The following is a 72,089-nucleotide window of genomic DNA, read 5'->3' on the forward strand; positions in this document are numbered from 1 at the left end:
GCCCGCATCACTTCACAAAGCAGATTTTGGTGAAGTCACCAATGCCTTACATATTGCTAAATACCAAGGTCATTTTTTCAGCCTTGCTCATAAGCCCTCAGGAACTTCTTACACTGTTAATGATATCCTTGGTGAAAAATCTTCTCTTCTTGGTTTCTATAAAGATACACTGTTTTGGTTAAAGTCTTACCTCTGTGGCTACCTACTCTCTCATTCCAAATGGCTCTTTCTTCCAGTTATCAGACATTAATTATGGAAGTTCTTCAAGTCTTAGTACTAGTACTTTTTCTCAATTAACTCTAGCTCTAGCAGACTCTAAAGTTACATCATAGATCAGGACATTCCCTTAAAGCCTCAGACCTACTTATCCAAAGTAGGTTGGATATCATTTATTGGATAATCTTATATATAATGTAAAGTCAATATGCCCAAATCAGAACTGCTGTTTTTTCTCTCTCCCTATTCCCAAATAATCCATTTTTCTGTGTCCTTTACCTAAAAGTATAGCAGCAGCAGACTTCATCCCATTGTGTAAGGAAACATTTATGAAATCATTCCTGCCAATTACTTCTTCTTATTCCTAATAGGCAACCTATCACATCTGGCTGACTTGACTTTCCAAATACCTTAAGACATAAAAAAACTAAAAACTCTGTATTCAAATTGTCACCGATGCCCTGGTTTTGCTCTGTATCTCTAAGACATCTTTATATTAAAATGTCTTTAAATTTTACCTATACTCTCTCACTCCATGGGTGGAGAGAAATTATTTATTTCTGTGTCCCTAGATTAGCCTCTTAAGCTTTAAAAAAGCAGGAATGGTGGGGGTGGTGGTGAAGGCTGCCATGAAAACAGTCCAATAAAAATGCGTTGTTCAGAACTAATGCCCTGTACTTTTTAAATCTGTGTTTTGGCTCAAATTAGGGGACTTCAAATGTAAGTATAATAGATACTTCCCAAAATATTAGTTTAAAGTAATATATTTAAGTTCAATTAATTGACATATAGTGTCTTACTAGTTTCAGAGTTCAGTGATTCATCAGTCTTATATTTTAAAAAATTTATAAAAAGAAGTTAGAAGCACAGTAGAAAATTGAAGACATTTCAAATTGTTTTGGAGAACTTCCAGTGTCAGTTATTTAGATACAGGAGATAGCTAATTTAAACTATCCACGTAATTTAAAACATATTCATTTTCTACCATTTCAATGAATACAATGTATCTTTCAATATTCCTATATCTAGAAAATAAAGGGTCTTATTTATACTCATAAAAATAAAGTAGAATATTTAATGTGCTGATAAATAGAAAATACATTCTGTACCCGGTCTTCCCATATTCTTTTTTCTCTGGTTCAAAAATATGGAGGAAATTCTTGGGCTATAGGGAAATTTGGATTATCGACTTTTTGCATGACTGCTTTAACTTTGTCTACACAAGTGCACAGGCCATCCCGAAGCATCCATGCATTCTGCTGCTGATATGGACACACATTTGTTGGCGCCAGGTTACCTACCCCAGGCCCTGAGCCCCTTTTCATCTTGGGTTGGCAATAGGAGGGAACATAGCAATTGACTGTGTCGAAATGCCTTAAAACCTCACCGTGGCACTCAAACCCCTGCTTCTTACCAACTGAGGCTAAATCTTTCCCAGATGCCCAGGCCTGTTCACTTGGAGCTCAACTTCTGTGCTAGGTGGAGGAGGTGGACAGAGTAGAACAGCTCACAGCAGCTCCTCAGCCTCCTTCCATTTCCTGTGGTTTTTCATTTCACCAGGTCAAAGAAGTCTCTTGGCAAGTGAAGACACTTGGCAAGGCACAGTGTGCTAATGCTTTGCTGCATCCTCTTTTTCTCCCCCTTTCCCATCATTTTCCAAAATGACTGGTTCTAACTGGGAAGCATTCCAGGGCTCACTTAGTCCATCTTTACACACTTTACCAAGGTTCTAGAAGCCAGTTTGAAAAAAGGTTTTGAATTTTCTGTGGCAGATTTTGCTATATAAAGAATATACATTCTAGTTGATATAATTCAGTCTGAGGACAGAATCTACCTACTTAATCCTTGGGCAAAAAATCTTTTATTGTTCCCTTGCACATAAAAGTAATTCCAAATTCCTGAGTGGACATCTAAAAACTTTCTTAAATCTGGTCCCAGGCAAGTTGAAGACAAGAAGTTTTCATGTTTTGAGATAGAATGAGGATGATTTGGTGAATTAAAGGTGTGAAAGAGGGGAACAGGAAGGAGACATCGTCATCAGAAAGGTAGAATGTCTAGGAAAAGCAGATCCTGGTGAAGTGGCAATTCTTGTGCATGGGGACGGTAAAGACTTATCCCAGTGTTTCCAAAGAATTAGGGACTGCCTTTTTTTTTTTTTTAAGGTTTTATTTATTTATTTGACAGAGAGACAGACAGCCAGTGAGAGAGGGAACACAAGCAGGGGGAGTGGGAGAGGAAGAAGCAGGCTCCCAGTGGAGGAGCCTGATGCGGGGATCGATCCCAGAACCCCGGGATCACGCCCTAAGCCAAAGGCAGACGCTTAATGACTGAGCCACCCAGGCGCCCCAGGTACTGCCTCTTTGATGGCACTATTCTCTTTAAGGATAAAAATTGGCAATTTATCAATTCTTTTATCAAGACCTTTTACTAAGTCTTTTAATTTTTGAATAATTCAATACTCATACTAAAGTTGCTAAACAATTAAAGTTGCTCTCTGCCCAAACTGAAACCGAACACAAATAATGTATTCTCCGATATGTCTAAATCATAGCACCTGGCTGTACTTCAGTGTTTCTAACCTTTCCAGAGAAGCTGACCTCATGCCAGAGAAGAGCAAACCTGTGCTCCTGGGATGTCTTACAGACATAGACACAGGAGTGTGAAATGTATTTCCTTTGTCTTAAAAAGTAAGGCATTTAACTCTACACATATCCATGTAAACATTTTAAGTAGGTATTTCTGCAAAATCATTGACACACAGGTCATTTTACCTTGTGGCTGGCTTCTTTGCTCCCTAGCTAGCACAATGTAAAAGCATTTGTAAAAAGCATTTACTGTTTTTCTTCTCCTTGGTGAAATCATCCCTGTATCACAGTTGAAAAAGTTGAGCATAACGTGTTTAACATCAGTTCAGCTTTCTTTTCTCTTGATGGACAGGTCAATTCAGAGGTTTGAGACTGCCTGAGGCAAATATACATGAAGACCATACAAATCACTGCTTTTCTCTAATTAGAAGTGTATTTGTGAGACAAAGTACAAGAGAAATAATTCTATGTTTTTGACCTCACTCTCTTGCTGAATAATTGGAGATAATTCTCATTGATATTTGAACATCTATTTAATCTTTACAACTAAATCAAACTACTGTCATATCTGAAATCTTTTCTTCTGTTTATAGAAAGTGGAGTTTAGCAATTATCCAGAGAAAAGAAAATGTAGACAGCTGACCTAGATAATGTGGGTGTTTCTCTACACTGCCAAAATTAACTGAGTCTCATGCTCAACTTGCAATTCATTTTGACTGCATAGGTCAGACTCTTGGCTCTATTACCTGAGTCCAGGGCATAACAGGTACTTCGTTCTGGTTAAATGACTACACTTACAGCAGGTCTCAGTGCAGAGTTCACAATCACCTTCACTAAAGCAAAATATTTCACCATCACTGTTAACAGTGCCATTCAGTATATCTATCAACCACACTCCAATACGTCCTGGCAGCAATTCAGACCATTCGATTTGCAAAGATATGATGGCCCACTAGAGGCCCACCAAATCACTCTTCACCATAATAATCACATCTAGCCTTGGCACTGAGTCCCAGATTATTCTCCCCAAATGAACAAATAAAACGGTTGGGGGAAAATGCTTCTTGGCAACAGCTTGAACTTAAACGGTAACAACAGCTGGCTTAGCAGATGTTCTTCATATGATAAAACACCTGAGTTCTTGAAGATAGAATTTTGACTCCATTCATACCTCTAGATGTCCTAAAACATATTGTAATAGAATTTTGCAAGCCAAAATGGGAAATACTGAGTGAAACCAATGACACTGATGACATTAAAAAGATAATATTCATTTCTATACTTTTAGTAGTCATATATCTCCAAATTTTAATATCTTCCTGCATAATAACCTATGAATCAAATCCAGAAGGACTATTGGTTTTGTCTTACAATCTTGCTAAAGTAGAAATGGTTTATATAAAATTAGTCCTATACAACTAAACACATAATTTAACACCATGATAATTTTAATGTTTGCATCTTCTTCAAGTAACTTTTTAAACTTCAATATATTTCTGTTCTAAAAGTAATTTTTGCCTTAGAAAGTCAAAATATTCAACAAGTACTGATTAAGTCCCAGAGTTGCTTGTACAAATGTATAAATGTATTGGTAATATGTATGATGGTAATATAGACATTGAAAAGTTATATTCAGAGACAGTTAAATTCTGAATTGAAATGTTTCAGAAATTCTGGGACCAATGATTGTGGTAACTTTGAACATCTTGGCTCATTGCAAATTCAGCTATATCTCTGGACCCAGCCATTGTTTTAATGTCTCATCATAACAAAGATATGTAAGAAAAACATGGACATATTACATGAACTTTCAACAATATACTGGTCTACATCTGGTAAAGAATAAGCATTTATGAGCAATCTATGTCTGAAGAAACAGAATGTATAAATCTAGCTGTATACATTAAAAGTTTTTTTGGTGCATCCAGGTTTATTAATGTTTCTTTTTAGATCATGTGACCTGAATGTGATAATATACATGACATATATATTTACTGTATTTTCTATAATAATATTTCATTGTTTTCTATAGTTTCTCAATAGTGATAAATTTGAAAGCAACAATTCCTAGACGATAAAATGCTTATTTTTTAAACAAAATTGATGGATAAGTAACAATCCTCAACTAAAAAATTATAAGTTAAGAGGCTTTCAGTGAACCTCAACAGCAACAACAAAAAAAACCAGTTTGAAATGAAACCATGGGAATTGGGAAGCCTCTCTCTTAGAGTCCTTTAAAGCTATACCTGTCAGGTTTAATATTCAAATGTTTTATTGATAGTACAAAGAAAGGGAAATAGCTATTATAGTAATATACCCTTCTTTTCAAAAACTTGAATCGTCATGTTCCATAAGAGATTAAACTCCTTCACTCCATTCTCATTCTCCAAAAGATCTGAAATAATCAACACCAGTTACTGAACTCCTTCTATGTGCCTGAAGTTCTACTCTGCATTCAACATTCATTCTTTCATTTAATTTTCACTATACTATATGGCAGGTTTATTATTATTTTCTACATTAGTCAGGATATTTCAAGTTACACCATTCAACTCCAAATGCCTTAATTTTAAAAAACTGGGGTGCCTAGGTGCCTCAGTCAGTTAAGCATCTGCCTTCGGCTCAGGTCATGATCCCAGGGTCCTGGAATTTAGCCCCACATCAGGCCCCCTGCTCAGTGGTGAGTCTGCTTCTCCCTCTTCCTCACCCTCTGTGGTCTCTCTTGCTCTCTCTCAAATAAATAAATAAATAAATAAATAAATGAAATCTTTAAAAAATTCTAAAAACAGCATATCACATTTGAAGATTCCAGAAAAAGGACAGGCTTTGAGTTATTCGATTCAGTACTTCATCGATGTTCTTGATGGTCTATGTTCTTTCTATTTTTTGTTCATGGTATAGATTTTTTCCTAAGTCTGGCTCACCTCGTAACTGCAGAATGATTGAAAGAGGCAGCTGGGTTCACATGTTCCTTGATCACATCCAGCCAGAAAAAGACTGGCTTTTCTTTCTCAGAAGCCTTGAGCAGAAGATTTGAAGGGAGCCTCAATGCCTTATTGGACTAAATAAGATTAATCATCTCTAAAGCAAGGAACATGTAGCTATTCTGATTGGCTGAGAAAAAGTATAAGAGATGCAGAAAATGTAGAGGAATACAAAATAATGTCATTTCCATTTTTCTTTTGGAAATAAAGAAACTGAGAATGAGAAGCTAAATAATTTTCCTAAAGTCCTACAGTAATTGAATGATGACTTCTGAATTGGGAACCATATCTCTGCCACAATATTTACTCTACTTTCTGCACTTTCCTTGAACAGCTTACATTGGTGGACAGAGGTAAGAAGGAATGAGCATACAAACACTAATGATTTCTTCCATTCTTGTATAAATAATTATTATTTCACAAAGTGACTTCCACAGATAGGAAATTCCATATAATATATACTTGATTTTTTTTAAAAAAAGATCTATTTTAGTGACAGGATAGTGTAAATCTTTTCCCTGCTTCTCCTCACTAAATGAAAACGTACTACCACAGATAATTTGAGGATTATGAAAGAGGATTCTGAAAAGTAGGAAGAGAAAGTTGGACTGACTAGGGACTTGAAGACTTGAGGAACAAATCCAAGCATTTTCAGTTTTTGGTTATCTAATGGGTTGACTGGTAGACATGCCTGCAACTCTGAACCACCAGGAGCCACAAATAAAAAGAGTTCCAAGGAAAACCTATTCTCTTCAGGCAAAGGACTGGGAAAGGGGACAGTCTAGCAGTACCAAAATCTTTTTAACAATATCTATCTGACTCCAGCCAAATACTGTAGATGATCACCCTTCCACCACGACAGTGTCAATGGAGGGCAGTGGTGCCAGATGGCCCAGATAGCATTCCTCTTCCTCTCTGGTGTAGTGTCAGCAGAGACTGTGTAGGAAGTCTAGATTTCCAGTTGCAGCCCAGTGATGGTAAGATGCAACCATCCTTACCCTAATGAGGCATTGGAAATAGGATCCCAGAAAGAAGGGAATTAAAGAAAGTGATTCTTTAAACATGCAAAGGAAGTCTTGGGCAGATCCCTGTCAGACCTAAAAGTGAAATTGACTAGAATCAACATACTGAAAGGCTTGAAAACTGAACTACTGTGTAGAATAACACCCACATTCTCAGAGTGGTCTCCTTGTATCACACAAATGGGGCAGACCAGAAAAGTACTGCAAGGGCTCTGAAAACTAAATTTTCATTGGAACCACAGCTTATTAAAGGGAGCTAGAACTTATATGCATTAAACCTAAACAAGGTGACTGCCTGCCAAAAAAATATATATATATTTAAATAAAATGTACTTTCTCAGAATATAATATTCAAAATAAGATGCAACTGAAATCACTCATTATACAAAGAACCAGGACAATCATAATTTGAATAAAGGAAGACAATCAACAGACACAAACTATTGATTAGTTATCAGCCAATCAGATAACAGTCATGATTGATATCTGATTGATACTATCATATATCATCAAAAACATCATACACAAGATGACTCTGATGTTGGGATTCTCTGACCAAGATTTTATTTTTTAAAAAATTTTATTTATTTATTTATTTGAGAGCGGGAGAGAGAGAGGGAGACAGAGCATGAATGGGGAGAAGGGGCAGAAGAAGAGAGAGAAGCTGAGCAGGGAGCCCCACTCGGGGCTCAATTCCAGGACCCTGGGATTATGATCTGAGCCCAAGGCAGACACTTAACTGACTGAGCCACCCAGGTGCCCTTCTCTAACAAAGATTTTAAAACAGCTATCACAGAAGTGTTTCAGTGGAACAGGTGGAACAGACAGAAACAAATAATAAAATGGTGAAATAATCCCTAATATATCAATAATTACTTTACATAAAAATAGTCTAAATATGCCAATTAAAAATATCTAGAGGGGCGCCTGGGTGGCACAGCGGTTAAGCGTCTGCCTTCAGCTCAGGGCGTGATCCTGGCGTTCTGGGATCGAGCCCCACATCAGGCTCCTCCGCTATGAGCCTGCTTCTTCCTCTCCCACTCCCCCTGCTTGTGTTCCCTCTCTCGCTGGCTGTCTCTATCCTGTCGAATAAATAAATAAAATCTTTAAAAAAAAAAATCTAGAGTATATCTTTTATTTTTATTTTATTTATTTTATAATTTTTATTTTGTTATATTAGTCACCATACAGTACATCCCCAGTTTTTGATGCAATGTTCCATGATTCATTATTTGCATATAACACCCAGTGCTTCATGCAATATGTGCCCTCCTTAATACCCATCACCAGCCTATCCCAATCCCCCACCCCCTCCCCTCTGAAGCCCTCAGTTTGTTTCCTAGAGTCCACAGTCTCTCATGGTTCATTCCCCCATATATATATATATATATATATATTTTTTTTTAAATGATCCAACTATATGCTGTCTTTAAGAAACTCATTTCAAATATAAAGACATAGCATAGGTAGGTTAAAAGTAAAAAATAGAAAGAGAGATATCATACAAACATTAGTTTTTATATAAAAGCAGAAGTAATAATATTAGTATCAGCTAAATGTGACTTCAGTGCAAAGGAAATTATCAAGAGTAAAGAAGGAAATTGCATAATAACAAAATTTCAGTCTTCCAAGAACATCTGGTGATCCTAAATGTTTATGTACCTAAAAAATATGTAAAGTGAAAACTGGTAGAACTGCAAGAGGAAATAGAGAAATCCACAATTATATTGGTGACTTCAGTAACTTTCTTTCTTCAATTGATAGAACTACTTAACAGAAAATCTGCAAGGATAAAAAGGAACTCAACAACACCATCAACCAACATGATCTAACAGACATTTAAAGATATTCCACCCAACAACAGCAGAAAGAACGTTCTTCTCAAGCTCACATCAGACATTCACAAAAGTAAACCACATTCTGGGCCATAAACACACCTTAACAAATTTTTAAAAATTGAAGTCATAAAAAATACGTTCACAAAAAGTGGAAAATATCAAATTAGATTTTAAAAATAATAATAAATCACGAGCAGCTGAATGATGTCTGTCTAAAAAGACCAATAATCACTAGCCAGACTGATCAGGAAAAAAAGGGAAAGAAGACAAATTACCTATATAAAGAATAGAAAGGTGATATGATCACAGATTATGCACATATTAAGAGGATAATGAAGATTATGAACAATTTTGGGAGATAATGAAATGGCTACAGCCTTGAAATGGATACAGTCTATAATAGCTCTGTATCTACCAAATGAATTAAGTTTGTAGTTAAAAATATTTCCACCAAGAAAATTCCAGCCCCAAATCTTAATTATGGAATTCTACCAAAAGTTTCCAGAAAACTGATGAAGATATAAAACTACCCAACTCATTATACAGTGCCAGCATTGCTCTAAGACCAACACCAGACAAAGACATTGCAAGAAAAGGCAACTACATTATACTTCTGAACACAGATGTAAAAATTCTTAACAAAACTTTATCAACTCAAGGGCAACTACATAAAAAGAAGAAAGCACATCATGACCAGTTAGTTTACTTCAAGACTGCAGGTTAGTTTAACATTTTAAAAATCAACAAATTGATTTGATTTGCCATATAAAGAGACTAAAAAAGCAAAAAATATATTGTCATCGCAATACATGAAAAAAATGGACAAAATTCAATATTCATTCTGTATAAAAAGTTCTTGAGATATGAAAAAAGAAGGGAATTTCCTCCACTTGAAAAAAGACATCAATAAAAGATCCTACAGCTATTATCAAGGAAGGACCCTGTGTTTTCCTCCTAAAAGGTTAAGGATGTCCATTCTCAGCACATCTATTCAGCATTGTGCTGACCATTCTAGACCATTCAATTGGACAGGAAATTAAAAGGAGGAAATAAACTGTTTTTATTTTTAGCATTCATGATCATCCATCTAACAAAATCTTCACAAAAGGCCCTAGGACTAATAATTGAATTTAATGAGGCTGAAGGACACAAGACCGATACAAATAACCACATTTTTATATACCAGCAATAGTTGATCAGAAGTTGAAATAAAGAAAACAATGTGATTTAAAATGGCATTGAAAATATGAAATACTTGGTGATAAATCTAACAAAATTATGTAAGACTTGTACTCTGAAAACTGCAAAATACTGCTGAGAACATTTAAAATACTTAGTAAATACACAGATATGAGGTATCCATGGGTCAGAATACTGTTGTTAACTCTTCCCCAGATTTGTCTGTAGATCTATGAATTCAATACAATTCTAGTCAAATTTCACCCAGGCATTTTGGTAGTACTTTTTAAGCCAATTCAAAAATTCATGCAGAAATTAAACAAAACAAAACAAAACAAAAAAACAAAACACCTAGACGAGAATATATAGCATAGTATATAATATAGACTATATAGTATATAGAATGTATAGGATATATTCTACTTAGCATAAAGTTATAGTAATCAGAACACTAGAATTGGCACAAAGGTAAAGAAAGCAATGAAACAGAACAGCAAGTTCAAAAATATACCCACACCAATTTGGACAAATGATTGACAAAAGTACAAAAAAACATTTCTGGGATAAAAAAACAACAAAACAAAACAAAACAAAAAAACCCAAACAGTTTTCAACAAATGATGCTAGAACAATTAAATATTCATATGCAAAAATGTTGATATTTATTTGACACCACCATTTGGCATTAGAACCAAATATATAAAGAAACATAAAACTACAGGAAAGAAACAGATTAGAAAATCTTTTTTGACCACATATTTCTCAGTGACAACACCAAATGCATGATCCATAAGAGAATAAATTTAAAAGCTGCACATTAATAAAATGAACTTATGCTTTTTGAAAACAACTATTAAGAGAATGAAAAAACAAGCTACAAGCTAGTGGAAGATATTTGCAAATTATAAATCTGATAAAGGTATTGTATCCTGAATATATAAAGAATCCTTACAACTCAATAATAAGAAAATATACACCCCAAATTTAAAAATTAGCAAAATATTTAAATAGATATATCTTTCCCACCCAAAAATTTAATATTTCTTTAATATTTCTTGCAGGGCTGGTTTGGTGGTTATGGACTTCTTTAGTTTTTGTTAGTCTGGGAAATGCTTTATCTCTCCTTCTACTCTGAATGATAGCCTTGCTGTATAGAGCTTTCTTGGTGCAGATTTTTCCCATTCAGCACATTGAATATATCATGCCACAAGCTTCTGGCTTGCCAAATTTCTGTGAAAAGATCTGCTGCTAACCTTATTTGTCTTCCCTTGTAAGTTAAGGACTTCTGTCTTGCTGCTTTTAGGATTTTTTTCCCCCTTATCTCTATATTTTGCAAATTTAACTACAATTTGTCTTGGTGTTGGCCTGCTTTTGTTGATTTTGATGGGAGTTCTCTGTGCCTCCTGGACTTGGATGTCTATTTCCTTCCCCAGATTAGGGAGTTTTTCAGCTATAATTTCCTCAAATAAACCTCTGCCCCCTTTTCTCTCTCTTCTTCTGGGACTTTGATGATATGAATGTTCTTTCGCCTTATGGAGTCTCTCAGTTCCCTAAGTTAGCATTCATGATCTAATATTTTTCTTTCCTTATTTTTCAGCTTCATTATTTTCCATAATTTCATCTTCTTTTTTTCATAATTCTATCTTCTATATAACTTATTTGTTCCCTGCTTCTTCCACCCTTGTAGTCATTACATACATTCAGTTTTGAATCTCAGTTATTGCATTTTTCATTTCACCCTGACTAGTTTTTAGGTCTTTTCCTCTGCAGTAAGGGTGTCTTCTACGCTTTCTCCAGGCCAGCTAGTATCCTTATGACTGTTGCTTTAAATTCTGGATCAGTCATATTACTTATATCTGTTTCAATTAGATACTGGATATGACCCTCTCTCATTCTTTCTTTTGGGATAAATTCTTCTGTCTTGGCATTTTGTCTAGGTCTCTATCTTTATCCCTGTGTTAGGAAAGTCTGTTAGGTTTCTTGTTTCTGAAGTTCATATCTACCAATAATTACTCTGAATGAAAATGGACTAAATCCTCCAATCAAAAGACATAAGGTGTCAGACTAGATTAAAAAAACAAGACCCAACTGTATGCTGCCTACAAGCAACTCATTTTAGACCTACAGACACATGCAGATAGAAAGTGATGGGATGAAAATCACTCTATCATGCTAATGAACATCAAAGGAAAGCTGGAGTAGCAATACTTATATCAGGCAAACTAGAGTTTAAACCAAAGACTATAACAAAAGATGAAGAAGAGCACTCTGTTATAATTAAGGGGTCTATCCAACAAGAAGATTTAACAATTGTAAATACTTATGCTCCCAACTTTGGAACACCCAAAAACATAAAGGAACTCATTGATAGTAATACAATAATAGTAGGAGACTTACCACCCCACTTACATTAATGGACAAATTGTCCTAGCAGAAAATAAACAAGGAAATAGTGGCTTTGAATGACACACTGGACCAGATGGACTTAACAGATATATTCAGAACATTTCATCCTAAAGCAACAGAATACACATTCTTTTCAAGTAATGGGACATTCTCCAGAACAGATTACACACTAGGTCACAAATCAGTCCTCAACAAGTACAAAAAGACTGAGATCATACCATGTATATTTTCCAACCATAATGCTATGAAAGTTTAAGTCAACCACAAGAAAAAAAAAAAAAATATATATATATATATTGGAAAGACCACAAATACATGGAGGTTAAGAACATCCTACTAAAAAATGAGTGGGTCAACCAGGAAATTAAAGAAGAAATAAGGGGCACCTGGGTGGCTCACATTACATGTCTGACTCTTGATTTCAGCTCAGATCATGATCTCAGGGTCATGAGATCAAGCCCCACGTCACCTCTGGGCTCAGTGAGGAGTCTACTTGTCCCTCTCCCTCACCCTCTGCTCATTCACATACTCACCCCCATGCTCGCTCTCTCTCTAAAATAAATTAAATAAATGCAATCTTTCTTTTAAGAAGAAATTTAAAAATATATGGAAATGAATGATAAATTTTTACAACAATCCCAAACCATTGGGATGAACAAAGACAATCCTAAGAGGGAATTATATAGCAGTACAGGCCTTCCTTAAGCAGCAAGAAAAATCTCAAATACACAACCTGAACTGTACACTTAAAGAGCTAAAAAAAAGTAACAAATGAAGCATAAAGCTAACAGAAGAAGGGAAATAATAAAGATTAGAGAAGAAATAAATGATAAAGAAACAAACAAACAAACCCAGTAGAACAGATCGATGAAGGCAGGAGCCGGTTCTTTGAAAGAATTAATAAAATTGAAAAACCCCTAGCCAGATTTATCAAATAAAAAAGAGAAAGGACCCAAATAAATAAAAATCACAAAAGAGAGAGGACAAATCACAACCAACACCACCGAAGAAATACAAGCAATTATAAGAGACTATTATGAAAAACTATATGCCAACAAATTGAGTAATCTGGAAGAAATGATAAATTCCTAGAAACATATAAACTACTAAAACTGAAACATGAAGAAATAGAAAACACACAGCTAACCAGTGAAGAAATTGAATCAGTAATCAAAAATCCCCAGCAAACAAAAGTCCAGGGCCTGATGGCTTCCCAGAGGAATTCTACCAAATACTTAAAGAATTAATACTTATTCTTCTCCAACTGTTCCAAAAATAGAAATGGGAGGAAAACTTCCAAACTCATTCTACAAGGCCAGCATATGTTGATTCCAAAACCAGACAAAGACCCTACTAAAAAAGAGAAATACAAGCCAATAACCCTGATAAACATGGATACAAAAATTCTCAAAAAAAATTAGCAAATCAAATCAAACAGTATATTTAAAGAACCACTCACCACAATCAAGTGGGATTTATTCCTGGGTTTCAAGTGCTTCAATATTTTCAAATCAATCAACACAATACACCACATTAATAGAAGAATAGATAAGACTCAGATGATACTCTCAATAGTTGCAGAAAAAGCATTTGACAAAGTACAATACCCATTCTTGATAAAAACCCTCAAAAAATAGGGATATAGGGAAAATATCCCAACATCATAAAGGCCATATATGAAAGACTCACAGTTATATGACCCTCAATGGGAAAAAACTGAAAGCTTTTCTTATCTAGTGAAGAACAAAACAAGGATGTCCACTCTCACCATCGTTATTTAACATAATACTGCAAGTCCTAACCTCAGCGACCAGACAGCAAAAAGAAATAAAAGGTATCCAAATCAGCAAAGAAGAACTCAAACTTTCCCTATTTGCAGATGGCATGATACTCCATGCAGAAAACCTGGAAGATTCCACAAAAAAATTGATACACAGATTCAGCAAAGTCATAAGATACAAAATCAATGTACATAAATCTATTGCATTTCTATACACCAAGAAAGAGAAATCAAGGAATCAATCCCATTTACAATTGCACCAAAAAAAATAAGATACCTGGGTAAAAGAGGTATACTCTGAAAATTATAAAACACTTATGAAAGAAATTGAAGATGACACAAAGACATGGAAAAACATTCCATGCACATGGATTGGAAGAAATATTGTTAAAAAGTCTGTACTACTCAAAGCAATCTACACATTTAATGCAATTCATATCAAAACACCACCAGCATTTTTCACAGAGTTAGAAAAAACAATCTTAAAATTTGTATGAAACCACAAAATACCCTGGGTAGCCAAAGTAGTCTTGAAAAAGGCAAGCAAAGCCAAAGGCATCACGATTCTGGCATTCAAGATATATTACAAAGCTATAGTCATCCAGACAGTATGGTACTGGCACAAAAACAGAAATCAATGGAACAGTATAGAAAACCCAGAAATGGACCCGTAACAATATGGTCAACTAATCTTTGACAAAACAGGAAAGAATATCCAGTGGAAAGAAGAAGTCTCTTGAATGAATAGTGTTGGGGAAACTGGATAGCAAAAGAATGAAACTGGACCACTTCCCTACACCATATACAAAAATAAATTCAAAGTCAACAAAAGACCTAAATGTGAAACAGGGAACCATCAAAATCCTAGAGGAGAACACAGGCAGCAACCTCTTTGACCTCAGCTGTAGCAACTTCTTACTAGACATGTCTCCTGAGGCAAGGGAAATGGAGCAAAAATAAAGTATTGGGACTACATCAAGATAAAAAGCTTCTGCATAGCAAAGGAAACAATTAACAAAACTAAAAGACAACTACAGAATGAGGGATGATATTTGCAAATGACATATCTAATGAAGGGTCAGTATCCAACATCAATAAAGAATTTATCAAACTTAACATCCAAAAAACAAATAATCCAGTTAAGAATGGGCAAAGACATGAATAGATATTTTTCAAAAAAGACATCCAGATGGCTAACAGACATGGAAAGATGCTCAACATCACTCACCATCAGAGAAATAGAAATCAAAACTTCAATGAGATATCACCTCACACCTGTCAGAATGGCTAAAACAAACAACACTGGAAACATGAGATGCTGGTGAGGATTTGGAGAAAGGGGAACCCTCTTGCACTGTTGGTGGGAATGCTAACTGGTACAGACACTCTGGAAAATGGTATGGAGGTTTCTGAAAAAGTTAAAAATAGAACTACCCCTATGATCCAGCAATAGCATTACACAGTATTTATCCAAGGATAAAAAAATACTGATTTGAAGGTTCATACGTATCCTGATGTTTATTGCAGCATTATCAATAGCCAAATTAACAAAGAGCCTAATGTCCATTGACTGATGAATGGATAAAGAAAAGGTGGTATATATATATATATATATATATATATACATATATGTGTGTGTGTGTGTGTGTGTGTGTGTAATGGAATATTACTCGGCCATCAAAAATAATGAACTCTTGCCATTAGCAATGACATGGAGTATATAATGCTAAGTGAAATAAGTCAGTCAGAGAAAGACAAATACCATATGATTTCACTCATATGTGGAATTTAGAAACAGAACAGATGCGGGGCGCCTGGGTGGCACAGCGGTTAATCGTCTGCCTTCGGCTCAGGGCGTGATCCTGGTGTTACCGGATCGAGTCCCACATCAGGCTCTTCCGCTATGAGCCTGCTTCTTCCTCTCCCACTCCCCCTGCTTGTGTTCCCTCTCTCGCTGGCTGTCTCTCTCTGTCGAATAAATAAATAAAAATCTTTATAAAAAAAAAAAAAAGAAACAGAACGGATGAATATAAGGGGAAAAAATGGGAGGCAAACCATAAAATAGACTCTTATCTATAGAGAACAAACTGAGGGTTGCTGGAGGGGAGGTGGGCAGGGGATGGGCTAAATGGGTATTAAGGTGGACATTCGTTATGATGACTACTGGGTGTTGTATGTAAGTGATGAATCACTAAATTCTGAAACTAATATTACCCTATATGTGAACTAATGAATTTAAACAAAAACTTGAAACAAATAAACAAAAAATTAAAAATTAAAATTAAATGTATATTTTATAAATAAATAACACAAGGGTAAAAATATTGAAGTAGATACTTCATTGATAATGGTACATGGATGGCAAATAAGCATAGGAAAAGATGTTCAGTACCACTAGTCATTAGGGAAATGCAAATTAAAACCACAATGAGATATTACAACATACCTATTAGAATGTTTACCATTAAAAAGACTGACTATATCAACTTTTGGCAAAGATATAGAGCAAATGAAACTCTCATACACTACTGTTGGGAATGTAAAATAGTGCAATCGCTTTGGAAAATGGTCTGACTTTGGCAATTTCCTAAAATGATAAATACAGGGACATCTGGTTGTTACAATCAGTTAAGTGCCCAACTCTTGGTTTTGGCTCAGGTTATGATCCCAGGGTCGTGAGATTGAGCCCCAAGTCAGGCTTTATGCTTGGCACAGAGTCTGCTTGAGACTCTCTCTCCCTTTCCCTCCCTCTCTGATCTTACCCCCTGCTCCCGCACTCTCTCTCTCTAAAAGAAATAATTTAAAAAATTTGATAAACATAAACCTTCCATATAATCTAGATATTCCACTCCTAGATATTCATCCAAGAAAGTGGAAGCATGTGTCCTTACAGAGAGTGGAATGTGAATTTTCATAGCAGCTTTATATGTAATAACAAACAAACAAACAGAGAAAGTTCAAATGTCAACAGGTTAATGGATTAAAAAATGTGATAAATTCATACTCAGAAATATAAAAGAATATATTGTTTATCTACTTATAAACACAAACAAAACTGAAAATAATTCTAAGTGAAATAAATCTAGACTAGAAACAGTAAATATGATTATGTAAACATCTAAACCACACAAACAAACATATGACAGAAATAGATTAGTGATTGCTAAGGGACAGGTGGTGTTCTGACAGACAGAAGCAGGGAGGGATTTCAAAAGAGAATAGTAATCTTTTGGAGGTGATAGACCTGTCTTATCTTGATTATGATGTTGATTTTATAGGTATACATCTGTGAGCATTTATCAAATAAATGTTACATTCTTTACATATATGCAGTTAATTATATGTCAATTATACACCAATAAAATGTTAAGAAAAAAATAAATTGTAAGGTATAGAATGTATAAATCAAATGAAGGCGGGTCAATTTGATATGTAATAGGTAGTACAAGTCTTTCAACGCAGAGCGAAAAATTACTGTCAATGGATCAACGTTACTATATTAAAATAGAAGTGTCGTGGAATGCCAGTGAGATTCAGGTATGGCAGATAACTATAGTAAGTCTCAGCAAGAACAGCTGAGGCCCTGAGGCTATTAATGCTAGGGTGTCAAGCTCTGGAGAAAAGCTTGAGTTAGTTTCACATCAGCATTGTCATTATCCAGCTTGAAAGAACCCATACTCAATTCCTACCAACCCATTTTTCACTCCTATCCAATTATTAAGTCTCTTACAGAACGGATTTATTTCTATTACTCCTGAATGTAAAGGCTTTTTTTTAAACTTCTGCTCTTTAATTAACTTGCTTACTATATTTGAAAACCTATATTTTATTTTAATTGATAAGTATTAATTCGAACTTTAACATATTTGAATTTTCACCTTACAAACTTCTCTTAAAAAATAGATTTCTTTCTTTTTCTTTTCTTTTCTTTCTTCTTTTTTTTTTTAAATAGATGTTACTCTAGGTGCTTATGCTGAGAAAGAACTTCACAAATGAGAAATGACATAACAGTGTTTGGAAAAGTTATAGACCGGCCAAACACTTTTAAAATAAGGCCTTAACCCCATTAAAAATTGACTCATTTAAAGACATCTGCTTTGAGAATATATAAGCACCTCTAGATGATAGAACTGCTGTCTTAAACACTTCCCTTCCATCTGTGTGTAATAGAGATGTATTGATTGCTCCTTACCATCCATATTTTTGATGACCTCTTTGCAACCAACAGGATGGCACAGTGTCACTTTCAACACTATTCATACCAACATCATTAAATCAGCTCACAAAATGGGCATGGCTCCTGGGAGAGAGGGTAACTTCATTGGAAAAGACAAGGGCAACTCGGAGACATGACTTCAATATTCTGAAATGTCTATTGCAAAGATAGAGCTACAAATATCCTAAAGAAATACACTCTTTTATATCCTATATGAGATCACCAATATGCTTGGAAACTGTAATTATTTATTTTGATTTCTCTTTATCTTCTTGGATTCTGAGAAGTTTTTCTTAGAATTGAAACATAAACTAGGTCATAGGTATGAGGGAAGAAAAAATAAATAAAAATAAAAACAAGAAATGAAGATTAAGAGACAACCTAAGTGGAAAAAATTGGGATGGTCAAATCAGAGAAGAGAAGTGACATATTAGTTCAGTGTGGTGATGGCACCTTGCACCTGGAGTTCAAAGACTACAAATTTGGCCACTGTCAGCTGTGTTTCTTAACCATTCTAACCTTTAAAGCTTCTCATCTGTGAAATGGTAATTGTGTGCATATAATGCATTATGCTCTTACACAGATCAAAATAAGATAAATGTAAAATACGTAAGTCCTATTGAGTTTTATAAGTATAAGGTATTGTTGTATGACAAACAGGGAGAATTCATAGTCTTGTATAACAGCGATCTTGATATAGAACAATGCAACTGTCTCTGTAAATCTCTAATAATTAGTAATGAAAAGTTCAATTATTATCTTTCTACTCAAATAATATAATATGACAAACTCCTTTTTTTTTCTGGAAATAAGTGAAAAGCAGTAGTAACGTCAGAATTTCTATACAGTAGACACTTAGTGGAAGGAAAGGTGGGAATATAGTTGGAAGGCAGGGGCTAGATGACCGGTCTTAATCCCAAATCTGCATAGCAAGTACATGAAACTTAGCTAAGTCTTGTGTTTATTTCGAGGAGATATGGCTTTGGGAAAGGCAGCTTTAGATGGTTGGGGAGGCAGATGCTGATGAAGACTGTGATTAGGTGCCTGTTGAACTTTCTGTTTCCTCATCGCCCCACCCCCCACCCCCCCAGATACTCTTTGGCAAGACCACTGATCAAAGATCCAGTCACCACATGAAACATAGATACAAAGACCGCAATATCCAAGACTTCAGGATATTTTTTTCTTTAACGACAGTATACCTTTCAAAGATCTAAGCTTTTATTTCTCTATTATTCATCCTTCCAACAATATAATTTTATTTTGACTTTGGTAAGGATGGAAAAAATCAGATTAATGGTAAGTATTGCTTTAGATCCTGCACCAATTCATCATGAGGCGTTCCTTCTGTCAGTCAAATACCATTAGAATTATTATTCACAGTCAGTTTTTCTAAAGACTTCAATTATTCCATAGATTATCCCCTAAAAAATGCTCATCATTTTACTGGCAGATTTCCTTAAGTGATTGAATCAATGGAACAAATCATTAGTAGTTATTATGATAACCCACAATTTAGAACACGAAGTTGAGGAACAACTTTCTAAAAGTTCTCAGAAAATGGAATGTGATACAATACAACTATAAGACATTTAGACATGTCATTTTACTTGTCAGCTAACTATATGAAGTGTGTGTTTGTTGGGGGAGAACATGGTGCACACCATTCAGAGTAACAGTTTAGTTAGCCTGCCTTTAATTTGAAGTAAATTATATTGGCTTTTGATGGCAGCAAGTATATCTTTATTTTTAGTTTTTGATATGATAGTGATAAATAGGTTTTTATTCCATGAGTCTATGCTAGTCAATACTTGTAAACAGTAGTGTAAATTTTATTTCTATTGGGACCAGAACAGACTCTTTAAGTCTTTATACCTAGAAAAGGGATTTGAACACTGTTTTCTAAAAGGCATCTGGCATGAGGTGCCTGGATGGCTCAGTTGGTTAAGTGTCCATACTTGATTTTGGCTCAGGTCATGATCTCAGGGTTGTCTGATCAAGCCCCGAGCTGGGATCCTTCCTGGTGTGGAGTCTCTCTTTCCCTCTCCCTCTGCCCCTCCCTTGCTCACATGCACTCTCACTCTCTCTCTTTTTCTCTGTAAAAAATAAAAACAAATAAATGAAAGGCACCTGGTATGGCAGAATAACCCAATCATTGATATCCCTTCCCTATCTGAGCGGAGTCCAGACAATAGGTCGCCTCTGGGGACTATTGAGGCTTGGGAACATGTGACACACTGATTGCTCCCTCAGGGATTCCAACCAGTACTTAAAAGCAATATTTTCTTTAGAAAATACCAAACTTCAACTTTGGAAAACCAAGACTCAATTTACTGAATGGCTGACTAGATATAAGCAGTAACCAGTCAACTTTGACTTCCATTCTTTTCTTATCTAGAGTTTAAGTCAGAGGAAAGATTCCTGTGAAGGCAATGAAGCTTAAGTTTCTGGAAACTTCACTTGTATGAGCTTCTTCCCAGAATGGGGAGTTGTCCTCCAAGAAAGTGGGGAGGACACAGCTGCTGTCCCAGCTGGGGTCCAACCCAGCCCAGGTAGTGGTTTCCAGGTTGAAGGCCAGCATTCACCCACTGCCAATCACAACCAGCCCCTTACAGACTTCATGGAGCATCAAAATGCTTGAATCTCAGCAGAAGTTGGCTAAAGACTTCACTCTGCTCCCTGCTTTAGGTAGAGAGAAGGCTATGGTCCTGGTTTCATAACCATCTCACCATGCATGGATTCTCTCTCCAAAGCCTCAACACTGAAAAGCACAGTAGACCTGGCAGAAATGGAGCTGCTGAAGCACCAAGTGTCAGCACCGAAGAGGTTAAAGGCCTGGTTGTCTCTGGAACTTTCCTCTGGCTAAGGACTCACCTTCTCCTAGCAAAGAACTATGAAGGGAGGTAGAGACATAATATCACTGCTAAGGCATAGTGAAGTTGAAAGAAGCTTCTTGAAATTTTCAATAGTAATCATTATCATCATTCAATAAATAATGATGGAGGAAAGAACATATTATTTTTCTGTTCTTTGAATAAACAACATTAAACAACTGTCATTTGGCACGGTAACTACATATAGAAGTAAAACAAATTAGTAGGAGTATTATCAATTTATGCTAGACAATTGCTATGGTTATTATTATATTGTTACTGTTCTAAATGACGTGATTCTTAACTTTTATATTTTTTTAAATTGTTGTCATTTTTTCTCATTCTAAATAAATTTATTTAGAATAAATAACTTTGCATACCTAAATAAATACATTTGCATACCTAATTTTATATTCATATTTTGCATATGTTTGTTTGTTACTGAATGCACCCACAAATCCTGGGTCAGCCTCAGTGCTAGTGCATTCTCTAGGCATGAATGCCAATGCAATGCTTTTGGACTGCATCTTACTTTTCTATCATTTTCTGCTGCGTAAATCACAAGACTTATAGATTTCTTTTACTTTTCTCAAGTGCCATTTACTACAGTACTAGAGTTGGCCCCCATAGTCTCCTGAATGCTGCCTTTCCTAGACTCCTTTGATTCGATTCTTCTGAAGCATCTCTTCCCTACACACTTCTCTCTCTTGTGTGATTTTCATGTTTTGCTGCCCTTCTTGGGTTCCACACCTTTCCTTGCACGCTCTTTCCTGTTTCACTTCAACATCCATTCTCTTCACCCTCATCTCCGTTCCCAAGCTCTACCAGGCTTTCATTTTTGTCCACCTGCCCACCCAACTTTTGGCCCAAGTGGCAAATTTTTCAGTTCTTTGTCCCCTAAAATAAGATAGGATCTGGAGTTCCTGGAATACCTCTGTCTAGATCATTTACTTTCCTTCAGAGGCATAATGATCTAGAGTCTCTGAACATATGGGGCCCAGAAGTTGCCTTTTAAGAAGCCACCAAAGTGATTCTTACACACACTTCAGGTCTAGACCCGTGGTCCTATGGAATTAAACCTACCTCCTGATCAGCAAGTTACATGGATTTCAGTGGCCACAGAAGAACTAGTAGAATGAGCTTTTCTTCTTTCTTTTCTTTCTCATGTTAGCCTCTTCAAAGGGAATAAAGCAGTTCAGAGTTCTCTCTTTTCACTAATATGAATTATACTACCCTTCACATTCTAAATGCCAGAAGCTAAAGAAAGTTAAAATTAGTCTTGGTTTCAAATTCCCAAAAATGTTCATTATACCTAAATTTCCAAAAAGTGGTCTTAATCACTGCTCCCCCAAAAAAGCAAACAAGAGTAACTTTACATTATATATTCATGTTTTTTTTTCAAGCCATATTGAAAAGAGATTGACTCCATATGTTTCCAAACGACATTTTAATCTACTTGCTCATAATTAATCTCTCTACCATGTATCCACGCCTATAACTGCAACCTCATCATATAGTTCTTGCCATTCCTGGACACGCCCTACTCGCCAGCTTTGCCCAGTGCTACTTCTCATTTTTTCCTTCTTTATATTACCACTGCTGCTGCTGCTGCTGTCTTACATTTGTAAAGCACTTTATTGTTTATGAAGTTCTTCCACATGTTACTTAATCCTTACAATGATCTCCTTTAAGAAAGGAGAAAATCAGGGATCATAAATTTCTCCGAATTCTAGTGTTGGCAAGAAACAACCATACTCAAACACAAGTTCACTGTTTTGTTTTGTTAATTTCAATCCAACAGTCTTGTCAGTGAATCAGTTTTCCAAGAAACATTCCCATAACCTTCCATGAAAATGCATCTCCTTCGACTTTATCAGTGCTTAAAGGTAAGTGAAAGGGATTAACTATGTTTACATTCCAGGGTATTGACACAACTTAAATGCATACTGCAAAAACAGAAAGAACTAACTTATGGTGTTGGAAATCAAGATAATGGGTACCCTTGCAGGGAGTAGGGTTAGTGATAAGGTGACAGGCAAGTGTCACATGAGAGCTCCTGGGTCTTCAGTAATATTCAATTTCTTGATCTAGGTGCATGTTACGCAGATGTTTTCAATGTGTAAAATTTCATGGAGTTGAACAATTAGAATTTCTATTGTCTCTGTGTATGCTATATGTCATTTGTAAAAAGATACAGTGCATGAAAAACTCTCAGCAGAGCTTGGCAATAAATTTTTTAAAAATTCTCTTCAGGGGCTCTTGGGTGGCTCAGTCAGTTAAGCATCTGCCCAGGTCCTGGGATCGAGCTCCACAACAGGCTTTTTGCTCAGCGGGGTGTCTGCTTCTCTCTCTCCCTCTGCTGCTTACCCTGCTTGTGCTCTCTCTCTTTGTCTTTCTCTCAAATAAATAAAATCTTTAAAACAATTATTTTTTTCATATATATTAATAACAAAATTAATATTTTCATTGTGAAAATTCTTGTTGTACAGAGATGAATATTTTATTGCACAGACAAGGAAACTAATACTTGGAGATGTTAAGGCAATTTCTTCCAGATAGTGAATAATAGAGCTGAGATTCAATCCAGGTAGAATCCTTTGCCACTTCTATTCTCCTGTAAAATAAACTTACAGGGTAAGTGAGCATTGCTCGTGGACTGCCTTTAATGAGTGTTCTCTAGATACATACATATAGTGGTTTCACTAAACTTTTAGCTCCTGGAGCAGAATGTTTGATTCATTGTTCTACCCACCCCACCACCCCACCCCTGCCCACCATGAGCTTACACATCTTATATATTGTACTGTCCTCAGAAAAACACATGTGAGCACACAAACACACACATTTTTGAAACTCTCCTAAAGGGAAACAATATAGATATCTTGAATCAAGGGCGTGCCTCTTGCACATTATCAATGCATTTTTGCACTAGCAAGCAAACAGTTATTTTTCAGATTAAATTTTGAAAATAAGCTCCCCAGCAGCTAGCTGAAAATCACTGCAAAGTGTATAACTCAATCATCCATTTTCCTGAGCGCAGAATCTGTCTATGTGATATTTTAGTATAATGCCCTTTTCAATATGCAGTTGGAAAGAAGTACAACAGTATTCCCTGAACTTGCAGCTTTTTGAAAGAAGATGAAGCAAAAAACATGAATAAATAATTCTCTTATGTATTGGATTCCTTTAAGAAGCAGAGAAATTTACAAGACCTTGGAAATCTTTGCCAAAAAGCTGTGCCTTTTTAATTTAATAAAGATAAATAGGTTTAAAAATATTTCATTGTTCTTGCTTAGAAAAATAAGAGATTCACACTGGCTCTTTTCTGTTCCCCCCTGCCCCATGTAGTGATTTCATTGTGGTTAGTTGTTGAGAAATGTTCTTCTTTTAAATTTGAAATACATTATTCTGGAGTTCTCAAAGAATAGGAAAATAAGGTTTCCCCTTCTCATTTATTATTGCAAACACAATGAAACCATATCCTTCAGCTTAACTAGATACAGTAAGCTGATTTATAAAGAATTCATTAGCAAGTGCTGTGAAGTCTAAATATTATTGTCATAATATCCAGAATGCTTAATACCTTCAGGGAAGCATAGGTGTTTCTATGTAGCAACTAGAAAACTGCATAGCTGTTACAAGAATTAAGCTACCCTTTCTCCAGATCTTTATCTTTGCCAGCTATCAGAAAAAGGACTTAGGATGATTAAACACACACACATACACACACACACAAACTAATCCAATGTGCTCTTAGATTATCTTTCTCACTTCATACAAAATATCTATAAAAAAATTTTATTGGTTTCTTAAGAATGTTTTCATATGATTACCAGGAAATGTATAATAGAGCATGTCACAGAAAAGATATGAAAGATAGAAAATAGGTTTCAGGGGGAACAATTTTTTTTTAAATGGCAGTTCGTATAACATTGGTTCATAAAAAATGTCCTAAAAACCTAAAAAATAATTATATCTAATATTTATTTTTAAGTCATTTCTATTTTTTTTCCTGGCTGAGTGCATGCCGTGTCCCAAGACCAATATTTTTTTTTAATTTTATTTATTTGAGAGAGAGAGAGCATGAGCTGGGGGCGAAGCTGATGAAGAGTGAGAGGCAGACTCCTTGCTGAGCAGGAAGCCTGATGCAGGGCTGGATCCCAGGACCCTGGGATCATGACCTGAGCCAAACGCAGATGCTTAACTGACTGAGCTACCCTGGGGTACCTTTTTTTCCTAAGAACCTTAGAAAATTTTGTTTCGATAGGAATAAAAAGTATCAAAAGGAATAAAAAGTGTGGGGTTACTAGGTGGCTCAACAGGTTAAAAGTGTGCCTTTTGCTCACGTCATGATCCCAAGACCCTTGGATCAAGCCCCACATCATGCTCCCAGAAATCTGCTTCTTCCTCTCCCTCTGCTCCCCCCTCGTGCGTGCTGGCTCTCTCTCTCTCTCTCACACACAAACACACTCTCTCTCTCACATAAATTCTTTTTAAAAAAGGAATAAAAAGTGCAAATAACACAAAAGTGAGAGAGTACTGGATTGATTGTGTGATGATGAATGGAAAGTGAAATTAAAAGGTAAATAGATCATTTGATTTGCAGTAGAATTTAGAGTGGCCAAAGGAACATAAGACTTCCCAATTCCTTCCTTTGTATTCTCTTTTACACGTGTTAGAAACTCTTCAGAATTTCACAAAGACCTGGAAAGGAGTTTCAGTATTTTCATTTAAGCAGGAAAAAACGTGGCTTTAATAGGTACACGTCTTGTGAACATTTGATATTATAGGAACAAAGTTTGAGATTTGGAAGCTGACAGATCAGCACTGAATTCCTAGCTCTGATACTTACTGGCTGTGATATTTGTGACAAGTCCCTTGAAACTCTGATTTAAAAGTCATCTCATGGAATCAGGAATAGCAATAATTATTCCCAGTATTTAGGATTCAGGATTAATTATTCCTACCATTCAGGAGGAATAATAATTTCTAGAATACATGAAAAATCAAAGAGTCCCAGATACTTTAACAAATATTTTCCATGCATTACTTCATTTAATTTTGACAACAATCTGAGGACATAGGTGGCATTTTTTTCTCCATTGTATAGATGAGAAAAGTAAGTCACAGAGATACCAGAAACAAGATTTCATCTCTAGCAAGGGGAAAACCTGCATTAAAATTCTTTAGTCTGGCTTAAGAACTCATACGCCTTAGTACTTTGCTCTACTGCTACTAATTATTAACAATGCCACTGTATTAACAATGGATGAATAATTTTAAAATACTAGATGCCAAATAAATGATGGCTAGTTTTTTTTTTAATATGCCAAACACTATCTTAATTTTTTTCACTTAAAAACGTCACTTACACATAATAGCGGACAGATAAATGAATGAGTTATGAATTAATGTATTTCAGCTAACTGTGGGACCTACTAATGTTTTGAATTTAATAAAGTATCGTGGAAGAATTTTTAGTAAAAAATATTACTGACTTATAATTAAAATATAAATTCTTTATAACAAAATGAGCATTTATAATATTTAGGGCTTTGAAATATTTTATACTTTAAATTTGAACATTTTTGTTGCAATATAGTTCTAAACAATGAATTTGGGGAATACCTATCTTCATACATCGTGCAAAAGGCAGTATCAGCTAACTTCCATGCAAATAATAATAAATTAGACCTTGGTGACTCAAAATGAAAGAATTCCATCTATACGTGCAAGCTGTTCTTTTATGGTATATATGCACAAAGTGTGTATGTATATATATATATAGCCACACCTTCGATAGCAAAACATTAGCTGTTCATGTAAATTTTACTTCTTTCACTAGTACCCCGAGGGATTGCTTGGTTGAAAGTGCAATTAGTCTGAAGAAATCATTTAGCTTTTTTAGTTTCCTTTTGCTATTGGAGCTAGCAGTGTTACTCTGGAATTAGAGATAAACACTAGCTTTATCATACACAAACCATAACAAGAAAAAAGAAGGAACGTTGTTTCTGTGTCTTCCATTATCTGTGCTATTACTTGCTTGTTACACTATTTTAATTAACTAAAAATTAATGGTCTTTTAAGTAACTAAAGCTGAAAACTTTATGATTTCTTTTTAAAAGATATCTTGTTTTTAAAATATTTATATGTTCCCAATGTTACTAAATTGGAATAAAAGTATATATACTCACATGTTTACTTTAAAAATCTCTTTTATTTTTATTTTGATTGTATGTGTTATTATAAAGTAGCTGCACCAGCGAAAGCTAACTGCACAGACCCACCAATTATCAGATTTTTAGTAAAAATATAGAAAAGATTCATTTTATTACTCTTCCTCCCAATTTTAAAGAAAACTAAAGAAACTCCATAGTGACAGTAAACAAATACATATCCCTTTATGCTTAGTAAGACTAGACAGATATGTTTCGTCGTAAGCGAAGATACAGATTTTCGACACATGTTGGTCTGAACCACTCCGGTGGGCTTCACTGCTCTCTGAGGGAGGTCCCCATAGCTTCCCTGGAAGACTATTAGCCTTTGCTGACTGATGTATCCTAATCAACTGCCCGTCTGTGAGAACCATCCAAAAAAAGCAGAAGTCCAGTTCCACAGATTTATTTTTATCTCATGAAAATCACTGAGAGTGTTTGTGAACAACCATTTATTACCTTCCTTGGGGCCCATCTAATTAAAATTGTCTGTCTCACTGATTTGCTATTGAGTGAGATTTAGAAGAAGAGTGATATTGCCGTAAAATGACACAGTCATAGATTTCATTACCATCCTCCCAGGGAACCATTTGTCTTTCTACAGTATCCTCTTACGGTCTCTCATCTGTAACTGATCTGATGTTGAGTTCCAGAAAGTAGGCCTAATCCCTATAGATCTTAAGCACACTAAACATAATTATCGCTACTTGTTGCGTCTCTTTTGTGTGTCAGCCAGTGTTCTAAAGGAATTACAACGATTGTTTTTATAGTGCTCTCTACAAAGCTACCTGTAGATGTGTGGATTTTACAGTAGATGGAACTGATTTTAAAGACAGTAAATGAACTGCTTGGGGTCAATAGATTGTGACTCTGGAGAGATTTAAAGTCAGGGCTATCCATAGAACCACAGGTTCTAAGTTTTTCTTCTACTCTCTGTGCCAGGCCTAAGGGTCTGAGATTTTCCTGGAGAGAATTAAGTAGGTTACTACCCTTTCCAAATTCCAAAGCTAACAATATGTTCTAACTAGATGAGATGGTCACTTAATAAAATATTTAAAAAATAATGGCTGAGATAATAATACTGAATGAACATATATGTATAACTTGTGATAAGAAAAGCATCAACAATAGACCAGAGATGAGTTTATTCTTGTACAGCTGACAGGAAACTTTCATTCTCAGAAACAGCCAGTGTCAGATTATGTAATTAATGACTGAACAGATAAGATCAAGAGTACATACATCACCTTCTTTTGGCCAATAGTTACAAATACGCACACACCAAGAAATACAACACATGACACCATCCTTGGATCAAAGGCTAAGAGCACAGTTTGCATAATATTGTGAATATGCCTGCAAAACCCACATTAGATAGATCCCCTAAAATGATGGATGTATTAGAGATAGCTAAAAAATGGCATATTCTGCAGTTATTTTAGATATATTTTTTAAGTCTTAATGATCTGAAGAAATCCTCATATGAATATACACTGAAAACTTCAGGATATAAAACTAAATATATGTTTACACTTACATAAAATATCCATCCATATACTCACATGTACATTTACTAAAAAATGCCCAAAGGGAACAGAAAAATACATTCAATGACTATAACAGATTTGAAGAATTATAAAATTTATTTTTTTCTTTTTATACTATTCTCTATTTTCCAAGTTTTACACATGGACTGTTATAAAATTCATTATATAAAAAAGCAATACCATAACATTTTCAAAATCTTAAATTAAAATGGTATAGATTTATCTAAAACTAAGTTTGTTTTACAGATATAATCCTCTTCCCCAAATCATGAGACTTTAATAACTTCATATTTATTTTACATTTTCTTGTCATGAGTATTTCAAACGCAGATATAACTTGCTTTTCCCTTCTGCTTTATAAACATGGAGATGGTTTGCCTAAGTAGTATCGTGATTTATTTTATCTTGTTTGTGGTTAGAATTTCCACAATGATAAGGAATTAAATGAACAGCTTGTCCCAAGGCAAAATGCTGTTGTTTAAATGAAAAAAAAATAAAATTTAACCATCAGCAGGCAGTGAAATTTGAGTCAGATTTGAGCTTAATTAAAAATCAAGATAAAAAAAGACAAAATAAAAAACAAATTCTAGAAATTGTATATCCAAAATCAACCTGACTCCTCATTTTTAAAATCTCAAACTATATATATTTTAGTTTCATTATTAAGATTCATGAGGACAGAGGATTCGCTTATCTTTACATCTATTCCCACTGCCTCACACAGTAGATGGTCAATGAACACGTCTTTGAGAATTAACAATTGAATGAATGAGCAGCAAAATTGCTGGCAAATATATTCAGACATCTTGAATTTAAGGAGCCCTAAAATAACGAGGATACATATTTCTATTTTTTAAGAGGATATTCTGCTTAGGAAATAAAGTACTCATATTTAATAATTTAAGAATAAACTATCGTAAGTCCAAAATAATTATTAAATGGCTATACTATCATTCTATATTTTTTCAATAAAATTTTAAATCTCTTTCAAAAAAAAACGTACACTTCTTTGATAACAGGTTAATATTACAGAATATTTCAGTTAGCATTCTTATGGTAATCAAAATTCAAGTTTGGCTCCAAACATTTTTTTTTCCTATTTTTTATCTCATCCCCATTATTGGCCTCATCCTCATAAATTATAAAACATGATCATTATTCCATGGAGTCACCTTTGATTATTTACTGGTATATTGTATTAGCCTGTTCATTTGTTTTCCTTTATCATGCATCGGCTTCTTCCAAAAATTATTTCCACTTTGGCAACCAAATATTTAGATGTTCTTAAGGGTTGCGGAAATGCCTATTTAAAAAATTCAGAATTGAGCACACCATTAAATTCCATCTAATTCCATAATCCTATATAAAATTCTGAAATCTTTTTGTCAAATACCATATGTGTGTGTATATATATATGTATATGTATATATATACATATATATATATATGTATATGTATATATATATATATGATTCATCTCTTCAAAAGTAAATGCCTAAATAATCCTTAAGACTGGCATGGTATTGTGCTGAGACGCTTGGAGTACAGTAAGAAAATACACAGCTGGAATTAATATTCCCAATACAGTCAGTGTTTCTAACAGAGGACAAATAGGTTGTAATCGAGAAGAAAGGGATGAAAGGCAGAATTATTAGCCTTATGCTTCCTTATAGTCATAAATGCGCATGAAACCTTATGGCACAGCTGCTCCCTCAGTTCCATAGAATCATGCAAGTATTTCTGCAGTACCCCAGAAATCACAGAAGAGCAATCCCATACCACCATTTTGTTTGCTCACCCTTCTCTTAGAAACTATCAAAACTAGAGATCTATTTCATTTACCTCAATCACTGCTGGAAGCTCTAGGCTCACCAATCCATTTCAACATACATCTCTGGGATGTCTGGCACATCCTCTAATCTACCTAGTCCTCCAGTTCCTCTCCTTCCACTAAACTCTTTCCAAGCGGCCCCCAAGAATTCCCTTCACCTCCTTGTCTTAAAAATTTGGCTGTCCGTTGATGATACTGCTTCCCATGCATTTTTCTTAAATAGAAGTTCTTTTTTGTTTTGTTTTGCTTTGCATTTCCCCCCAAAATTCTCCCCTTATCTCAAGGCCAAGGGGTCAACTCCACCAAGACAAGTTGTTTTTATTTCCATTGCTTCTTCAAGACCCTCATCCCCAGCCCACCCCACTCTCAATCTCCCGCCACCCAACAAACTCTAGGCATGCTCTCTCATACACTGAATCCACTGCCCATGCTCAGCACCCACCTGAAATAAGAGCTTGGATCTCTAATCTCTTCTTTTTCATCTCTTTTACTTAAGTGACCTCATGTCTACAAGCATTTATCCTCACTGTCCTTCAGTTCTGAAATATTTTCTTGAATTATTTCAGTGGTGATTTTCTCTGCTTCTTTGATTCCTATACTAAACCTTTTGATGGATACTATAAATGTCTTAAATTTTCCATACTCTCTGACGTTTTTTTTTTTTTTTTTAAGATTTCATTTAGAAAGAGAGAGTGAGCCAGAGAGAGAGCACTAGCAGGAGAAGCGGCAGACAGAGGAAGAAGTAGACGTCCCGCCAAAGCAGGGAGCCCAAGGCAGGGATCGATTGCAGGACCCCAAGATCATGACCTGAGCTGAAGGCAGATGCTTAACCAACTGAGCCACCCAGGTGCCCAGAGATTTTTTTTTTTTTAATTCCTGGAAGATTTAGGGAAGATTTCCTCTACTTTTTGTTTACTGCTTTTTGTGAAATTTTCACTTCTACTCTCATGTTTCTACTTTCTAAAATGATTTTTAATTGAATTCTTATATGAGTTTCATGGATCCAACATATTTTCTTATTTCTCCAAAAACATTAGTGATAGTTTTGTGTTTTGTTTTTTTTGTTTTTTTTAACCCTGTATGATCTTTGTCTTGTTTAGTTTGTTTATTTGTTTGTTTTATCTTGTGTATTTGTTAGGGTTTTCTCAGCTCTTTGGGATACTCAGTTTATTCATTTTTAAGCGTGTTAATTAAAAGCTAATGGGAAGTTTTAAATGTGTGGGCTGAATGCAATTTGATCACTTTAGCCTTCACTGTAAGGCAATCTGGCTGATCAGTGCTTGGAGAATCCCTGATGTTCCTTCCTATCTATAGGTAGTTCCTTTGAGGCTGATCATATCCCCAGAGAAGACCTCCCGGAGACCACACAATTGGATGCCATTGTAGAGCTAAGTGATTAGAAAGGGCTGGAGAGTACTGGACTTCAGCATGTGAGTATTCATTTCATCCTTTATTTTCAACAAGTTTTCCTACCCTCAACTGTACCTATTTTTTTCTTAGTTCAAAGACCCTTTGCCTTACCTTCTCCACAGAACAAATGCTCAGTTTTTTTGTTTGTGTTGTTATTAACAGCTATAATGAGGTATAATTCAAATACCTTTATTATTCACCCACTTAAAGCTTACAAGTCAATATTTTTTACCATGTTCACAGAATTGTGAGTCTATCATAATCTAAATTTAAAACATTTTTGTCTCCTGCAAAGGAAACCCTATGCCCTTTAGCAATTACTTTCCATCGCTCCTGTTCCCCACCCTCAGCACTTGGTAAGTGTTAATCTAGTTTCTGTCTCTATAGACTTGTCTACTTTGCACATTTCATATGGGTGAAATCATACAATATGTGGTCTTTTGTGACTAGCTCCTTTCACTTAGCGTAATGTTTCCAAGGCTCATGCTGTAGCGTGTAACAGTACTTCATTCCTTTTTATTGCCAAATTATATTCTATTATCTGAATATGCCACATTTTGTTGATCCATTCATATAGAATGGAAGGAAGCTAAAGAGACTATTTTAGTGTCTAGTTGTTCCTTATTCAGACTTCCAGACAATAATCTCACTTTTAAGAATAGGTAGTTCTACTAATATCTGAAACTTGTAAAGATTCTGTGGAATGAATTGGGTCACTTTTTAGCTTTCACCTTGCCACCTTGAGATACTGCTTTCCACTTGTAATTCAGGGACCACTTTTTTTAGCTGAAGTTTTGTTTCCATGATTGTATTATTGTTTTCTTTGATCTCCCTTATTTTGACCTCATTGATTTATGTCTCTTAAAAATCCCTTTACCAACCTTTTAGTGGTTTTCTGAGGATAGCAATATAAATGCACTCTTTCTATGTGTGATCTGTACTCAGAAATCTAGCTCAGGTACATTTTGCTATGTACCGTTCTAATTTATATATGTAGTCACTGTATAAAAGGGATGTCCACATTACTCACAAACACTATAAAATTTTGTATCTCTGTAATTTATTGCCTGTGTATCTCTGATATCACCAAATAACTTTCTCTGTGCTAAAATAAATATATTCTATGCTACATAACTGGTTTTATCGTTCACACAAAAATTAAAATGACCTTTGCTGAAAGTGGCTGGTTATTTACCGGCCATCACTTTGAAACTGTGCACTCTTCAAATATTGCATACTGTATTAATTATCAAATGTGTATTTTTTCATCCAGTTGAAAACAGTGAATGGAAGAATCATAATTCTAAATATCTTTAATTTAAGAACTAATTGCATGAGGTTAATGTGAGAAAAAGGTACAGGATATTTCTTTAAGAAGATTCCTAGAGATCATGACTCCACAAATCCACTTTGCTCATACTAATATCCTTTTGTAAATACATGACTTAACCTCTAAGTTTCAATTTCATCCTCCATAGAATTCGTATTGATTTACAAATAAACTTATTGCACAGCTTCCAAAAGAGGAAAATTATGCTGACCTACACTATGGTTATGAAGGAAGGCTAATCATTAGGCAAACATTACCTAGCTTAGTGCTAGACACAAAACAGTAAGTGTACACACTAAAGTAAGTATTCAGTTGCATACTACTGTAGATGAAAGCTCTGACAACACAACTGGTTCATATCAAAACTTCGTGTGAGTTGATTTTGGGTAATGTCTTGTTCCTCTCTCCCCCCATTTTCAGTTTCTAAAATTGGGGTCATAATATTATCTACTCCATATGATTCTGTGCAGTTTTAAATTAATGTATTTGTGTAAAGTTCTTACTAACAATGTCCACCTCAATAAATATTAAATACTAATATTAGGAATAATTGAACATAACATATTTGTCATGTTTCTTAAGGAAACCCTGAGACAAAAGACAACCATATTTAAACACCACAAAAGTGTTACAGGCTTTAGGTAAAGCCTAGGTCAAAGCATTTAATCATATCACTTCCTAGTTATATGACTAGGACCAAATTTCTTAACCTCTCTGAATCAAAATACTCCATCTCATTCATTCATTCATTCATTCATTCATTCATTCACTAGTCATTTATTTAGTAAGTATGATGTGTAAGGAACTGTATTGGATGAACTAGAAAGGTAATGGCAAACGACTACACTTTTACTTGGTTCAGGCATTGTGCTGAAAATAAAATAGTTAATTTATGAAAAAAGGCAAATTTAAGAAGTGTCATTTCCATTTCTCTTTTTTCCCACATTTATGTTACAGTAAGCCTTTATAGTTTATACCTGGTCATATTATTATAAAATCTTATCAGCCCAAAAAGAGATAAAAGAAGTGATCTAGTTCATCTCCCTGCTTTTCGAAAAGCTAATATAAATAAATGAGAAATAATTTAGGTAAAATGATTTTTTTAAAGCAGCAGCTTTATCATAACACTGACAGGAGGAGCAATAAAGACTCAGCATACAAGTAGCCAAACATTTTTAAAAGCACATCAATATCATCATTATTCTAGAGAACGTTTCCAAAGGTGGCACTTCACCTGTTTCTATAGAACAGGGGTCAGTAAACTACTTCTGTAAAGAACCAGGTAGTAAAAGCAGATTGTAAATATTTTAGGATTTGTGGACCATATAAAGTCTCATTCTATTTTTTTCCCCAACTCTTTAATCATGTAAAATCCATTCTTAGCTCACAGGACATATAAAAGTCAGCCCGAGGTTGATTTGGTCTAAAAGTACTGACTCCTATTATTTAAAAAAAAAAAAAAAAGAAACCTGTTGAATTCACAGTTAAAAGCTCTTGTAAAGAGCCTCCAAGTAGCTTCTCCAACTCCTCGCTTTTCAACCAGAATAACCAGTCAGCCAATCATGCATTCAGCAGATAGGTATTCAACACCTACTAAGTGCATAGAGAAATTGCAGACATTGGAAATATTGATACTTCCCCACACTGATTTTTGTCTAGTCTAGTTTTTTCTTCACATTGGAATCATAATATTTTTAATAGATATCAGAACATACCATTCCCTTCCTTGAAACCCTTTGACGGACTGCACCTGATATCCACGTCATGATTTACAAGCTTTTCATATACTAAGCTTTCACATGCTAGTCAACCTTACCTGCAAATGTTACTGATGACCAGTCCTGAGAGTTGCCTATCCTTCAGTGTTCAGTGAACTCACTGCCTTTATGACCTCAGGAACATTACCTAAATCATTGCTTCTGCTTGCTACATTCCTTCCTCAATTTTTTGCCCCCTTAGCTTTTAGTCAGCCTTCTGGTCTCTAAGTATCAATTCCCATGGAAGTCTTCCCTGATGTCCTCAATTCCTAGACAGGTTCAAACATCTCTAAAATCTAGATTAATCTTCCAAATGATATGTGCATTCAGTGTAGTACCTTTTCTATATTCCAAAAGTTTTGAATGTTATTAAATCAATGGTACATATAGACACTTCATGGCTTTTTACAACTAAAGAAACGTGGTGCATTCTGAGAAAACTCTACAGTTGCTCTGTTATTACAGTTACTATCATGTCCTTTTTTTCTCATTTCATCTGAAAAGTACCATGAGTCCTGGACTTGTGCCCATCTCAGTCACCACTCACCTCCGGAGTTTAACACAATGCCATAGCTTAATAGATAGCCAGTCAATACTCATTGCTTAAAGAATGACCTCATGGCTCTTCATTCTCTCTGGAAGTAAATACATGGTGTTAAATGTGATGAAAAACATATTGGGGATTCCTGGAATCTTAATGATTTACGAAATCTTGTTTCAAATCTATAGTTTCAAAACCTGGGGGAGTATAGTACTTTCAAATATCTTTATTCACAATCTCTTCTTCTGCATTGGTTCAAATTGCTTAGATTATTTAATTTTGTAAAAAGTACCCAAAACAACTTGTTGCAGAACTCAATAAATTAAACAATAGGAATTAATTTCCACCAAATGTGTCATGATTTTTTTCTGTGTTTGATTACAAGTTGATGGCATTGAGGTGGAAAGACTTCACATTATTCACCACACCAGATTCTACCAACCATCACTGGGCCTCCTGGTGTGCATCAACGCTGTTCCAAGACACAAGCTATGACACAAGGAACCACTTCAAAAACCCCAGACCTGTCTTCATTCTGGATCTGCTGAGGATTAAATTCACCACTACAGGGAGAACAGCACCCTTGGGAGTATAAAGTGAAGAACATGGATTTTGCAGGGAAACAGAGTTGAGTTTCACTTCTAGGTCTTCCATCTACTTACTATGTAACCTTGGGCTAGTTGCCTAATATCTTCAAACATCAGTTTCTTCTAATGTCAAACGATATGGAAACACTTATCACTTAAGTTTGTTGTAAAGATTAATGAGCTGGCATATGGAGCCTGTCGAGTGTGGTGGCAGCCACATGGAGCAATTTAATAGTATTACAGCTCTGGAGCACCTGGGTGGCTCAGTCAGCTAAGCATCTGCCTTTGGCTCAGGTCATGAACTCAGGGTCCTGGGATTGAGCCCCAAATAGGGCTCTCTGCTCAGCGGAAAGTCTGCTTCTCCCTCTCCTTCTTCCTCTGCCCCGCCCCCCCGCTCATGCTCTCTCCTTCTGTCTTCTAAATAAATAAAAAAATAAAATCTTAATTGTATTACAGCTATGAATCTGAATGATGGGAAATGGTATATCGAACTATCTAAAGACACAAAAATAATAATTTCAGAAAAATAAGTATCGATGGGAGAATTTTCCAGTCAGTAGAAAGAAGTTTCTCCCATACTTCATACAAACCCCAATCCCTACCCTCTCTTTACCATTGAATAGTGGTGTCCACCTTCAACAGTAGTGGACAATTATAGCAATGTATCATGATATTCATCAGTGCTTAAAAATAAAAGTTTATGTTTAAATAACATTTATATAATAACTTAATAATTATGTTTAAATAATAGCTATTGGTTTTCCTATTATGTTTCAATGATAGCATTAGCTATTAATCCTCTTATATTTTAAAAAATTATGGGTTTCCTTAAAAATTAGCAAATGCAAGAAAATTAAATTAATCTTACATTATAATTTTATTTCACAGCATGAGAATTATGCTGTAAATAGTCTTGTGTAGGTATCTGGCCTCTCATTTAAGAACTCTGATAATAAGCTCACTCAGAACAGAATCAAGCTTTCAAAGCCTGAAAGATGTTTGTTCTGATATGGATTAAGATATAATTTTCAAATGATGAATAATAAAACTTACTTTAATTACAGAGGTTTTGCTTAATAATTTCAAGTGTTCTTAATATTTCAAGGCTCCATAGAATTTAAAAGAGTGAGATTTGGTGTAGAATTTAAAGTGAGCTCAATTGGTGAAACTCATTTTAAAAGAAATATAGAGTCAGTCCAGAGTGTCTATTAAGTCCTTCCTATGTGCCAACACCCTTCTTAGGTGATTTTAAATCAGTATTAAGCAAAATAGACACCATCTCTGTCATTACAGTCCAGTGGGATAAACCTTTGGCAGTCAGAATCAAAGACACAAAAAATAAAAACGGATGCCATAAAGGTAAACATTAACATAATCTAATACTTAAAAACTTTGGAATTCCGTATTGCAAAAAATGCTATAAACAAATGTAAAAGAGAAACATAAAACTTGGAGAAACATACAACAGAAATGTAGGAAATAAACATAATTACGTTAGTTAATAATAACATTTTGTATGTTGAATGATATTTATATTTATCAATGCATATAAAAAAAATTGAGGAGGGATGCCTGGGTGGCTCAGTTGGTTAAGCATCTGCCTTTAGCTTGGGTCATGATCCCAGGGTCCTGGGATCGAGTTCCACGTTAGACTCCACACTCAGTGGGGAAACTGCTTGGGATTCTCTCCCTCTTCCTCCGCCCCTCCCCCTACTCTCTTGCTCTCTCAAAAATAAATAAATAAATCTTAATTTTAAAAAAAAGTGAGAAACGATACACATCAAACTATTGACATAGCTACCTCTTGGCTGTAGAATTAGGTTAATGGGAAAGAAGACATAAATTCCTATCTTTCCATTTACTACCAGTGATGCTGAGTTATTTACCCAAGCCTAGATTTATATAATTTAAAAGATATGTAGTAACCACATGTGTAGCAAGACAATACAAACAACTCCAAAATATCCACAAAATCACCTAATTTATGTCCTATTCCTTCAAAGTAAAGTTTCAATCATGTGGGTTCATTAAATAATAGAAGAAAACCAAACCGTCTACCAGAATTCGTTATTCTAACATAATGCGTATGTTATAGAAAAAATTGAAAGATCAAATTAAATCACACCTGAGATATGGGGAAATGAATAACTACATCATGCTAAAAAAGGAATGTCTTTAAAAAAAGAAAATATTCATGAATTTACATCTGAATGTATATACTGACCAACATTTAATTGTCAGACATTGTACTAAGTCCCAGGAAAGCAATGACAATATCAAGATCTTCAAAACAGGAATAATTTCTTGAGGTGGAAGATAAAAACATACAGAATCACAACACAATGCAATCACATTGCTAGAGCTACCTATACTGTTTTATAGACACATAAACAAGAGAACAATTAACTTTGACCAGAGTCCAAATGGCTTACCAAGGAGGGAGTGCTGAACCTAGACTTAAAGAGATGAATGAAATTCATCAATAAAATAAGGGTAAAACTTCCATTATGGGCAGAAAGAATGGTGAACAATATGGCCAGATCTGTACATTAGGGTGAAAAGCACAGTTTAGAAAGCATAGGATTTGTGATAAAAATTAACATGGCTTTCTTTTTCTTTATTGTGCATACAAAGTTGAATGTGAATATGAGTCACCCAGGAATCTGGTTGAAATGCAGATTCTGATTTGATTTGGTAAGGCTTAGCTGCAACCTGAGTGTCTACATGCTTCCTTACAAGTTCTCAGGTAAGGGTTATTCTACTACTGCATCCACAGACATCCTTGAATAACAAGGACATGGTGCATTTGATAAACTGTTTTATGAAAAATATCTGCCTCATCATGGAGCTATATTCCATTAAATCAAGTTTCAACAACTGAAGTTAAGTTCGTTACTCCATAATGACAAACTATTTGACATTTCCAACTTCAGAGGAAAATAAATATTTGATATACTTTTAATTTGTTAGTTTTTTAAAATTGGAGTTGGGTTTGCTGTGTTGCAGGTTTTGGATTTTTTCATTGCATTCTTTACTTCCACACCTTGTCCTGGCCCTGATTCTACAATACCTAGTTTGGTAAGACCTCTACAATTTTTGGCAATCATATTCATAGAAGCCTGCAGTGCCAAGAAAGAAAAGAAATGAGTTATCCACTTCTTGCCTGCTGACTATTACGATTTAACATAGGTTTCTATAACATAGATACTAGGTAGGAAGTGCAGCTGATCGCGGCATCTTCCCTTCCTTTATTGGGCAAGGCTGTTGACATAACTAATCTGGGGGAACACGTGTTCTTTCTCTCTCAATTTCTGTTCTCAGTATATTGTTAATGTTATGTTTTCATCGTAATTAAGGATTTGAAATCACATTTCTTAGGATCAAATTTGCACATTTCAATCACAGATTGAAGAAATTACTTCAAGAAATTTCTTCTACTGTAAATTGGTAACTATTGTAACTACCCTGTAAGAATGAAATGAATAATGAATATATACATTTAACAGTGTATGCTGAGAGAAGGACAGACCAAGATGGTGACACAGGAGACGCCGGAACTTCCTTCCTACTACAGACACACTGAATGGAACAATGGAACATGGAGCAATGACCTCTGAAAAACATCCAGAAGGTAGCTGAGTGATTCCTATGTATTAGGTGAATGAGAAAATATCCACCTTGAAACAGGTAGTAAATGCCAATACACAGTCTCACCATAAAACCCATACCCAACACAGCACCATACAAGCAAAAGATAAATCACAACTCACAGCTTCTCCATGAGGGGCAGAGTTTGGACCATACATCTAGCACCCCAACTTTTAAGATTCTCATCTAAAGGATGGATTCTCGAAACATCTAGCTCTGAAAGCAAATAAGCAATGCATCCATGAGACCCAAAAGACTATAACAAGCCAAGAAGCATTTCTTAACAGGCCTGCAAGTATCTGCTGTAGCTATCTCCCCAAGGCTCAATTCTCTTGGTACTTCCCTAAAAGAGGTTTGACTGTATATTTACAAGCTGTCGCCTAAGGCTCTGATTTCTAATTCAGTATTTATGTAGGGGCTGGCTGCAGTTCTTCCCAGAGACTGAGGAAGCTGATGGATACTTCCCCCACATTATCCTTCTGGCTCACTTCAACAATAAAACCAGACCACCAGTATCTCTCTAGAAGTACACACATCTGGTGCATTATTTATATCAGACAAAATAGACTTTAAGCCAAAAAATGTAACAAGAGACAAAAGAAGTCATTATATAATAATAAATATTAATATAATTATATTATTATAACCAATATTTTTCTTAATTATTATTTTATTATTTATGATAGTTTATAATTAGTCATTAATATTAATATTAAAAATAATATAATATATATTATATAAAAATAAAAAATAAAAATCCTCATTACAACAAGAGGATAGAACATTTGTAAATATTTATATACCCAATATTAGAGCACCTAAATATACAGAGGGCAAATATTAACAGATCTGAAGGGAGAAACAGACAACAATACAATCATAGTAGGGGATTTCAGTACTCCACTTTTAATAATGGATAGCTCTTTCAGACAGAAAATCAGTACAGAAACATTGGACTTAACTTACACATTATACTAGATGGGCCTAACAGATATACACATAACATTCAAGGCAGCAACCACAGAATACACATTATTTTCAAGTGACCATGAAACATTCTCCAGAATTGATCATATGTTAGGTCACAAAACAAGTCTTAATAAATTTAAGAAGATTCAAATTATATCAGGCATCTTTCCCAACCATAGTGATATGACACTAGAAATCAATTAAGAGAGGAAAACAGGAAATTTCACAAATATGGGGAGATTAGACAATGCATTCCATAACAACAAATGGGTCAAAGAAGAAATTATGGGAAGATCAAAAAATCTCTTGAGACAAATGAAAATGGAAACCTAACATACCAAAGCCTACAGGACATAGCGAAAGCAGTTCTGAAAGGGAAGTTTATGGCAATAAATGCCTGTATGATGAAAAAGAAGAAGCGTCTCAAATAAACAACAGGAACTCACTTTATAACTCAAGGAACTAGGAAAAGAATAACAAACTAAGGTCATATTTAGCAAAAGGAGATGAATAATGAAGATCAGAGAGAAATAAAGTGAAATAGAGACCAAAAGGAAAATAGATCAATGAATTTAAGAGTTGGTTGGTTTTTTTTGTTTGTTTGTTTTGAAAAAGATAAATGACATAGAGCTAGCCGGAGGAAAAAATAGAGAAAACTCATATAAATAAAATGAGAAATGAGGAGACATTATAACTGATAATACAGAAATACTAAGGATCATAAGAAACTACCATGAACACTTACATGCCAACAAATTAAACAATCTAGACAAAAATGGTTGAATTCCTAGCAACATACAACCTAGGAAGTCTGAGCCTTGAATAATAGAAAATCTGAACAGAACAATTACTAGTAAGGATATTGAATCAGTAATCAAAACCTCCCAACAAAGAAAATGACCAGATGGTGAATTCTACCAAACACTTAATGAAAAACTAATAGCAGTCCTTCTCAAACTCTTCCAAAACAGAAGAAGAGGGAATACTTCCAAACTCATTTTACTTGGCCAGCATCACCCTGATATCAAAACCAGACAAGAACATTACAAGGAAAGAAAATTACAGGCCAATATTACAGTGAGATAGCAAAAGAAAGTAAGAACAAAGAGATTAAAGAATGACAGAAGCATCTCTTTAAATTTTAATTTGAGAGATGATCGAGCATATCTATTTTGCTTATTCAAAGTTGAAGAATAAGGCCAAAATGTGTAGCATAACTTCCCTTTAATAGGACAGCTGAATCAGTCTTGGCTTCTACTAGTAAACTAGGCTGGTGGTGGAGACTGTGTTTTTAATATTTGCCTAAATGACTGGGGCAATGAAACAGGTTCACAGAAGAAATGGGAAAAGAAAGAGCTATAGGAACTCTCTTCTTATACCAAACACTTACAAGAAAAACAGGATGCTTGTCACGTTACTAGCAACTCAGACATGTAGCAAATTTCAAGAAGAGTCTGAACACCAAAAATTCTCAGCAAGTTTCTACTTCTTACTTTGGAGAACTGGGTTCTAAAGACCAGAAGAACTTAAGGGTGTGCAGAATTGAGATGCTATAAAAATATTTCAACTTTGGAGATTCACGGTGTGGCCAGAAGGTCACTAGGACATCAAGAGGTGCCTTGGGAGTAATTGGGGGTGGAAATAACACAGCAACAAATTGACTCTGTCATATTCAAGCCTGAAACCCTTTCCTGCACACCTCCTCTATACTCACACATTATGTACCCATTGTGTTTTCTAATTATATCTTTATATGTCTGTAGCCTCCTCCGAGCTGAATTTAAGAACTCTTAGTATTCCTAGACTTGGCAGAGTGGCAGAATAGTAAGTTTGCCACAAGTACTGGTTGAAGTAAACAAGTAAGCACTTGGCTGTAGAATGATGAACTAGTACTCTAGGAGAGTGTGGAATTAGGAGGTACAAGGGGAAGTGAAAATCCAAAGTGGCACATGGCAAAATAGTCTGAAATCTTAGAGCTAAAACAGCCCATGTTTTCTTTCAGGTTGTGAGAGTGACTTTTCATAATCTCACTCTTTTCAGGACACCGATATCCTGGGAGACACTGCAAAACAAATAACATCTACCTTAAGAATACTTTTTCGTTTCTCAATTTTTCTCCATATTTGTAAGAGGAAAGCACCAGACCTTCTGGTAAAATATATTTATCACGTTTCAGGATGAATACTCAAACAGAGTAAGGAAGGAAACTATTCTAAATCATCGGGGGCCCTTCATTCCATGGAAACTGTAACAAAATATATGTAGGTAGCTGCTGCTTTGGTTGATTGCTTCTACTGTCTCTGTGGTAGGCTGTCCAAAAAAATCAATGTATACTCAACCTGCATTTCAGTCACGAAGCTGTGATGATTCTCTTGTTTCTTGTGTATCAGAACAAGGTGAGGGCTAGATAGTTGGGAAACAAATGGAGGTGATGGAAACAAGGAAAGGGAATAGGAAAGCAAAGTAAAAATAAATGAGGGAAAAGAGTGAAAAAAAAAAGACGGTTGATAGAGGAAACAAGCAAAATAAGGTAGAATTAAAAATAAAGAAAAAGCATATTGGAAGCAAACTATAGGAGAAGGTAAAAGGAAGTCCCTCAGAGATGAGATCATATGTGATCTTGTTAAACCCACTCATAACTTCGATTAATTCTGCTTTTTTTTAAATAATTAAGCAGTGTAGAATCATTGAATAGAATTTTAGTGTTCCGTATAAGCAATATATTGATCTCTAGGTAGCCATTGATCTTATCTAAAATAGAATAAAATAAGCATTAATTTTCTTATTTAAAAATGTAAGACTGTGTGTAAACATCTCAATAAATGACAATGTTACTGAGCAGCGAAGGATAACAGAGAGTTATGCTAACTTACTGCGTTTATTAGGGTAGGCTGAACAACTGTAAAAATTGATGCTGAAAATATAACCACTAAAAACAATAGAATTGTATTACTTGCTGACATAACAGTTCAGGACAGTTATTCTAGAAAGATTTGGGTGTGCCTCTCTTCCATATGCTGATTCCGTGATCCAGGCTTCTTCCATTTGGCGGGGGAGGGGAGGTCAGACTCTTCTAGAATCTTATCATCTTTTGTATCTTTTTTTTTTTTTTTTTTAAAACAGCGTGGTTGAAATATAGGCATTCTTTTAAAAGCCCTGGTATAGAAAAAAAGATATGAGTTCTGTTCATGTTCCACTAAAAAGAATGTAGGCACATGGACACACTCCTGGAATAGGTCTTCCTAGACATTATTTTACTTGGCTTTTAGCAGCTCCTGGCATCGATAACACATCCCTTCTACCTAATGAACTTTCTTCATGTGGCTCTTAGGATTCCATACTCTTCTGAATGTGTTCCTATCTAATTCACTCTTCTTTCTCAGTCTCCTTCCCTGGTTTCCTCTCTTCGACCTCTTAATGTTAGAACTATCCAGGACCCACCGCCTGATCTACTGTCTTCTCTATCTGTAATCCTCAGTCCTTTGGTGATCTCATTCAGGTGTGTGGTTTCATATGTGATATACGCTGACAACTCCCAAAGTTACTCAGACCTCTCTCAAGAACTCCAGCTACTTTTTATCCACTACACACTCAACCTCTTCTCTTGGATACATAATATGTATCTGAAATTTAGCATGTTCAAAACTTAATTCATGTTCTTCCTTCTTAAACCTGCTTCTCCTCATATCTTCCCCAGCTCAGCTGCTGAGAATTCCATCCTCCCAATTCCTAAGGCAAAAAAAAAAAAAAAAAAAAAAAAAAAAAGGAATCCTGAATCCTTGATTTTTTTTTTCATTTTTTACACTCCACATAAAACCAAGAAAATGTATATTTGATTCTACCTAAAAAAAAATGCAGAATGCCAGCATTTCTCACCACTTCTGCTCCTCTTGACCTGGTCTAATTCACTACCATCTCTGTTCTGCTGTATTTCGATAACTTTTTAAACAATCTCACTGTGTCTAGGTTGCCTCCTATAGCCTATTCTCAACACACCAGCCAGAATAATTCTTCTGAAAGAGTTAACATTTTCATTGAGACTGATTCACTGCTCAATTCAAAACCCTGCAAATGACCCCATTTCATTTGGAGTAAAAGCCAAGTTATTTACAATGGCATATAAGGCCCTATATTGACTCCTGTTATCACTCAGATCTTTTACATACTCTTTGACTCTCAACTTTGTCCTCTCAAAATTCCTTTCTTGTCCATAACACCCTGTGGCCATATCTGAAAGGAGCGTGTGGGGTTATGTCCTCCTGGAGGATCATACTACTTTTTTAATTCCCTTCTGCTGGTGCAAGTTTGGTAGCATAAGGAAAGACTTAAAATCTGAACAGTCACAGACTTTTTAGGCAAAGATCATTTTATTTGGCAATAAAATTCCCTCAAAAGCTTGGTATTTCTCTGATGTGTTTTGTTTCCAGCATGTTTTCTGTGTTACTGACGTAACCAAGTTTCTTAGACATTAATATTAATCCTACTGTATTTTTTTTTGAACCTCAATCTGCTGTTGGTTCTCCCTCTAAACTTAATAGTAGGCATGCCCTGAAGCTATCTGAAATAATGAGCTTAGTTTTTCCAAACTCTAGAGCCCCCATTTTCTGGTCTCTGTCTTTTCTTCCATCTCTTTACAAAACCATCATCCCCACCTAACCTCATCTCCTAAAATATCTTGCCAAAAGCTGTAGGCAGCAATCAACAGATGGTGACCTGCTTTTTTTTGCCATTTCCCATAGATCTAAAAACTCAGTACATACTTGCTTTGTCTTCTAAGTTATGTCATAATGACAGTTTTATCAAATGTTTATCACAGCTTCACAGAACTCTGTCACTTTCTAAACTTGAAAAAAATTTGTTTGCACTGCCCACCAACTAAACAAGTATCCCATCTTTTAGTTTTATTATGGCAACACCCTGCCACCCACTACAAATCTTTCTATTTTTATGAGCTACATAAGAGAGCAAAGACAATAGACGCTGAGTTCTTGTTCTATTCTATTCATTTGTTAAAGCCTCGTTGTCACCTGCACCCAGAAGGTGGGAGAGAAAGAAAGTGCAAAGAAGACACTTGCTCTCTCTTAAAATCTCTGGCCTAGAAATGACACACATCAGTTTTGCACACATTACACTAGAGAGAGAGAATGTGGTCTACACCTACTGCAAGGGAGGCTGAGAGACAGTTTATCCACATACCAACTACTACCCTATGAAAATGGAAGAGGATTTGGCAGAGAGCAAACCATCACTGCCACCATCAGTTAGAGCCTTGATTCTTAAGTATTAAGAGGAAATATAAATCAAATATCTCATTTTAGACTTACAATAATTGTGCTTAAAATGGACATAGTATGAAATTCTAAATTTACGAAATAAATGGAGAAATAGCTAAAGTATCAACCAATGAGAAATTATAGACAAAGCATATCCCATGTTTAGATTGCATTACTTCAAGTTTCTAGGAGGAACATAAGCTACTACAAATATTAATAAATTACACCTGAAACTTATCACCTTGAGATTTATGCTACTAAGCCTGAGGCCTCCCCAGCCTGGGTGTTCCCAGAGGAGGGCTCTCAGGAGGGCCCAGCAGAGGGCCACAGCTGAGCTCTAGGACCGACGCCTGGACGGTCTGCATGTGTCTTGCGGTCCACGGCAGCTCCATCTGTGTGGCTGTCCATGCTGTCTCAACCCTGGGGCGCCCTCCCTGCCCTCCCCACAATAAAGATGATTTTTGGCCTCCCCGCTGCTGTGGGCTGCTCTCTTCCAACCAGGCCTGCCCCGCCTGTTTGTCTTCCCCCTGGGCCTCCAGTGGGATCCTGCCTCACTGGAGCACACAGGCTCTGAACACGCAGCCCATTCATCGGGGAAGGGTCTGAGCACCAGTTTCAGGACAGCAGCCTCCCTGGTGGGCACTGCCTAGGCAGGTGGCAGGGGAGGCAAGCCTCTACCTGGGCCAGGCAAGGCTTGAATCTGACCACAGAGGAGGCTGCCTATCACACCGAGCTCCCAATCCTTCATCTGAGGGCTCCAGGCAGCTTGGGGTCCCCGCTGGCTGGATGTAAATGCTGCTCTGCTACTCCACCTGCCTCTCCCTGCCCTGGAGGACTCCACAGGCCAACACAGGCCCCTGTCTTCACAGTGGCTCACTGGCGCCCCAGTAGATAATCTGGAAGGAGGCAGTTTGTCGTCTTGCCCACTGCAGAGGTTGTCCCTCACTTGGGAGCAAGGCCTGGCTGGTGGATGCCTCAAGAGCCCCCTGGACCAGTCTTGCCACGGCCTGGTGGGGGAAGCAGCAGGCTACAGGAGGGGACATGGGTGTTCAAAGGCCAATGCTGGTTTAGTTACTAGTGTTTACTACACCTACTGAGGGACCAGCTGCTGTCAGCTCCGCAGGCAAGCCAGGCCTGAGGGATGACGTTACATCCACCACCTTGCAGGCACACAGCAGGGAACCGCAGCGCCTAGGCTCTGGATTCCAAGATGCACTGTTTCACAGGTTAGCAACTATGGCCTTGGGATAAAAGACATGCTAGAGCTTAATTGTAGCCTTCCTTTTTTCTGGTAGTGCTGCTAGATCTCTGCGGCATTAAAAGCAATGAAAGAAGGTGTGTAATATTAAAAAAAAAAAAGAATTATGCCAATAATATGAAAACTAAGTCCCAATTTTAGTAATAGATTGGCTCAAATATTAAAATAATTTTAAGATTTTGATATGTGGATTTTTCTGTTTTGGAACACATGAAGGTATTTCTGATAATAAATAATGTTCATGGAAAATTGAATGGCCCATAAAACTTCAATAAATTATTAACATTATGTCACTTATTTTCTAAATATGATAATTAAAGATACAGTGAAAAAACCTATTTAAAAGTTTTCCTTAGATACAAAGTGGGTCAATTTAAGACACAAATAGAACTGAAGAAATTGATATTATTTTAGCCCTGTACACAGAAGAAAAATGTCTTTAGATGAAAATGGAGACTCGATCAATGTAATACATTTTATGCCAGTGCTGAATTGAGGCTCTAGGTGAAATTCTCATCTATAAAGAATCCTCAGTGAAAATGTACGAATCTTTAAAAACCAGGCCTTCTAACAGAGGAAATGACGAAGCCATAATCACATCAGTGAACTCACTTTGTATTGAAGTTTACAGGTTCATCTAACTTCATTAAGTTTTTTTCCCCTTATTATTGCTGAGACAGAAAGATGGCAGGTGAATGTAGAAATTAATCCATTAGAGTGAACATGTTTCCATTTCAAAGTATGTTAATTTCGTTTCTACTTTGTCAGCTTTAATTTGTCACTGAACCTAAAATGGGATAATTGCGCCAGCATTTAAGTTCTCATACGTAGTGAAGGTTTTTCGTAATTTTATGAAATTACATCTAGATTCCGTTGACACTGCTTAATGTATTACAAGGTAACATGTGTTGAGACTTGGCTCCCAACATGTCAAATTAAATCAAAATATAAATTAATTCAATGACAACTCCTTGTTGATATTTGCTCATTATGCTGTAAATAAATTGTGTGTGGAATCTCTGCAATTTAACCTAAAATTATACAAAGTACATTGACCATGAAAGCATTATTTGTTTTTAATATTTTGGATGTTCACTGTGCCAAACTACAGGTATAACGATGCTTTATCTTTTTGGAAAGAGGCAAGGGAGGAGGAGAGCTATGCAAAGATGGAGACATAAAGATACCTGATAATAACCAGGGCTGCTTTCAAGAATTCTATCCTCCGTTAATTCACTTTGAGTAGTCAAGGTGGAATAGAAACAGCTTTGAAAATCAACAACATAGAAATTTTAGTCCTCAAAATTTGTATTTTTGGTACATCTCCAACTCTAAGTTATTTGATTAAAAGACACTTATTCTTAGGAGAGATATCTTTTATCAGTCACATCTTAGTACAAATGCAAATATCTCACAGAGTAAGGAATTTGTTGTGGTAAGTAGGATGAGAAGGGATAAAGGCAGAGAACCTGTGACACCAACACAAAACGAATGAAAAAATAATGAGAATAAGGGCAAATAATTTTTAATATTTTTTTAAAGATTTATTTGAGAGAGAGAATATGAGAACAAGCCATGGGAGGGGCTGAGGGAGAGGGAGAGAAAGAGAATCGCAAGCAGGCTCCACACTGAGCAAGGAACCCGACTTGGGGCTTGAACTCACCATGCTGAGATCATGACCTGAGCTGAAATCAAGAGTCAGACACTCAACCGAGTCACTCAGGCACCCAAAGGGCAAATAAATTTTAATAGTTCTAAATCCTACACTCACACCTTTTCCCTTCTATTATGTCATCCACTGTATTAAATCACTGACTTAGTATAATTTAGTAATTACTTCCCATTAAGGATATCTATAATACTTTCTCTAAAATGCCAAGACACTACAAAATTTAAGGGAAAAAAAAATCACTTAATATGTAACTAGTAAAAGTCACCTAGAAAATATTTTCAAAATATTTTCGACTACATAAGTAATTTAGGATATTGTGTTCAAAATAAATTTATGATACATTTATTAAATTTATATTCTTGAATATAACTAAATATTAAATTTCTATAACATTTTATAGATTTTTCTTCCTAAATAACTCATCAAAATAATACAAACTAATTATAATTCCCTTGTTACAGCTGTTAAAATAAATTAGTACTTTTTATTCACACTGACGTTAATGCCAAAAAAACCCCCCAAACAGTGTAGAATCTGTGCCCAAAGTTGTGTCAAACTGAAAAACCAGAATAATCATATGAATGTTACTTATGAAAATCATTGGTTTCTATAATGAAATCTCCTAAGTTCATCTATTTGATGAAATAATCATTAAGTTCTTTTACATTTATTTGTGGATATATTACTTTTTATTGCCTAAATCATCTCATCTTTATTCTTGTTGTGTGTTCACTGTATTATATAACTTCAGACAAAGAATGTGAAATTTATCATGGTCTATGTTTTATTTCGTAGAAATCTGTAAAAAAAATCCTATTTTTAATATCCTGATAGTTTCCTTCCTTTTTCATAAATTTCCAGTGACTCCCATACCAAAGAGAAGATTAAAACCCTCAAAGTATTAGTTATAAAAGTAAGAGTTGGGCAAACACAGAAATGCTTTACAACACAGAAATGCTTTCTAAAATGTGGCTATTTTTCCAGTCATTGTACCATATATGCTATTGGTTTTTGGTTATGACCATATTAAACTGCAAACATTTTACATCTTGAAGATATTTTAATTAAAAAACATAATACATTGTTGTGGTAGAAACTTACCTTCTATTACAATTCTGGCGTATTTCTCTGCAGTCATACTATAATTGTATATAACAATTTTAAACATACTTAGTATGGAAATGTTTATTGTTCTATAAAGGAAGACAACACCAAATACTACCTAAAGATCAAACAACATTGCTTTTATAGATTCCACAGAGTTGTGATTTTGATTGAGTTATGTAGGATCAAACCTAATTCTTCATGAATGATTAACGATGCATTATATCGTAGAGAATTTATGGATAAGTAATCACGGCAAAGTATATTAACTGAATGAATGCATTTTGAATGATATTTTATCAGCTGAGTAACAGTTAATTACTGTAAATGTTTATATTTTTACAAATATGTATTTTCATCTTTACTGATCCCTCATTAACTCACGTGGTTTTTTAATTAGCCTTCTTGGGGTATCTAGCCATAAAATGATACAATTTGGAATAATGCTATGCATCTTTCTTTTCTCTCAATCCAGTTTCACGTACAACTTGCCAGTATTAAATATTATATTGTTTAAATTCTAAGATATCCTTTTTTATATTTTTAACACTTCTGAAATATAGAGGAATCTTTGTTACAAACATTTAATGTGATTGTGTTTTAAAAAATTATTAAATTGAAAATACTAAATTTTACATTACCTTGAAGTATGAACGATATAACTGTAATATAGTAACATTTTTCCTTTCCTTTTTTTAACATCAATAATTCTAGTAGTCCAATTTAAGCTGTGACGATACTACAGACTAACATTGATTGAGAATTTAACATCTATAAAGGATTGTTCTAAGTGCATTATACCTATTAACTTATAGACCCTGGGAGGAGATACTATTTTTATACATATATTCCTAGTGAAGAAACTGCAACACAGTAAATCTGCTAAGGTTTATACAGCTGGTACATGGTAGAACTTGGGAACGGGGAGGATTAACAAATCTGTCTTCCAGCTTAGTATCTATGCTCTCAAACCTTCTTAGTACAGCTGTCAGCTGACAGTTTACTACAAATAATGATTATGTTAATGTTGTTATGCTTAAAGCCTAATTCTTTAATGACTCTTTTTCATTTTTAAAAACAGGGATGGGCTTTAGCTTTTATCAAATCAATATCCAGCAAGTATTCAATAATCATATAAAATCCTTATTTGTCATCCAAATACATTCTATGATCAATTTCTCTTTTGTAAACTGGACAAAATATCTATTGTAAGGTAAAAACATATTTAGACAAAAATGTAGAAATACACTTATTTTTACTGATATATGTTATTTATGGTGGTTTTTTTTAACCTTCATTAATTTCATTCTTAATTTCCACGGGGTTAATATTTATTAATTTTCATCCATCTTGGGAATAAATTATTCCTTTGAGTATATTATTCTGTTAGTTTATTGGCTTTATTGCTATTTCTAACAAAATGAAATGTATTTACAATTATTTGTTCCAGCATTATCAGTTTTTCTCCCTGGACCAATCAATTCCAGCCAGGGGCAGTGTGAACTGGCATACAAGTCCTCCATTTCTTTTCTTCACTTTGAAATATATGAAGAATGTTTATAAACTATAAAAATCAAGTGAGAAATTCTACATTTTAAAGCTATTGTACCTCTTTGTTCTGGAAGATGATATCTCCATTCATTGAGTACAGCTTTATACTTTCTTGTCATGAAAGGCTCACAATTTTTATTCTGTTGATATATTTTCTAGCAATCTTATGCTGGCACATACAATCTATCTACTTTTGTATTTTTTTTTTTGTATTCATCATCAGTTTTACCACATTCTATTTCTAATTATGACTATTTACCTTTACATTTTGGTGTGAGAAAATTTCTATGTAAGCAATCACACCTCCTTCAAATAATGACTGCTTCATATGGTGTATTTCTTGGAACTATTATTTCCTTTTATTTGTCTAACAGCTGTGTCTAATACTTACAGTAAAATGTTGATTAATATGGCATAGGTAGGTATCATGATCTTCTTCATGATTTAAAAGAAATACATTCACAGGGGGCGCCTGGGTGGCTCAATCGTTAAAAGAAATACATTCACATATAACTTTGAAGGATGCTTTTTATTTAACACCTTTCTTCATGTCTGGTAAATGACTTTCTAAGTTTCTTAATTACAAATGGATACTATTTATTTTTATTTTGTGTGTATATATTAATGTGTTTAACTTTTAGCCTTACTCTTTTAATGTGCACATTGCAGTAAAATATTTTCTAATATTAAATAAACTATGAATTTCTGGGATAAGAAAATCTTAGTTATTATATTCTCATTTTGTTTGGTTTTACTAATCTATTGTTCAGGAATTTTGCATCTCTGCTTATCATTGAGATTGGTTTATAATTTCAATTTTTGTCCTGCTGTCTAACTTTAAATCCAGCATCATATAAAGAGACAGGTGTTCCCTTTTTTCTATTCCCTGGAAGACACTATAAAAGTAGGATATATCTGAGATATAAATTTCTAGAGTAATGTACCTACAGAGCTATCTGAAGTTAGTGCTTTTGAGGAAATATTTTGAGTTCCATTTATTTGATGTTATATAACCTTTTTCCTTAATTATTTTTTTAAGATTTTATTATTTATTTATTTATTTATTTATTTATTTATTTATTTGACAGAGAGAAAGGGAGTGAGCATAAGTAGGAGAGAGAAGCAGAGGGAAAGGGAAAAGCAGACACCGTGCTGAGCGTGGAGCCTGATGCTGGGCTCCATCTCAAGACCAAGAGATCATGACCTGAGGCAAAATCAAGAGTCAGTCGCTTAACCAACTGAGCCACCCAGGTGCCCCAACTTTTCCTTAATTCTATTTCTACTTAAGATAGTATTTGAAATTTACTTTCCCTAGGGAATTATCCATTACATCTAAAATTTCAAGTTTATTGTCATAAAATTATTCATTCCCTAAATGCATGTTTAGTTTCTTTCTTTTTTTTTTTTAGAGATTTTATTTATTTAAAAGAGAGAGAGCTCATGAGAGCTCAAGTGGGGGGGGGGGGAGGAGGAGGGACAAGCAGACTCCATGCTGAGTGGGGAGCCCAACACAGTGCTTGATCTCACAACCCAGGATCATGACCTAAGCCAAAAGCAAGAGCCGCACACTTAATCCAACTCTGCTCCATGTTTAGTTTCTTATACATGTATAGTTCTTCCCCTTTTTTATGCCTCAGATTAGTTATTTGTAACCTTAGTCTCTTGTTTATTATGGTCCTTGATTAATTTGAGCTAGTAGTGTGTCTTTTATTAGGTTTTCAAAAAACAACTTTGGTTTGATGTATACATTCTATAGTATGTCTGTTTTTAAACTCATTAAAATTTATGTTTATTATTTCTTTTATTTTATATTCTTTTATTTCCTTTGTTGTTCTTTCTCTTACTCCTGAAATGAATTAAATACTTAGCTTATTAATTTTCAACCTTTATTTTTAATATGAATATTTAATATTACACATTTTCCCTCAAGTAAGAATTTAGAAGCATCACACATATTGATATGTGATATTTTAACAATTGTCTACTGTAATATTTTCTAACACTGGTTATTTTTTTTAACTCATGATTTATTTAGAAGTGTTCATATTTGTTATTTCCAAGCATATATACATTTTCTGGTAGTTCACTTATTGTTGATTTCTAAATAAATTATGTTCAGAAAATCTGAAATGTGTTCAAGCTGGCTTAATGATTTTGAATGTAATAAATTTTAATAAAAAGTTCCATGAGTGATTAAAACACATGAGAATTCTCCTAATTTGGTTGCAATGTTCTTTATGTGGCTATTATAAGTAGGAGCAAATTTATTTATAAAGAAAGAAAATTTAATTTCTTATTATTTAATTCAATGTTTTAAAGATTTTATTTATTTATTTGAGAGAGAGAGTGAGAGAGAAAGAGAGAGCACAAACAGGGGAAGGGCAAAGGGAGAAGCAGACTCCCCACTGACTGGGGAGTCCCACAAGAGGCTTGATCACTATGACCCGAGCCAAAGGGAGACGCTTAACGGAGTCACCCAGGCTCCCCTTGTTTAATTCATTGTTTTTGAAGTAGTCGTGCCTTACAGAGAAAACAATCCTAGTAAACTCAATCACAAAGTGAAGATAACGGACCAAAAAAAAAAAAAAATCCATCTTCCTCTGTGGCACCAGACTTAATGACTCAATTTTACATAATACATGACATGAAGCTTTCATGACACATTGTACTACAATTTCTCTATTGACTTTCATTCTCTGCATTTTTAGACTGTTTTTTGTACTTCACTTTCATCCAAAATAGCAACTCAATGACAAGGTAAATAATAGCTGATCTCTTTAAGATAAATTAGATGCTTCTCAAAACATGTTAGCATTGTCAAACAAATGTCTTTAGCTAATATTGGTTACTGCCATTTTTTAAATTATCATAATGTTCTTTCACTCTAAGAATATTTATCTAAACTGGTTTATATATTTGAGATATATTGTATTTTAAAGCCAAATCATGTTAGTTTCACTTTGAGTAGATACCGTTATTAGAGACCAAAGGTGAAACTACAAATAAGATAGCAAAACTGTCATTTCAGTTCCTGGTGAGTTCATTATATCTAAACCACTGAACACTTAGTGAATATGTTATTCTCACCATATTGCTTCTCAGGCAGATTATTGATCAGTGTAACAGAAAAATGCAATCCGAAAAATTCAGAGCAATCCTCTCTCACTGCATATGAACTTATCAAATTTCAAGAACATTTACTGAAAACTCCTATCTCTACAGGGGCTTGTTCGTGACATTATCAACAGTGTTAAAAGTGAAATCATCATAAAAATACAACTTAAAGTTGCTTGAATAGTAACTTATTTTGGCAAGCTATGTTATTCTTCTACATTTTATTATATATTATATATGCAAGCCTCTCAGTGAAGGAAGGTGGGAAATGAGAGCTGAAGTTGGGCTTAAATTAGCTGATTTTCAATTAGATAACATAGAGCAATTGTAAATAATGAAGACATTTCATCTTGGGCAAAGATAATATTTTTTAATCATCCCATGTATCAAAGAAGCCAGGAATTCATGAAGAAATATGTTAAGGAAAGTTTGATATATTTCTAAATATTTTTCCCTTCTTAAAGGAAACCAATCTACATCATATATCATACTGGAAAACTGAAGATATACTTGGTCTTTCTGCAGTGTGTGTATTTAACAGATCCATATACACAAATCTCACTGTGTACTTGAACTTGTATTAGCCTTAGGCTAATTTAATGTGGTAGACTGGGCTGTTGTATCTATTCCTGAGCTCTTGAAGTCAGTTTTGACTGTGTGGCTTTCCTTGGGCAATAAAATGTGAGTGGCAGTTAGGAGTGTGTTCCTAAGAAGAACTTTAAGAGTCCTGTTTCCAACCTCCTCTTTATTCTTCTCTGAGCTCAAGAATGGCCCAGGCAGAGACTAATCCATCTGCCTAAGTCCCAAAGTGAAAACACATGGAACTAATCCACAGCTGGACTTCAATGGATATGTAACAAACAGATGACTGTAAAGCATTGCCCATTCTTCCCTCTTTTAATGGGAATATTTATTGAAACTTACCTTCCAGCATTATACATTGAGTGTCTAGGTGATATAACTTGTCATTTTAGTTCATAAATCTCTAGATCAGGAGAATCCATATCCCAAACCAATGTAAAGATCATCCTGAGACCTTGGACTTTAAGCCTGGTGCTGTAAGGGGTGAGGCTTTTAAATTATATCTCTAGGGAAGGAAGTGGGGGTGTTTTATATGCAGAAAGAAGGTAAATGAATATATGTGATGGTGGGCATAAATTGTGGGAGAATATATTATTGTTCAAATTATTTACTGTGCTTTCCCAGTGGATGACAGATCATGAATTTGCCTTAGTTATTGGAAAGAGTACAAGTGACACATATCATTTCTAAGCAGAAGCTTAAAAATCCATCATGTAGGACTACCATGCTTCCTTTTCCTTCTATCACAATAAAAGCACTATCCTACTTAGAGACTGCTCTAACGGCTGAGGACCTAAAATGAAGATATGAGCAGCAGTACTGTAGGTAGCACGGATCAGTATGCAACATGAATGAAAGATCAGTATTTGTTGTAAAATATTAAGATTCTGGGGTTATTTGTTAATTGCAACATAAACTAAACTGAATTACAAATGCATGAAATAATCAAAATCCAGTATTCTGAGAAGGAATTATTCCTTTCAGGTGTAAATTAAGGACTCAGTCTTGAAAAGGACACAGATAGAATACTAAGATGCATATACCACTTTCCAGTTTAGTCTCTCTTACCTTTGATAGCTATATGGACAATTTTGATATGAGAAAGATTCAGATGACTGTTTTCCTCCATCTGTCTTATCTTTTAAATTGTTTCTGGTTCACATTTTAAAAAATCTCATTTGAACTTTATCTCCATATTCCAAAGCCAGCATCATTTTTACTGAGCAAAACTTGGCTAAATACCTGCTCCATGCGTTTCATAAATCAAATAATTAGAACAATATTTACAGAGAACAAAAAAGGAATTTTAAATAATCACCAGCCATTATTTTCAGTGGAAACTTAGAAAGCTATATCTTTCAATAATATGTGTTGGTATGCTAACTTAAAAGTATAATTCAATGAGACATGGTCACAGACATAGTTCCTAGCTGGATATTTTTAGGACATCTTAATCAGCTGTAGCATATTAAGCTTCTCCTAATCAGTAAGGTGTACTTGTTTACATTTTTTATCCTAGTACATGATGATGTGATAAAAATCACTTTTCCATACAAAGTTAGTGCTTTATCATAGTTCTCTAAACGTATAAATTGTGTGGGGAAAAAATGGGAAAAGGTATTCTACAAAGATTTTATTTCTCTCTCCAAAAAATATACTGTGAGAATATAATATGTATAAGACACACTGTTAAATGCTGGTAATTTGAAGGAGTATAGGATACATTTTGTCCTTAAGAAATCCTTAGTAACTCTGGGTAAGAAAAATCATTGTTCAAGGAAAGAAAAATGTTATAGCCTAACACATAGAACAGTTTTAATGCCAAGTAATTGGTATGGATAGAAAATTCTACAAGTTTCAAAAGAATGAGCAATCTCCAAGTACAGGCTGAGTAAGTAAAAATTTTATGGAGGGAATGGGATCAAGGTCTATTTGAAGGATTGGGTAGGATATAGACAAAAGAAGTAAAGAGCTATCAGGTTTTTTGTTTTTGTTTTTTGAAAGAAAAAACTTGAAAACAAAATGACCATCCCATTTTAAGGGAAACTCAAAGACCTACTTTAGTTAGGACAGATCATTTGTAAAGGGGAATAATGAAAGATAAGGAGCCCTTAAGGTTTCTATAAAGGTCGTGACATCTAGAAGCACCTGGGTTGCTCAGTTGGTTGAGCGTCCAACTTTTGAATTTGGCTCAGGGCATGATTTCAGGGTAATGAGATGGAGCCCACTATCAGGCTTCACACTGGGCATGGAACCTGCTTGGGATTCTCTCTCACCTTCTGCCCTTCCTCCCTCCCTCTCTCTCTCTTCCTCTCTCCCTCTCTAAAAAATAAATAAAGGGGGTGAAATCTAAAACAATATGATGGCTAAAGGGTTGAGGAGCCTTTATCCTGATGTTATTACACAGGAAGGGTCAACAATGTTTGGTGACTGAAAGAATAATCAGTAAGAAGATATACCCTATGATGGCCCCAGAGTGCTGTGTTTCCTGAATGGTGGTAAAACAAATGTATAACAGGTGTATTTCAAGTGAAACAGTAGATTCATGGAATGCGGCAGGTAGAGGAAGAATAGTTTTAAGTTTATGACACTCTGAGTTTAAGGTGCCAATGAGTTATTCAAATAAAGGTGTACAGTTTAATTGTATACAGAGAAGAATAACTTTGAATAAGTCAGACTTTAAATATAGATTTGGGACTCACTGTGCAGAGTCATGTTTACAGGGATGAACACCCAGAGGGGTGCATGAAAAGAGAGAGGGCTGGAGACCTTATTAACCACTAGAAAGGTAACTCAATTGAAGAGACAGAAAAGAAACTGAAAACAAGTATAAGAAAAATGACAAGAGAATAATGTCAAGAATATAAGGGAACACACAATTTTCAAGAGTGAATCCTCAAGACTGTCAACACATGCTAAAATAGAAGGCAGGGGTAAAGATAAAAAAAATTGAGAAATAAAGGGGATTAATGTTTATGAGCATTGAGAAATGAATAAGATTGTTGAATCATTACAAGGTACACCCGAAACTAATATAACACTGTACATTAATTATACTTAAATTTAAAAAGTTTTTAAAAGGCAGTGGTGTAATAATATATTTAGAAAATCAGTAACAGCTATAAATATGATGAGCAGTAAAGTGTAGTCAGAATAATGTGGATCAAATAAACCGAATAGGAATTTTATTAGATTTTAGAAAGGATTGCAAAATGGTGAGACTGTCAGCTAGTCCCTATGGTGACTGCCATCTGGTTACCGTCAGAAAATAATTGCTGGAGAGTAGCGCTGGCTACCTTAATAAATTTCATAACTGTAGAGATACATCTATATTTATATTTTTCAACTTGTATCTGTTTTTTAAATTAATCTATGAATTTATGTTAAAACAAAATAAGATTTTTAAAAAATCAAATATAGCATTATCTTGCCTCATCCCTGACATTTTCATCTCTCACAACTGTATCCCCTGTTGATTATTTCTACATTTTTAAATACCATATTTATGTTGCTATTTTCTTCCTTTACCAATGTAGTAAATGATGTTGACCCTTTTTGGTTATGGTGTACTCGACCAAGCCCAGTTTATCTTTTACCCTCAGCATAATTGCATCACCAAATTTAGATACTCTATTGCTTTGTTTTTGTATGCTTAAATATGTTATTTATATTTTTTATGACTTATTCCACCAAATTTATACAATATTTTGACACTAAGCATTAAAATACCAGGATATGGATATCAATACCCTTATGATTTTCTTTCTTCCTTCTTCTTTTACTATCTAATTCTCTCATGGGGACTTTTACTTTCCTATTGTCAAACTGATCCCATTAAATCAGTAAAGTTACATTCTCTGCTCTTTGGCTTTTAGTTGATTTTAACATTTGTAATAAACATCCTTTCATGGTTTCATGGTATTATAAAATATTAATTATTGTAATTTTGAGAATTCTACTATTAAATTCAATTCTTAGAAGGTTTTATTTTTCTTGATGTTACTAACTGCCTTTAAGAAAAAACATAATCTATTTGCTTTTTTCGTGTGTTTTCAAATTCCACCATTATGGTATCTAAATCTATGGATATCCTACTTCCATCTACGTCACTGCAAATGGCAAGATTTCATTCTTTTTTATGGGTGAGTTATATACTATTGCATATATATATCATCTCTTCTTTATCCATTCATTGGTCAATCAACATTTGGGTTGTTTCCATAATTTGGCTATTGTTGAAAATCTTGGGGTACACGTGTCCCTTCAAATTAGAATTTTTTTATCCTTTGGATACCTAGTAGTGCAATTGCTGGGTCGTAGGGTAGTTCTCTTTTTTACTTTTTGAGGAATCCCCATGTTGTTTTCCAGGGTGGCTGTACCAGTTGCATTCCCACCAACAGTGTAAGAGGGTTCCCCTTTCTTTGTATCCTTGCCAACATCTGCTGTTTCCTGTGTTGTTCGTTTTAGTCATTCTGACAGGTATGAGGTCATATCTCATTGTAGTTTGATTTGTATTTCCCTGATGATGAGTGATGTTGAGCATCTTTTCATTTGTCTGTTAGTCATCTGTATGTCTTCTTTGGGAAAATATCTATTCATGTCATCCACCCATTTCTTAACTGGATTATTTGTTTTTTGGGTAATCTATCCTTTTATTTTTGTTTACTCCTTCATTTTGCTGAAGTACCTCTTAAAATAACATGCTGAGGAGGATGCATAATAAGTAAGCATTATGATGTCTTAAATGTCTAAAGAGTCTTCCACTCAATCTGTACACTGGACTGACAATTTCTTCAGGTATAGAATTATCAATAGAAAAGTAAAGACCTTTTTTTTATTTTTAGATTTATTTTATTTATTTGACAGAGAGAGAGACAGCCAGCCAGAGAGGGAACACAAGCAGGGGGAGTGGGCGAGGAAGAAGCAGGCTCCCAGCAGAAGAGCCTGATGTGGGGCTCGATCCCAGAACTCCAGGATCACGCCCTGAGCCAAAGGCACACGCTTAACGACTGAGCCACCCAGGCGCCCCATAAAGTAAAGACCTTTGAAAACATTTTTTAAAGTAAGTACCATGGCCAACATGGGACTTAACTCATGACCCTGAAAGCAAGAGTCGTGTGCTTTACCAACTGAGCCAGCCAGGCACCCCTGGAAGCATTCTTCACTTTCCTCTCAAATCCACTGCTGCTGTTGAAATTTTGAAGTCAGTCAATTTATTTCCTTTATGCATAGGTGATCTGTTTTGTTTCTGACTTGTTTGTTTTCTCCCTCTGGAATTTTAGAATCTTCTCTTTAGCCTTGGTGTTCCTGATTTTTCCCACTATGGTGAATGGGTGTTTTAGTCTAAATGGGTCTTTTACTCCAAAGTATTGTGCTCTTCAGCCAGGAAAATTCCTTGCATTATTTCTTTGATGATTTTTCCTTATGTTTTCTCTATTCTCAATTTAGTTGGAAGTTTGACTTCCTGCTTTAATTATCTATATTTCTAATTTTTAAATAATATTTCCTGATATCTTTTGTCATATATTTCTGGGGTATTTCCTTTTCCTCATCTTTCCACCATTCCATTGAATTTTATTTCTACACTCACACTAAACATTTGCTACAAAAAAAAAAAAAAAGACAACAAGCCCAAATGGAGTCATTGTGTTAAACTCCATGTCAACAAACCAAGACTTAATACCTAATCCAACTGCAGCTTTAACCTCTGCCAGGAATGTAACTTAACCAGTCAATCTGAAATTACTTGGTCAGCTCTAATGAGATAATCTACTTTACAGACCTATTCTGTTCTCCTTAGGAGTGTAACCTTGCCTGAAACAATACATTCTTTCTAATAATTTCCTTTTTTGCCCTATTCCTGCCTCCAAGAACTTTTCCTTTTCTACAGTTTGGCAGAGCTCCTTCCTATTGCTCAGTAGGATGCTGCCCAATTCACGAATTGTTCAATAAAGCTAATTGATCTTTAAATTTATTTAGTGGAATTTTTGTTGTTTAACCCATTTAAATAATTCTTTCTTGCATTCTAATCATTCCATTGTTATTGCATCTTACTCTTATTTTTGTTTTGTTTTGTGGAGCTACAATATCTCCTTCAATCTCTCCAATGTTACAAATTAAAATTTTCAATTTAAAATTTTTTTCTTTGATCCCACAGTTAGCACTACTACACCAAAGTCATCGCGTATGCTTGAATACATTGGGTTCTTTCATTTTACAAATTTTTGTCTAAATCCTGGTGACCTTCAGTCCTAAGGATGAGACAACAAAAAGCTGAGTGTGACTTCTAAGTAGTGGGCTTGGCTTACCAATTATTAATCTCAAGAGCATGAGGACCCCACAGTTTGGGACTCTAAAACAAACATGCATCCCAGTCTCCCCTTATAGACTATAAGACCATGGAGCTAATAGTGGATGCATATTAAAATTCAGCTAATTACCATCTCTTGGGATGAGCCCATAAGATTTCATAGCTCTCCAAGTGATTTAAGATGCACAGAGGGTGAAGAACCATTGTTATTCAACCTCAAGAATAGCAACATGTTTTATTTGTCTTTGAAAATTTAGTCTCTGATACAGTGCCTGACACAGAGTGATTAAGATATTAAAAGGATATGATATCAGCACATCAAATTTTATTAATCAAAATTAAATGACTTTAAAGTATACTTTAAACTAATATTTCAAAACTCCGAAAATAAACAATTATATTTTATTAAGCAATTCAAGTTCATGTTTAGAAAATGCTTCTAAGGATTATTTAATAATGATCCACAAAAATCAATGTATGGAGAAAACATTATATGCAAATAAATATACCTATCTTCATATGTGTATATCGCTCTATGAATAACTAGCTATACACAAAACCAGACACATATATACACACTTAAACACACACACTGATAAAGCCACATTGTATATTACATTCTGGTATTTGGGTTTTCACTAATTAGGGTACTAAAATAATTTTCAGAAATTAAATAAGACTGCTGTGAAACATGATTTCAAAGAGGCGGATGGAAACTAAGTAGATATTAAAGCCTGCTGGCATACAGGATTAGTTATATTTTTCCATCACGTTGTTAAAATAAAAATAGAGAAAAGGAGAAAAGAGGGAAGGAAAAAAATAAATACTAAACAAAATAGATCTCATCCTGTATTGGAAGCCAGAGATTAGCACGGCAGGTAGACAAAGATTTTGCTAAAGAAACCACTAGTAGAGAGCTTTGGATTCTATTGCCTGACACCGGCACTGAGAGGAAAAACACATATGGATAAACTGTTAGATTGATAGCTTTATTTCATGAAGAAAGCAGATCTCCAGAAATAGATTCTAATTCAAAAGAACAGGAGAGTGTTTGTTTTTGTTGTGGTGGTCAGAAGCCATCTCAGAACTGTGTTGGTAATAGAGATCGTTTGGTTGAGGTTTTAGGTTATAAAGAAAGTATTCAGTACCCTTATCTAGCATAGAGAATTCCTTATAAAAGTTAATATATAGCATATTAGGTCACAGATTCCATTTGAGAAAAAGAATTAAAATTGAATACTTGGTAAATGCAACATGAATTACTTGAAAACTCAGTACAAATAACTTGACAACTACGTCTGTACTTTGTGACATAACCTGAGTCATGCATGTGAATCCTTTTAAAAAGGCAGCCATATTTGTCCTCACCCATGTCTTCATAAGGACATCTTATTATGTGGTAGTTTAGCCAAAGAAAGACTTATTCAGCCTCATTAAAAAAAAAGATCCTCACAGCATGTTCCTTCTGCAACAGGAGCAGGATAGCAGCTTTGACCTGGCTCACCAAAAGAATACTTTTACAACTGCAGGACAATTTCCAAGAAACAAAAATGTATTTGAAGGTGTTTGTGGTATCAGGTATGCACATTCCATTTTTCAGCAATGCACAGATATTTGGATATGAGTCATGTCAAAGAAAAATGCACTGTAGAGAGTTAAACAGATAAGGGATATTTCGTTCAAGAATATTGCAATAGGGAAGAGAGATTGAACTCAACTACACCGAAACAAAAGGCAGGAGGAATTTTAACACCAGACGAGCTAGTGGAAAAGTACTGGAGAACATTAAGAGGGACGTTCACCAGTGTGATTAGGCCATCTGTGTCTGCTAATTGTCACTTATCAAAGTTAGGCTCCTACACTCACAAAGACTGGGAGAAAGGGGATGCTCTCTCCTTCAATGATTACATTTTTTTTTTTAAGATTTTATTTATTTATTCGACAGGATAGAGACAGCCAGCGAGAGAGGGAACACAAGCAGGGGGAGTGGGAGAGGAAGAAGCAGGCTCATAGCGGAGGAGCCTGATGTGGGACTCGATCCCATAACGCCGGGATCACACCCTGAGCTGAAGGCAGACGCTTAACCGCTGTGCCACCCAGGCGCCCCCAATGATTACATTTTAATGGGATGGTTCCCATATCCTTGAGAAAGGCATTCCTAGGATATAAAACTATTAAAGAACTGGCAGATTTAGACCATAAATGGACAAAGAGTTTATAACTGAAATTTTTCTGAAGTAAGTGGTCTAAGAAAACGGGGGTCAGGAACCTATTGTCAGGAAGAAACCTGTGTAAAATTTAGTCAGGATGAGGCGAACTTTAAGGCAGTCTTGGTTACACATAAAGCAGAAAGATGAGCTCAGGATGCCAAGAATCTGTCACTATTAATTATCAAGCAGCATTTCCACAGTATATCCACTAAATGTGGGGAACTGCCTCGTTCGAATCCCAGCTTTGCTCCTTACTGGGTGTTAGTCTTAAGCCATAGTTTGATCTTGTTTAAATGGAAGAAACAAATATCAAAGTGAAATAATGCAGCATTTTTCCCAAGTAAGAGCCCTGTTCTGTTAAAGCACGCATCTTCATTAGGACATCTAGATTAGAGATAGATAAACTCCAGTGTGGGCAGACCTTGAAAAGAATCAAGCAAAAGCAAAAATCTTTTGCATAATAAAATAAGAGGTATTTGATGTTTCTTTTGCAGGACAGACAATGGGAGGAAAGTCTTGAAAAGGAGACAAAGAAGCAAAGTCAGAGGAAAATGGAGAGAAGGCCCAGACCCTGAGAGGAGTATGGAGCCTAAAGAGAACAGCGGCTGGGGAGAAATTGCTGGGGGCAAGAAGGACAGAAAGACTTTGAAGAACAGGCACGTCTATCAGTCAATTTTAAATTGTTTATAGTTCTGGGAAGAATTCTCTCCTTCACTTTTCCCTGATGATGCCTTCCGTAAACTCCTGCCACACGCAGCTGTCCTATGAGGGTGCCGCTTTAGGCTGTTCAGTGAGATAGACGTAAACGAAGAGTCACATCATGTAACAGAAAAGAGAGAGACAAAATTCAACATGAATTTGAAAGCACAGGTTCCCTACCACCACCAGAACCCCACTTCCATCCCTCTTCAGAAGCAGTGGAGGATGACAATTCTAAAATGGAAAGTCAAGACATGAAGTGACGGTTACCTGAAAGACAGCACCGAAAAGACACTCAAGGTTGACACTTGGGTTAGGTGAAGACAATAATTGTAATCTCCTGGGAAGGACGAGTATAGACTTAAGCAGGTTATGCAGGTGCCTAATGTGAAGTCATGATGACCAATTGTTGTTATCATTAGCTATTATGAGTGTACTTAAGAAAAACTGATAAGATAAGATCATTGATAAGATCCTAAAGACTGTGTGGATCAAGTTCTTCAAGGGAGATCAGAGAAAAGGTTTTTGTACATTTCCACAAAAACTCGCAAGAAGATTTGAATTCCAAGGATATACATTAAATAATATGCTAACATTTCTGCAGCTACAAATGCAGAATGCAGTTTCTACCATGGCCAGTATGTATCAAAAGTAGACTTTGCACTCCTGGTTTTTGAGCAGTTATCACATGTGTAGTATATGTTTCTGTCAATCACCAAAACTAAGTATGTAAATATATTACGCCATAGTCGCTGCAGAAGTCAGTAAAGCTCAGGTCCGTTCTCTAGTCCTTGCTTTTGAACAGTTCTGAATGTAGATTTCGAATATTTTTTAGCAGCCCCCAAAATAAGAAGGAGTATAGCTTTTTCATTTCTTCATGACAGTCATTATGGTTACATATATATGTAATTTCATATTAATTTATTCATAATTTCAACCATTATTGAGAACTAACTATATTTAATGGGCAGATTTAACACCTGTCCTCAAGAAATGTATAACCTAGCAGGAAAAACTATCAATCAAATAGTTTAAAAATAGCCTATTCTGTCTTTTCAGACATTTATGTTTGCTTGGCTCTTTGTTTTACAAAAGTATAAACTGCCTCCAGATGTTCTCCAAAGTAGGCATTGATTCATATACTGTTCCTGCTAATGTTGTCTTCCTGAGAAACAAGGTTTGAGACTCTTTCTGGATCTGAAGGAAAACTTTCCTTAGCAAAAGAGAATTCTTGGGGGAAATCTGGGCACTCTGTAGGCCATAAAAATAAGTACTAAAGCCATCATTTCATCACACAAGATTTACTGGGTTTTTTTAATAAGATTTTATTTATTTGAGAGAGGGAGACAGAGATAGTGACAGAGAACACAAATGGGGAGGGGAGGGAGAAGCAGGCTACCCACTGAGCAGGGAGCCCCAGGACCCTGGGATCATGACCTGAGCTGAAGGCAGATGCTTAACCGACTAAGCCACACGGGTGTCCCAAAATACTACTGAGATTATTTAAAAGGCAATGTTTCAGAAAAGATGAAGTGCCAATTCCACAAAGGTTTCTGTTATTCAAGAAATAGGTATGAACTTGCTGATTTTGCCTAATAGATTGTTCTACACGACCTATACATGGTATTAAGTTTTGTACTGTTGAACTTTAGTAATTTTAATTTAATGGTATTCATCTAACAAAATGAACACAAGGGGGCCTATATTTCAATTACATGTTCACTGAGAACAAGGCCTATACTTATTACAGTATGAGCTCTGTATTTTACTTAGTTCACGGTTCTATATACCCTATAAAGATTTAATATTAAATTCTTAAATATTAATTTCCATGATTGAAAATATACACAAATGGTAAGTTAGAAAGTTATTATTTTGCATAAAAATTATAGGGATATTTTCTCTACAAGGAAAAAGAATCAGTGTTGTTATTGTTTTTTTCTAACCTTGGGTGAACGTCTACATTTGTTAAAGATGTCATTAAATAATTTCCCCTCTTCTTCAATGCCTCCAGCTATTCATCAGCCTTTGAGGAAAGAGCACGCTTTCAGATTAACAGCAATAGAGTAAAACAGAATATGCTAGAGAAAGTGAATATAGGAATACATGAAAGCCATAAGCTGTAGAAGCAAAGATAAAATAGCTATCTCTTTCTGGAAGGAAAAAGGGAAAATAATTCAAGGGAAGACAAGTAGGGAAGAGGAACAGCAAGTTTAAGATTAAAAATGAAATGCACCACGCATGTAAACGTACGCATCAGAAAATGAGATGGCAGAACTTTTGAATGCTTGATCTTCAAAAACAGCAAAAAGAAAATTAAATGTTAGAAAGAAAATAGGACAGTTTGCTTTAGATCATATGCTCATTTAAATCATCTGCTGGCTCTGTTTTCCAGGTTCAAGTTTTCTGGGGACTAATCTGTGAGAGTTTTATAAGGTCTCACATGGTTTATTGTAAAGGATTTCCAACACTTGAAAAAAGTTGAGAGAGAGTTGGATCAGATTATTTTTTTGATTACATATGTAGGCACATGTATATGTGTATGTTGTAGCTGTCTGTATATTAGGTTTAAATTTAAAGTATCTGTATGGCTTAATTTTAAAAACAACTATAAGACAAGTGCTTGTCTTCCTATTTTAAAAATTCAAAGTCTTAGAGAGTCATCAAGTAAACTGGCCAAAGTTAAACAGCTAACAAGTTGAGGCGGCTGTTATTTCATGCAGATAATCTGATTTCAAAACCCCCTCTGTTACTTACTAGTCTAAGCAGACTCAAAAGAAAAAAAATGGACAACTGTCTCTGCAATTCATTTTCAACATGCATGGCTTTACAATTTTATTGGATATTAAAACTTCAATATTTAAAAATTTCAACTATTTTTTTTCTCTCTTGTAAGATTCCTAAAAATTTTTGCAATTTACTACTCCAATTTTTTTTTCCTTAAAAGAAGTATTATCATGTCGGGGCACTTGGATGGCTCGGTCAGTTAAAAGTCCAACTCTTGATTTTGGCTCAGGTCATGATCTCAGGGTCACAAAATTAAGCCTAGTGCGCTCTATGCTCAGCATGGAGTCTGCTTGAGATTCTCTCTCTCACTCTCCCTCTGCCCCTTGCCCTGCACTCTCTCTCCCTCTCTCTCTCTCATTCTCTCTCTCTTCTAAATAAATAAATAAAATCTTTTTAAAATAGTACTATCATTTCAATAGTATTTTAGTCTATGTGAAAATATAATTAATATTGCAAATAAATATCAATGTTCCATGCATTCTATAAAATCATAGAAAAGAAATACGAGAGTTTAAAATATCTGTAGAGTCCAAGTCATAGAAAAGTCAATGTTAGTACTGAATAGATTTACGATCTTTTCAGATACAAAACTGAATTCATTAATCTCTAACTATGTAATGATATAATTTTTTAATTTAATGAAGCAGATACTCATCTCTTTGTTGGAAACCATCTATAAAGGAAGAATTGAACATTGACCCCTACCAAGATTAAAATGTTAACTATAGAAAAATTAATTAGTGATAAAAAATATTGTATATACACATGTAATTTGACAGCAATGCTTGCATCCTATTTAAAGCAAATACTCTTACTTAGAAATTTGACTTTCTATGGTGTTCATCATTCACTCAAAACAGTGCATTCATTCATTCATAAAAGGTAATTGGCAGCTGAAATGGCTTTATTTAGTATGTGGTTTTCTGGAGGAAAAAGTACCCAATTTCAGAGATCCTTTAAGATTGCAAACTATGGCTAAAAGCTGAAAATATAAGTTAAGAGTTTAGTGTGGGCAATGAGGAATATTCTGGGAAAGAGCACACAAACATGCAATTAGTCAAATGTGGTTCTTTACATCTGATATCAAATACAGTATTACCAAGCTGGTTCAAAGACGCAGACTCCATCTCTCATAATTGCTCAAAATTGCATCAACAGTGAAGAACATTAAAGGGAAGATCTAGAAAAGTTTTATATGCAAATATAAGAAAGAAGGGATCACACAATTTTGCAACTGGGAGAATACTACTTCCCTTCATAGGGATAGTTTCAGTGAAGCATTGGAAGAATATATTTCAATGTATTAAACAAATGAAAGGAGAAAATCAAGATAAAAACACTAGGCTCTTATCTAAAATTTTTTTGTAAAGGTAAAGAGTGAAATAGGGTAAAAACTAGAGGAAGATTCATCAGTTATCTATAATTGATACAATAGGATATTATCTATTCGTAAAGAATGAAACACTAATACATGCTACAACATAGATAAAACTTGTGAATAAGCGGGGTGCCTGGGTGGCTCAGTTGGTTAAGGGCCTGCCTTTGACTCAGGTCATAATCCCAGGGTCCTGAGATCGAGCCCGCATCAGGCTCCCTGCTCAGTGGGGAGCCTGCTTCTCCCTCTCCCTCTCTCTCTCCCCCTGCTTGTGCTCTCAGTCAAATAAGTAAATAAAAATCTTAAAAAAAAAATTGGGGAATATGCAAAATGAAAGAAACTAGTCATAAAATACCATATATCATATAATTCCCCTAATATGAAATGATTACAGCAGGCAAGTTAAGACAGATAATAAATTAGTGTTTCTATGTCCCGAAGGGTTGGGTGAAATGCGGAGTGACTGCTAATAGATATGGGATTTAATTTGAGGGCGACGAAAATGTTTTGAAAGTGATTGTTAAGTGGTAGTTGCACAACTCAATTAAAGTACCATTAATTTGTACACTGAACATGGGTGAACAAAGTGGTAAGTGAATTATATTTTAAGAAAGCTATTTTTAAAGCTATACAAAACTATATTTTTTAAAAAAAGATTAGATATAAGGAATGTTAAAAAAGTAATGTTTTAAAATATTTAAAATACTGAAATTGGGGAAACTTTTTGACTAGATCACATTCAAAGTCATTTTTTCATACTCTCCTTCTGATTCACTTGTCTATCTGAGTGAGAAAAATACAGTAGAGTTATAGCTACATTCATTCATTTGCTCATAATTGGAAGTCTATGTAATCCAAATTTATACTCTACTTCAACAGTTGATAATGGTTGTGACTATTTGCCATACTACCTGTGTACTCTGACTATAATAAACTCTAAGTCGGGTGGATTCTGTCAAATATGTGTACGTTCATGGAAGTGTTTTATACATGTTTACATCATTTGATAACAATAAAAATTTTTAACCAAAATTTCCCAAAAAATCTCAAGTATCTTATAATTCATATTTATTATATAATATGAACCTCTGTTAGCCATTGGTATAGAGAGTTCCCTTACCAATTTCTTCAATAAAAATTTCTTTTTTCAATAGAAGTTGTATACACATATATATACAAACACGACGTGCTGATATACAGAGTGAAATGATTTCTACAGTCAAGCTAATTTACGTTCCATCTCTTCACATACTTGCCTTTCATTATGATGAGAGCACCTGAAATCTCTTAGCAAATTTCCAGTAAACAATTTCCAGTATTACTAACAATAGCCACATATTGTTCACTAGATCTACCTCAACTGAGATTTTACCAAGAAAATGTATTGACTTACACATCCTTTCCTATTACAATTTTCTTGAGGTGAAAATACCACATTTAAAGAACCCAAGCATGATAGAAGCAGGAAAAAAAATTAAACTATATGGAAAAATTTACACAAAATAATTAATTCTGAAGTTATAGAGACAGTTTATTTAACTGGCAATAACTTTTATAAATTTTTGCTTTGCTTCCACATACCCTCATGGTTTCAAGAACTTGCCCATATCACTTTCCCATATTTTTATGACATTGCTTTCAGTAGAAAGATTTTCACATAAAACATCCTTTTGGAGCTGCCCAAATACTGATGTTATTTATTAGATTTCACAGAATAAGGAAGCACTTGTATAAGTATGAAAGAATTCAAAGTTTCTAAAAAGAAAATTAAAAAGTCAAAATATATTGCCCTTCTTTCTTGTTCAACCTATCTCCTGAGAACAAGGAACAATGGTTTACCCCCTCTAAACAGAGTCTACATTCACTGCAAACAAAACCAGTCTTGCATTATTATTGGTCAAGGTGCAAGTAAGTCATTGTCTATCTTTATATTAGGTGAAAAAGATGAAAAAGAACATGATTAATAGTAGAAGTGAAATTTCAAATAGGTTTTGTGTCCAATAAAGAGAGAATAATGTTTTTTTTAAACTCTCTCTTGCTAAAATAGTTACCTACTCCTTGCAGCCCAGTTTACATCCACTATTTTATTTGAATTCAAATTTTAAATTACTATTTAAAATAGTAATAGTAACCAGTTTGTATAACTGATATGAGTACCTCCATAAAATTGGCTGTAAACACAGCACTCACACATATTTACAATTATCTACCTGTGCCCCACACACTGTAATAGTACCAGAGAGCCAGGGAGAGTAGAGCGGCGGGCATACCTAAGCAGCAGAGTGAGCCCTCCATTCCGTCCAGTCTCCCCCATCGCCACTGTTCCTGTTGTATGGCGTCACCCTGGAAGCCTGGTCCTGCTTAAGGAGGAGCAGAACGTGCTATTTTACTTCCTCACCCACTCACATCCAAGCACAGGCCTCAAAGTTCTTGGGGGGGAAGCATTCCCGTCTTTCACCCCTGACATAAATCCGGAGTCCCATGTTTGACCTCCCAAGGTAACAGCCTTTTTGTAAAGCATATTTAGGTCCCATGCTGGTAAAAGTTGGCACAGGAAAGCTGTCGGTTCTTGTTAGGGTAATTACCACCCCGCATTGGAGCATCAGTGTCTGTTTCCTTCTCAAGGATCCACCAAACAAAAACAGGTCGATTTTTCTTCTAAAGACTCAGAACATGGGTGCCTGGTTGGCTCAGTTCCTTAAGCACCTGCCTTCAGCTCAGGTCATGATCCCAGGGTCCTGGGATGGAGTCCTGCATTGGGCTCCAGGCTCAGTGGAGAGTCTGCTTCTCCCTCTCCCTCTGCCCCATCCCCTGCTCATGCTCTCTCTCTCTCTCTCTCTTGCAAAAATAAAAATAAGTAAAATCTTTTAAAAAATACTCAGAACACAATAGGACCAGCAATAATATATACATATATCTCTTTCCAGTTGTTCCAGTATCACTTGTTGAATTACTTACCCATTGAATTACCTTGGCGCCTCTTTTAAAAACCCATTAAGTATTAAGTAGGAGGGTTTGTTTCTAAATTCCCAATTCTTTTTCAATGATCTACATGTCTAATTGCTACAAAAGAATCATATTGCCTTGAATACTGTAGCTTTTTAAGTACGTTTTGAAATGGTTTGGTATTAAAGAATAACACTGGCCTCATAGAATGAGTTAGGAAGCATTCTTTCCTATTTTACTTTTTTGCGGTGTATAAGAAGAATTAGAAGAAATT

Source organism: Ursus maritimus, unplaced genomic scaffold, assembly GCF_017311325.1.
Source record: "Ursus maritimus isolate PB19 unplaced genomic scaffold, ASM1731132v1 scaffold_9, whole genome shotgun sequence".
Taxonomy (NCBI): domain Eukaryota; kingdom Metazoa; phylum Chordata; class Mammalia; order Carnivora; family Ursidae; genus Ursus; species Ursus maritimus.